The following is a 71,172-nucleotide window of genomic DNA, read 5'->3' as shown; positions in this document are numbered from 1 at the left end:
TAAATCATTTCTCCTCAAGTTTGTTTTGCTCAGATATTTTGTCACATTGGCGCAAGTCTGACTGACACGATTGGATTATTACACACACACACACACACACACACACACACACACACACACACACACACACTCAAGATCCAGATTTAACCTTTGATTTAAGCCAATATTCTTTCCATAGCTTACAGCTTACATCCCTGGTTTCTTTCCTTGGAGTGTCTCTTTCCTTCTCCAAAGTGGGGACAAGGCACCCTGCTAAAGGTACCGAGAAGGTAAAGGCCAGAACATTTTGAGGCAGTCTCTCACCACTTTAAAAAAGGAAGTTAGAACAAGGCTTTGAAAGAGCCCGTGTTCCTTCCCCGCCCCCCCCCCCCTGCCCGCCCATACCCTTCCGTAAGCTTGTCAGACTGAGGCCCATCTCTTCCCTTCTTCCCTGCTGTGCCTCAGATGAGGGCGGCTGTCCAGGGATCACCTTTGGCTAAAAGGAAACAGACCTCAGACTGCCCCGTGGTCGCCCTTACTCCTATTGTCTATCTGGCATCTCTGTGCTCATCTCCCAGCTGCTTGCTTGGAGCTGGCCCCGCAGAGAACAAGATGCCATTTAATTGTCACCCCAGGGTTAAGGAAAAAGAATCAATCCAGAAACAGTCGATTCCGACCTGGGTAAAATCTGGGATTGTGAGAGTTGGAAGAGCTCTGTAGGAACATCTAGGCAATACAACTTGTAACGATAAACCTGAGTCCCACTGACAGTTGAGACCCAAACCTTGATTTTCCCGGTAAATGGTTTAGAAGGAGGAGAAGTGGAGGTGGGGGGCATGGCTTGTCCCCCATAGGAAACTTGGGATCCAAGAGCCTTCTACATGCCAGGGTCCAGGCTAGGCGTGTAATTATAGCACAGGGCTTCCGGAGGGAGTGAATGTGTCCTGGACATGACTTTCATACACCATGCAGCTGTTTCCCACAGAGAGACTTATTCAGTCCTGAAAATGCTCAGCATTTTTTTTCCCACTGCAGCCAATTTATTTTCTTATAGGCAAAATTCACTCACTGTGTTTTTTAAGAAAAACAAAAACAAAACAAAACAAAAAAACCTGAAGCACTATCAAAAATATTCTCTAGATGAAACAACACCCAAGTACCCAAAGGATGTCACTCCTTTCTAGTGTAAAGTGAGCAGAGTGTGGAAATGAGAGTCTACAGGACTAAGTTCTAGCCCTGGCCTTCCTAGTGGATTGACCACAGCAAAGCCTGCTGGTCTATCCCCCGCTTAGATGCCCCCTGCATAGAATGAGGGAGTCAGATGAAGCCATTGGTTCCCACATGTGCATGCAGCAAAAGCCCTTCCAAGAGCAATACACCTGATGAATTCATAAGTTGTTTCTCTTCTTTGTAAACATTAATCATACAGCCGAAGCTATAATAGCTTTTGATCAGAGTAATATGCTGTAAGAAGCCGATATGCCTCGAGCCCCAGTAAGTGTCAACACTGAGCTCAGATGGTTTTGTCAGAGATAGAGGGCTGGTTTCACTCAGAGGTTCAGAATACTGAGAGCACCCTCAGACATCCTTTACTATCTCCAAGGAACACTGTGCATGCTGTGGTATGGATGTGAAATGCCCCCTTCCCCGGTTCATGTGTTTGAAAAGTTGGTCTTCAAATAGTGGTGGGACAGGAAAAAGAAGATAGGCAGTTCTGGGGTTTTAGTGAGTGGATGATTGCTGGTGTTCCCAAGCAAGGCTGGGGTGTTTCTCCGCCAACTCCCATCCCACTTGGATTTATGGCACTCCTGGATTAGCTCCCCGATGCTGCTCCATTGAGTACATTTAGAGAGTGGGAATGTATCTTCTTTCATCTGTGTACCTGTCCACACAGACAAATAGCAGGACAATGGAGCCATGGGTAGGCCAGCAGCAGCATCTCCCAGAGAAACTGCCCAGAAAGCACTTTGACAGTGAAAAGCATCTCATATATTCACCACTCTACTTAGCTTTCTATACATTGTTCCCGTGCTCAGGTGGCTCAATGAATAGACAATGCTCCTCTAATTTGTAGGGAAAGACACAGGCAGCGCACTCGGTAGTGAGCGTCTGGGGATATCAATGGTATGTGTGTAGACTAGACAGGAGCAAGGGTGTCAGATGGCAGTCACGGGGTCAAGACTGTTCCACTTTAACGTGATGGTTTTAGGCCTCTGAGAGAAGAGTCAGAGGAGGTAGTGAGGAGCTGCAGGGGGCTGGGACAGTTCTGAGTTGTGCTTGAGGTCAGAGCCTGGAGCTTGTCTGGGCCTTCAGCTGTTAACGCAAGCATGTTAGGAAGTGCTGGTGTCAGAGGCACAGAGGGGCCTGATTTATCTCGTACCCTACAGTGATAACTCTGTAATATGGTGATGAGGTTGAGCAGAGAGCATCAACTATCTGCCCCCAGGCAGATTTCCACAAGTTCAGTAGCCAAACAAAACCCCAGTCTTCTGTCTCAGCTTCCATGGGAAGAAGTCTGGGTGTGTCTCTACTGGACCCTCTGCTTAGTATCTTCATAGACTGATTTCAACAGGGAAGGGAGCTGTGACCTCATCTAAGACTTGGGGTCCTCTCCCAAGATCCCATCCTATAGAGTATGGTCTTTGCCTGAGATTAGATATCTTCCACAGGCTTACCTCAGCCTACCTTCCTCTACTGCTCATGTACATTTTACCCCAACTCTACCCGAATGCCCTTTGTGGTGGTTTGAAATAAAATGGCCCACATAGGCCCATAGGGAGTGTCACACTGTTAGGAGGCATAGCCTTGCTGGAGTAGGTGTGGCCTGTTGGAGGAAGTGTGTCACTATGGGGGGGAGGGGCTTTGAGATCGCATATGCTCAAGCTATGCCCAATGTGGCTCACAATCTCCTTCTGCTGCCTGCGGATCAAGATGTAGAACTCTCAACTCCTTCTCCAGCACCATGCCTGGCTGCACACTGCAATGCTTTCTGTCTGTCATGACGGTAATGGGCGAAACCTCTGACACTGTCAACTAGCCCCAATTAAATACATTCCTTTATAAGAGTTGCCACAGGCATGCGGTCTCTTCACAGCAATAGAAACTCCTGAAAGATCTCCCAGTGTCTCTCCAACTCTCCGTTCACTGTGATTGTCCTGAGAGCTTCCCCCACCCCCACACCGCTTATATCTCTAAATTCAAGTTATGTGCACTTATCTTTGAAATCTATCCTCCATAAAAAGAACAAAGGCTCCTGTGATATGACCAGCTTGGGGGGAGCACAGCTCCACCCCCCTACATGCACACACTTCTGTATATCTGTATATTCATGTGTGCAAGTGCACATGCATGCAGGGGGGCACATACATGTGTGTGTGTATGTGTGCAGAGGCCAAAGGACAATCTCAGTGTCACTCCTCAAGAATGCCGCACACCTTTTTTTTGAGATAGGATGTCTCACTGGTCTGGAATTCAGCAACTGGATGGGCAGTGGCCTAGGAGATCCTGATGTCGCTTGCATCACATGCACTGGGATTACAAGAGCAAGCCACCATACCCAGCTCTTTACCCCAGTGCTGGGAAGCTAGCAGCCCATGTACTTTACTGACTAAGCCATGTCCCCAGTTTTCTGCTTTGCCCTCTTGTAGGTGTACCTGGGTCATTTCACAGAAGGAGGCAGGAGGCCCTGGGTTGTGACTTCATTTTCTGCACACGTTTGCTGTGCAGTTACTGTGGTCATGAGCTATGGTTCTAACATGTGAGCAGCAAAACAGGGATTTATTTAAGCAACATGAATCTGCTTGCTCGGAGTTCTGGAGCCAGGAATCTAAGATGAAGGTGTTGGCAGACTGGCTTCTTCTTTAGCCTCTCTCCTTGGCTCATAAGTGTCCCCCTTCCATTGTGTCCTCAGATGGTCTTCCTTTATGTGTGTCCCACTGTCTCTGGCTAGAGCAGTCCCATTGAGTTAGGACCTATCCTTATAATCTGTTTTATCTTTAGCACCTCCTTGAGCCATCTCTAGACATTCTCGTCCTGAAGTGCTTGGAGTTAGGACTTCGATATACATATCTGCGAGGACAAGACTCGTCTACTCTGTCTGTGTTGGTTTTAGACATTCTGGACACTACAGAAGTAGCTGTTCTCATCTGTCTTCCTGTCCCTTGGCTGGCAGCACAGCCAGGAGGCTGGGACCCTGGGGACAGACTGTACCCAGCCTTTGACACTCACTGTAATATCTCACACAGCTTCTGGAAATACTGTGTTGGGTGAGGGTTTGGTGAGAGTTGATTGGGATCCAGAAGTGACCCAGAGCACACACGGTTCATCAGCACATCAGCAGAGACTGGCAGGGACTGTTTGCAGTTCACTGTTCCCCTGCCTGACTTCTTCCCCAACAGCCTAGACCTACTTTCAAGATTCAGGGTCTGTCCACAGCTGGATTGATTCCAGACACTGAAGAATGATTGGTGATGAGCTATCTTATCTGTTGAGTGACTCCACACCAAACAAGAGGAAAAGAAAAGAAAAGAAAAGAAAAGAAAAGAAAAGAAAAGAAGAAAAAGAAAGAAAAAAAGAAGGAAGGGAGGGAGGGAGGGAGGGAGGGAGGGAGGGAGGGAGGGAGGGAGGGAGGGAGGGAGGGAGGGAGGGAGGAAAGGCTGTTTTAGGAATCAGCCTGTGCTTATTTCACAAGCTAAATCCTCAGAGCTGCCGTTTTCTTAGTAACGTCTCAACCATATGCCTGGTCGCTTTCTCCCCTAAGCACCATTGTCTGCATGTGAGCTCAACCCTACTGGGTGTTCAAACAAGCCGGCAAGGTTGCATGCTGCGTGCCCTCAGGCCTGTTTGCCCAATATTCCAGTCTGTGCTTATGAAGTTAATGGCCCCCGATGTAAGCCATGGTGTGAAGACTTAGCAGGAGCTGAGAAGCTGGAGGCCCACGTTTGCCTAGATCATCCCTGCATCTGCCTTAAATAAATGGCTCCTTCTAAAACAATCATACCCCTACTCCTTGGCAAGGCATTGTGGGCCGAAAGAGGCTGCAAAACAAGGGAGCAGTTTTAGAAAGGAAGGGTGAGGTGGGGGTCAGAGGCTCAGAGTACCACCATGGGGTACAGTCCCTTCTTACAAAATAAAAAAAGAAAAGAAAAAAGAAAAAAGAAAGAAAAGAGAGAAGAAAGGAATAATTTTGCTAAATTATAAAGCATTTCAGCACTCTAGCCCTAAGCCCCCACAATCCTTCAGTGTGAACATCTTGTTATAGTAAAAAGATTTCAAACAATAGAAAAACCAGGACCCCTATCTGTCCAGAGAGATGAAGAAATGGAAAAAGCGAATACAAAGCAGAAAACCTTGGGGCGGCTGAAATAAAGGAAGCTGATGTGGTTTATCCATCCAGAGCCTCTCAGCTCACACGAGGCCATTTGATTTCATTTAATGGGCCAAATGCTCTCTCCAGTCTCACTGTGAACCAGAGGCTACAAACCAGGGAGGGAGCAAAAGCCTGCTCCTTAGGCTGAGATACACACACACACACACACACACACACACACACACACACACACAAAACAAAACCAGGAAAGCCAAAGATGTCACCAGCAACAATGGCCCCTCTAAAGAAGGACCAGGAAGGGGACCCAATCAGTCTACCCACCAAGCCATCAAGAGAAGAGTAAATGGTCTCTGGTACCTTTTAGAAAGGGGGATGACAGAAATTCATTACAGGACAAAGCTTAAAGTAAAAATATAAAATGAAGACACGTGTCTAGATCGCTGTGCTATTGCTACAGTGGCAAAAGCTACCTGGCATCTCTGTACAGATCTGTGTTCTGTCTGTGAAGACCTGTCTGGGCTACAGAGCAAATTTAAATCCAGATTGGGCCATTTAGCAAGCTCCCGTCTCAACAGTGAAAGTGGACTAGAGGTGGGGTGCAGGGGATACAGCTCAGTAGAGCACTTGCTAAACATGTTCAGGGCCTGTGTACAACCCCAAAGAGGGTATGGGAAAGTGAAAAAATAATCAAGTCTAAATTGATACAAAAGGGGATTTTAAAAACTGATTTTATTTATTCATCGTTAGCCGGTTTGCTCCAGACCCGAGTGAGTCCAGGAGGGTAAGCTATATCCTCAGAGCCTGGCGGAGTGGACTCTGACCTTAGTTGCTTCAGTATGCCAACATGGCTTCCAGAAGCTCCAAACTCAATGAACGAGAGACCCTCCTGACTATTCATTTGACTACACAAGGTAATAGGCTGGCAAGATGATCACATACGCATCTTGAATTGAATCCTGGAAGACGGTCCCGTGTTCTGAACGGGCAGCGGGGACTGTCTTCCCCCTGCAGCATGGGATAAGGCCAGCTCCATCCATAGCAGGGACACAAGGGGAAAAGGGAAGAGGGTGGAATAGATAGTACCAGGAAAGACAGGATAGATGGTAGGAAAGACAGCTGCGAACATCTGTGACGGTCCAGCTTAGCCAGCGCCACTCTTCTTTAAGGCCTCTAAGTGTAATTATTTTTATTGCTTTGTTGCTTTCTAGGCACACAATAAATATTTAATAAGTAGATGTGCTAGTGAGCAATTAACTGGTGACTGGTCATATTTCAAAATCTTTAATGCTGTTCAACACAAGCACACATACATCAACATATACAAGAAGAAGCATATGTGCACATAATTATAAATAATACATACTAAAACATTAGGAAGACATTAGGAAAATACAAACATAATTTAAAATAACTGTATCACAGGGCCGTCACACTTACATGGTTCTACTGCTTCCAGATTTTTTGTTAGTATCATACAGATTTTTTAAAAAGTGCTTATCAATTTATGAGAACCCCAGAAGCAACAGCAAAAAGAAACTCAATGTGAAAAATTTCAGACAATCAGTGTGAGTCCTCAGCTCTTACTGTGGTCGCCTGTAGCCCCACAGAGAAGTCTCTGGATCAAAGATGTCAAGTGGGCAACTCCTTATAGCTCCCATGGAAGACCAGTTAGATGGGTCCAGCTACCACCTATCAGCAGAGAGGTCAGGAAGGGTGACCCAGCTTTCACCCCTGCTGCCCAGATCCCTGATTCAGAGACGCAGGGACCAGCCAAAGGAGGATGCACCAGGGTTCCCTCCATTACCTCACCAGGGCATGCTCACCCCAGGCCTGCCTCGGCCACACTGCTCTTGGCAGGCGAGGACTACAACAGCAAACAAGGGATTTCCATTAGAGTTTCTGGGGATGCTACCTACTACAGCAGGCCCAGGGAGAGGAACCTCCCTCCTGTGCAAACAGCGTTTCTGGGACTCCTGGGACTGAAACCCAGAGCACCTGCTTTTGCATTTCTTTCTTCCTCTCTCTCTTCTTTCCTTTTCCTCTTTCCCTTCCTCTTTATCTTCCCTGCCCCACCCATACATCTCATGACTCAGGGGCTACCACACACTTGCTATATAACAGGCAAGACCTTGAGCTTCTGATCCTCTTGCGCTGGAATTGCAGATGTGGGCTGGATGCAGATGTGTGCTGGATGCAGATGTGGGCTGGATGCAGATGTGGGCTAGCACACCCACCCTTTCGTAGTACGGGGAATTGAACACAGGGCCTCAAGTATGTCAAGCAAGCACTCTGACTGACAAGTGAACGACGGCCCTAGCTCCTTGTCTTATTTCTAACTCACGTTCTCCTGGGGACCTTTGCAAAATGTAATGAAACTAGCTGCAGTAGAAATAAAACAGATCCATGACGCAAGATGCCAGCCAGCGTCTTCGTCAAGTGACTCTAAATGCTTTTGTATCTTTCTCTCATGTCTGTTGATCATTCTGGGTAGGAAAGAACAGCCCAACAACACTGCTAACCACGATCTATGATTAGGGCTGCTCTAGAGAGAGCAGCCTGGCTTTGTTTTGAAGTCTTCAGGAAACTTCCTGCTTAAGTTTCTTCATGCCTCCTACTAAATCAAATGAAAAAAAAAAATCTGCCTGGCATTTAAAGGTGGGCACCCCATGTCCTTACTACCACTCCATTCTTCCAGGTAACCATCTCTCAGTATCGATGGAGTGCCCACTGTGCATCGAGCTGACAGGTGGGAGAATGCAGTGGTGCACCAGACTCGTAAAGCCCATAATGTAATGATCCCCAAACACTGCTGTATCTAAAACAAGGCCACCATTGTCGTCCAGAGCTCCGTCCACACCATAGCTCCATCCCTTGCCACAAGTCAGAATTCTAGGTACTTCTCAAGACTAGTTTTTTAGCACTGTAAAAAAGTATAAGGTTTTTTAAAAAGGTATTTTTAATATATTAATCTGTATGATTTTACTTCATCTCTATTAACTATAAATGAGTTTTCAGTTGAATACATATCATGTATGCCATGCCTCATCTTGAATGAAGGCTCTAACATACAGTCTAAGACCAAAACTAAAGTGAGAAGAAAATGGCGTGAGAAGGGGATGAGGTCACCATAGTGACCATGGACATGCCGCACATTCACAGGCACTTCTTTTAAAGTTTTATTTCTGTGTGAGCACATATCACATGGGTGTTCACCACATTCATGACTGGTGCTCTCAGAGGGCATGAGATACCCTGGACTGGATTTAGAGGGTCGTGAGTGTGTGGTGCTGGGAATCAAACTATTGGTTCCCTTAACCTGAGCCCTCTCCCCAGTATCCATAGGCAGTTCTTGAAGAGCAGAGCCCCAGTGTCTGAGCTTCTTATCAGCCAAAGGGAATGGTCCTGTTACACACTTCAGTGTTCCCAGGCTGAAATTTGCAACTGCTCAGCGGTATTGCTATTTCTGGCTGTGGGCTTACAAATGTACCCACAGGAGGTACCGTTGGGCATTTGAATGGCTGGATGGAGCTTTCTTTATCCCAGTAACAGCAAGTATGCTTTCAGTTCCTCCCCTCCTGTTACAACCTCTTCCAACACAGCAAAACAGGTCCAGGACAACTAACCAGCCAGGGCAACAGATGAGATTCCACTACACAGTCCTCGAAAGGTTTGACTGAGGAGCAAGAACTCAAAACCTCCCTTGAAAACATTTCTGCTTCCATGCCCTCGTGCGAATGCAGAGATAATAATAAAAGAGACCCAAGGCAGAGAAACGTGAGAATGCAAAGGTCTTCTGTTGGGACAGATATTCACAAGTACTTATATGTGGTGCATGTATACGAAAGATATGTGGGTACATGTCAGTATGGATGGAAGCCATTCGGGGGCCAGCTGCCCTGCTCTCTCCTTGCCACCGAATGTCTGAGACAGGGTCTCTCGTTGAACCTGGAGCTTGACCGGCAGTCAGCGATCCTCGGTGGTTTTTCTGTCTCTTCCCCTCAGTGCTGGGGTTTCAGGTGCTTGTGGCCATGTCAGCTTTTTATGTGGTTGCTGGGGATTTGAACTCAGGTCTTCGTGCTTACATAAAGTGATCTTACCCACTAAACTGTTTTCCCAGAAACTACTTTATGTTTTAAAAAATAAAATTTTCTCATACAACATTCTATTAATCTACATAATCATAATTGACACTTTTAAAGTAATATAATTCTTGTTTTTTTAAGAATGTAGTAATACAGTGCATTTTTCTATAGGTATAATTTGCATGAACACAATGTGGAGCTTTAAAAAAATGTGTCATGTTTGTGCGTGCATGCAGAGGGCAAAGCGGGATCTTGGGTAACCCCACCGCTGCTCTCCTGCTTACAGCCTTGAGACAGTGTGTTTTAAAAAGTGTAAAGCTATCCAGAGATCAAAAGGTTTAAGATGTAATGGTCTGATTTTCCCCTAAAGGGGAAGTCTCTATCCCAGAAAGGTGACAGACAGTAGAAGTGTTGTCGTTCAAAGCACTTGGGAAATGATTACCCTCCCCAGGAAATCACCAAATTAGAACCCGATGTATCTAGTCAATAGCAGACCTGTTTCCTAAATGCACCTAAGCTGCCTCTTATAAGGAAAGTGCTTCAATCACTGTCCTTGGGAGAGGGGGGCACACTAGGACTCCTGGATTGTGAGGCCCTCTGTCTATCCTCACTAGGGCACCTCTCGCCACTCATGGGGCAGGCATGGGCAGCCCTCTGCAGGCTTGTCTGAGACACAGAACACTCCTGCTACAAGCGTCAAGGTGACTGAGGATAGGAAGCCCTTGTATCATTGCAAAAAGGTAGACTGAAGACAAGGGGAGGTAGGTCCCAGGACAAAGATCTGACTCAGGAGAGTCTGCTGCCACAGTCCTTCAGCCCAGAAGATGTACATGCCTCAGTCATCAGGCTCCATGGAGCATTTGCACGATTTGACTTTAAATTACATAACTTCTTGGTGCCCCCTCCAAGGAAAACAGTAGGCAAATGCACAACTAATTAGTCAGCTCCCTCTATTGGGTTGTTAACTGAACGTCAATTCTATATTAGGCAATGTCTCCCCAAAATGATGACTTTGGTTTTAGAACTATCAATCTCATTCCCGTTTGCCAGTCATTACATAATTGAGCCAGCAGTGTGTTAAGAGAATGCCAAGTTGACAATTATGAAATTCTGCCACCAAGCACCTCGTGAAAACACAGGCTGCAGAAACACAAGGCTTTCTGCTGAGAACAGTACCAAGTCGTGTAGCCTCCTGAGGCAAAAGTAGGCAGGGTACCAGAAGTGAGAAGTGAGAAGTGAGAGGGATCAAAGGAAAAGGGGAGTCGTAGGGAGGAGGGGAAGGCAGAAGACAGACACAGAAGGAACCAAAGACAAGGAAGCAAGGGAGGGAGAAAGTAAGCCCAGCAAGAGGAAACTGGGTCTTAGCATCACTGCCGCGACTCCTGGCGGGGAACCCGGTGGGCGACGGGCACTCCAGTAACAGCTGTGTTGGCTATTCTTGGTTGTCAACTTGATTTTATCCGGAAATAACTAAAACCCAAGTGCTTGGGTACACCTGTGAGGGATTTTTCTTAACTGAACCACGTGAACTGGGAGTCCCACCTTTAATCGGGATCTTTTGAGGTGGTAAGATCCACCTTTTGTCTGGGCCACACCTTTTGGTGGAGGCCTATACGAAAAACATGCAAGGAAGTGTGTGCTCTCTGCCTGCTTGCCGTTGCTCTCACGGGGATTACAGACGACTTTTTCGGGATTCTGGTAGATACTAAAGTCCAGCCTTTTGGACTGAACAACTATTGGATTCTTGGACTTTCCATTGATAAGACAGGCATGGTTGGATTAGGTGAACCACAGCCTGTAAGTCACTGATGTAAATCATATTCATCTCATCAGTTCTGTTTCTCTGGAGAACCTAATGCCACAGCTGCCACAAGAAGTGTGCCGCTCACCTTGTCTACAAATAGCTATTACTACACGGATATCTACTCAAATAGAATCTAGACAATAGCACTACTTCTACTTCTTCACATCAGAATTCAATTTACAAAAAAATTCTACTGGGCAGTGACAGGTGGATCTCTGGGAGTTCAAGGCTTGACTGGTCTGACAGACCCTGTCTCAAAAAACAAAATCCAAAGCCAACAAACACCACCCATCCAAATAAAACAAACATATACACACACAAAATATAAAAACAGTACACACCAGCAAACTAAGAGAAACCATTTTAATACCTGCAGCCTCACGCAGGAGTCTACTGTGTGTGGTATAGTCTAGTGTGACTCGCTCCCTATTCACTTCCACACACAGTGACTTTCAATGAGATGGTTAAGCTGAGCAGTGTATATTCTTAAACAGTGCCAAGGATCCTGTCTTCAAACAGTTTTATCAACTGAAACATCCTCCAAGAGCCCTGCGAGGCAGCTTGGCAAGGCCATTTGCACTGAAATCGCTTATTCAGAAGGTGTCAGAGCAGCCACGGACCTTGAGCCCACAGGTTGCTTGTGTTCACATCACAGCTTGGAAGTGATAAAGACTGCAGGAGCAGCAGATCTTCCACAAACAGCCTTGCAGGCTGGCTCTGCTCCTGCAAAGTCAATGGAGCCGCAAGGCACTTCCTAATGGTGGCATCTGTTCAGGTTCTCCAGGGAGTTAAGGGAAGCACTGTCTTTGCACACAGTCTCTATCACAAGGGGTCTGGCTAGCAGCATGAGAGTTCCCTCTCCATGCCATGCTGCCACAGTGAGGCATCTATTGTCCCCACTGCGGAGTGCACAGGATAAAGACGTCCACTTTCCTCATCAGACTTGCTGACAGCCTCATTTCCTGCCAAATGGATCAGACCACACTTTCAACCCTATGGAAAGAAACACAAATACCCTATCAGGATTCATTGCTAAATGACTGAACACACCCCCTTGATCCCAAACAAACAAGATGATGTGGAAATTGAGCCATGCAATTTCCATGTGGCTGAGACATTGAAATGGGTGAGTGCAGCCACTGGAACCCTGCAACGAGGCAGCCATGGCAGCTATGAGGTATCCTTTTAAAGGCTTAGGAACTCTTCCCTGCTAGGAAGAAATGGATCTAGCCTAGGACCACCAGACTGCAGGAGTTTGGTTAATAAGCTAGAAAATCTCTCGTACTCAGCCAACTTGTATCATTTTAAAGGAACATCCCACACGTCCCTGAAGGGAGCTTTGAGAACTTCTCTAGGAAACTGAACCTTAGTGCTCACCCTCACACACGGTCTGCCAGTGAGGGAGGTATTTACAGGGGTGCTCAGTATGGGAGTCTGCAAAGCAGATGATCTGTTGCATACTTGATTCCATTTTATGTCCACTTACCAAGGACAAACGAGGGGCCCAGGAAGCTTGTAAAAAGTACTAGGCACTGAAATATTAGCATGAAGTCTTAGATAGCCCTGACAAGAGAGGAACTATCATAAAATAATGAACAGTATCAGGTTCCAGGGAGAAGAACCACCCACTCCACAGCAAAGTACTCATCCACGTGCCCCGGAAGGGATTGTCTGAGCGTTTTCAGTTTACCTGGCGGTTGCACATCTTCCTGGACAATACCAGCTCGATTTACAGCCTGCTCCTTCTCTGAGAAACACAACAGAACAAATAATTACTCTTTAGAAAGGAGATGTGGGCATTTTGCTTCTATTTATATGGGCTAATTACAAGCATATTTAGGAGTGTGATTCAATTCAGGGACGTCATTACTTAAAGCTTTTAGGTTATAGAAGCTAGATCCTAGATGTAAAAAGAGCCACACTTCAAACAAAAAGATCCCAACCAACATCTTTTTCCTGTGATCTCAGCATTTTGGAAAGGACACAACACAACAGAAAGAACTGTTTCAAAGAGCTGGTGGGTGTGACATTACAAGAGGAGAGCTGCCGCAAAGAAGGGACAGGCACAATTATCAGAAAAACGGTGGCTAAAAACACTCCACTCAAGGACTGGACTCCAAGCTAAATATGCTATGTTTTTGATAGGAAATAGAGCAGAAAATTAATCTTTGGGTGGGTGGCTTTGGTTTGGATAATTGAAGCTTCCCTAATTGATTGCAGGTGCTGTGCCAATTAGTGAGCTTGCTGTAGCTGCAGCAGCTAAGCCTGGCACTTTGGAGATGCACAACAGGCAGAGGCCAAGAGAAATCAAGCATTTTATGAGTGTGGGCTTCGAGTTCTCCGTCACATCTTTCTAAGTGGTTTGGAAGAAACCCGAAGCCTGTGACAACAAAGAATTATTATCTTAAGTGTCTTGACAAATGATGGCTTTGTAGAAGGAAGACTTGGCGCCAAGTTTGTTGACTCCTAAGTTGCAGTGATTAAATGCAGTAATCAGACCTTTGTTTTAATAGATCGACTGGTTCTTTATAGCCACTCTCAGCTCTTATTTGCTATTAGGCCAGTCTGTCTGTCTACTTTCACAGGCTTGCTGCGAGTACAAGAAACGGTTCCACCAACTCTGATAGTTACCAAATTAGCTTGAAACTGGCGTCGGAACAGAAAGTCAATCCTAAATGACTTACCTGGTAGTGTTATCAATACTAACTTTATTGGGTGATGGGGACTGTGGGAATCTTGATGTCTAATTCTAAGACAGGCACAGTGGGCCACCTATTCCCAGTGGCCTAGTGGGTTCTCACTGCCTCTTTCTAACTAGCAGGTAAATGGCACACAGATGTTCCGGACCTGCAGAAGCCAACAGACCGTCTCCAAGTCAAGGGAACAATGACACCTAACAGCACAGGTGTTCTCATTCTGGAAGACATCACATTCTGCAGACCTGAGCCCTACGATTGTCGACAGGGAAGTCTCAAAGTATAGATGTCTCAAATTTGCGCTTGGTGCCCAGCCAGCAAAACATCACACTGGCATGAGTCTTGCCAGGAACAAAAATAGATTTTTCCAGACCTAAGATATCGCTAATATTGTGAAAGCAGAAAGAGGTAAAGTTTGAAAAATAATTGTTATGAGGCATTCTAGATGCACAGACAAAAGAAACTTGTACCAAACCCGTTCTCTAAGAAGCAGGTACCACTGCAGAGCCCAAGATTCTGGCAGGCTGCCAGGAATCCCTGGGAGGAAGCTGCTAGCTGGGTGGCAGGGACAGAATGCCTAATTGTGCTCCAACCTCTCATCATGCAGTGGAGAACCCTGTGAGGGAGGAATCCCTGTCTTGCCACCTTCTTGCTAATTGCTAACGAGGCTGGACAGGCTGGAGATTTGTTCTAAGTAGGCTATAATCTCTTCATAATCTGGGTCCTGATACAGCCACCTCAGTGGCTTGGCCTGGACAGGCAAGCTAAACTAGTTCCTGAAGAGTGGTAATCGGTATTAGCTCCTATCTAAATCCACCCGGTTCTCTGATCCATTAATGTTTTAATAAATACTCTGAGGCCAGGGAAGTCTTATGGAAATTCAGAAGACCACACAAAGACACTTCATTTGAGAATGCCTGCTAATGGGAACCTGCTAATGGGAAAACAGAAACCAGTCTCTCAGGATTTAGCACGCTCTTCTTGATGAAGCTGACAGGTTTCTATTTCATTGTCACTGGAGGAACAGCAAATATCTATGACCCAGGAGGAGGGTTTAGCTACGTGAACAAATAAGCTAATTACTGACTTCAGTTGTAAGCAAGTTTCCATGTAAAACGCCTAAAATCCAACTGTGGGGCCAGAGTTAGAAAATTCCCCACTCCAGTATCCCGGCAAGCTCAACTCTGCCCCCTGGTGCTAAGGCTCAGATCTGATTTGTAGTTTTAATAGAGGATAGTTCTCTCTAGTCAAAGGGCCATGGAACGTTATTAAAGCTGTTTATACATGCTGGTAGGCTGACTTGCAATGGGAGATAAACCAGTTGTGCAACTAGGTGCTGTATTTAACCCTGACCATCACACAAATGCAGACTCCCAAGTGCTTTTCCGAGGACACTCTAATGAAGCGCCAGCAGGAAAGCCTGCAGAGAAAAGCCAGGCCTCATCGACTTCCCCATCTCCTTCCACACTCAGCAGTCGAAGAGACGGCAAGTCACAACCTGGCGTAATTGGGACAAATGGTAGCCTTTGGATATGGTCTCTGTACCAGGCAGCTGTGCTGTATCAATAGTAAATTTGTTGAATTCTGAAGTACACTGTGATTAGGCAAAACAATGTCCTTATTCTTAGCAAAACCCGGCCCAAGTACTTAGGAATAAAGGCTCATAATGTCTTCAACCCACTTTCAAATGGCTCACCCAATAATGGTGATGACTGCAGTCTAGCGAGTATGGGAGGAAAGCAAACGCAGTGGTTGTTAGCCACCAGCAAATCCAGGTGAAGGGCACAGGGGTCTGTGCTTCTATCCTTGGATCTTTTCTGTCACTTGAGCTTTCTCTTAATTAAAAAAAAAAAAAAGTGCAACTGCAAAAGAGCCAGCTAAGAAAGTCCTATAACACATGACCATTCCAGGATGGCTGCTTCAAGCATCTCCCTGTTTAAAAATAGCTGGTCAGGCTTAAGTACTTCCCTGGCAGTCCCATTTGGTGCTGCTGACTAGGCTCTGCAGTCCGTTTACAGGAGACTCCTGAACCCAAAATGCGCGGGAGCAGCCGGGAACCACAAACACCAAGTGGGAAACAGTGACCAAGGATACAAATTGGTCATAAATCCAAGAGGACACAGGGACAGAATGGTGACTGAAACTCAGACTGAGGAGAACACACAGCTGTAGCAGCAGGTGTGAAACAGTTGGCAGGGGGTGGGGGCACTGGACATGGAACAGCAGGTAGGAAGCAGCTGGCAGGGGGTGGGGGGCACTGGACATGGAACAGCAGGTAGGAAGCAGCTGACAGGGGGTGGGGGGCACTGGACATGGAACAGCAGGTAGGAAGCAGCTGACAGGGGGTGGGGGGCACTGGACATGGAACAGCAGGTGAGAAGCAGCTGACAGGGGACAGAGCAGCAGTGTGAAACAGTTGGCTGAGACCAAAGGTACCATCTCAGAGTAGGCAGTGAGGGAACTGTCGGTGTGGGCCACACCACTGCTGCAGCTCACCCAAGCTGGAACTAGTGGCCATTTCAGTCACTGTCTTTGCACCGTAAACACGCCTGCATACTCATCCAAACCTGGCTGGATCCAGAGAGCTGTGAGATACCAGTTAGGAAACAGGACTCCAGCCTGTCTCTGCACTCTGCTCGATTACACGGTGAATGGTGTGAAGAGCATATTCTAAGCACCTGGCATGTAATAGGGAAAATGCCCTTACACGAAAGGCATTCTGCACATCAAGTGATTTCTGGTAATCTTGTTCTATCAGATAGATATACAACACAGTTTCAATTGGGGGCAGCAAGGGACAGGCGAGAAGCGAGAGAATCAGGTCTCCTCCAGTTACCCAAGGAACCAGTTACCCGCTGTCCTGCAACCTCAGTCTCTTACAGGCACCCTGACAGGGCATTAAGTGGACAAGGTCGGGGAGTCAGGGTCTAGTGTCCACCCAGCAATAAACATGCAGTGACACTGGACAAGGCAGCCAAATGTCAGGAATGAATGAGCTCTGGGATTTCTGGTAAAACAACAACAACAAACCTGATGATTTTGTAGTTCTCTGTATCAGACTAAACCTAGGAAAGATCAAGATAAAAACAAAAGCAAGCAAACAAACAAAAACCCCTGCTCTTACTCTATCCTACTTCCTACTAAAGAGCCAGACTCCAATTGCTTGTAGGATGTAAAGGCTTCAAGGTATGGTCCACTAAGTTCTCAGACGAACCCTACCTGCAACAGGAAGAAAGGGGAAAAGCAACTCCTGGGCTCCCCCCAGAAGCACAACAGAACTGTACCCAAGCTGCTGGTTTCAGACCATCGGGCCCCAAGGCTAACTGCTACCTCCCCAAGAGTTAAAACAGGATGTGAGCTATCATGGATGGATTGACCTTGTACTCACTCCACTGAACAACTGTAACTCAAGTCAGTGAGAGAGCTAAAGAGCATGCTGAATGTCAAAAGGAAGTGCACCGAGACACACTTGTCACAGTGGCCTGCTGCGTAGCTATCACTAGACTGTCTTTTGCCCAGTTGGACAGTGGGGGCTTCCTTCTCATTCCTGCTGCCTACTGGAGATTATCCTACTGAAGCAGAAATCATGGGACCTGCTCAGCCCTATACTCTCTGCCCAGCCCTAACTCGCCACACGCAGGCTGGCCTGAAGGACCTGACACTTTAACTCTACATGGCTTGGGTCCCTAAGAACCGTAGTCCACTCTCTGGAACAATCAAATCTGAACGAATAACAAATGTACACCATATCCAGAGATCCATCCCATAATTAGCCTCCAAACGATGACACCATTGGATATACTAGCAAGCGTTGGCTGAAAGGACCCTGATATAGCTGTCTCTTGTGAGACTAGGCCGGGGCCTAGCAAACACAGAAGTGGATGCTCACAGTCAGCTATTGGAATGAGCACAGGGCCCCCAATGGAGGAGCTAGAGAAAGTACCCAAGGAGCTAAAGGGATCTGCAACCCTATAGGTGGAACAACATTATGAACTAACCAGTACCCCGGAGCTCTTGACTCTAGCTGCATATGTATCAAAAGATGGCCTAGTCGGCCATCAGTGGAAAGAGAGGCCCATTGGACACACAAACTTTATATGCCCCAGTACAGGGGAATGCCAGGGCCAAAAAATGGGAATGGGTGGGGAGGGAAGTGGGGGGGGGGGGGAGGGTATGGGGGACTTTTGGGATAGCATTCTAAATGTAATTGAGGAAAATACGTAATAATAAAAAATATTTTAAAAAATGTACATGGGGCAGTCAGAGGCAAGGAGTTAAGAAGCAACTGAGAGGCAGAAGCAAACCAACAGCTCAGGTGGAAGGACAGTCACAGATGGACTGTCCACCTCGGGACAGATGAGGACCACCTCTCCCTGGGCTACTGAATCACTAGTTATATTAATACAAAGTCCTTCTCCTAAGCATTCCATCTGATTTTATTCCCCCTAACTGAAAGTGGCTGGATCCTCCCTGACATCCTGCGGTTCTTCCCTTCTACCATGCAGCATCCAGGAATCAAACTGGGGTGATCAGGCCTGGCAGCAAGTGGCTGATGAGCCGTCTTGTCAGCCTCCTCAGAGGCAGGAAAAGCTAAAGAACCCTGGGCAGTTAGTAGATAACACTTGGGCAGCGCCCTTCACTTACAGAGGGTTTGCCATCCTGTGTCAGACAACAGAAGCTGTGGCCTACTCTGCTCATGACTCGACATGCCAGGGTCACATGTTCCTGCATCCACATCTGCCCTTTCTCTAGCGCTGGGGAAACCGGTGCCTTTACTCTGCCCAAGGCCGCATTTGCCTGGGCTCAGGAGCCCACGTTACCTCCTCTCTCCAGCACCTCAGTCTCCTGGACTCTCCTGGTGTTCCCATGGCTCCCAGCCTAAACTAAAAGCAAGATTCTATTCTTCCTAGTCCCTCAGCCTGCTTCAAGGGTGGCCATGCTCCTACCAACAGACATGTACATTTAACAGACTGCTCACTTGCTCTTTAATCTGGTGCAATCTTCTTGCTCACTTTCAAACCACTGACAGCATTAACCAGGTTTATTTTTGTCATCGCCTTTGCAAGTCTAACGGATACTTTCATTTATCTCTACAATTCCCCAACAACCTAACTGGAGGCCACACCCCTTCCACGAAGAGCTGTCTTCTCGATGCTCTTAACTTTAAGCCTCTCTGTGTCCACTCCCTCTGAGGCTCCTTTGAGGGCCTTTCCTCGCCGACCACTTCTCAGCCCTTCACATGCTGGTGCTCTTCTAAGCACTCACTATGTCTTCCTATCTTGGATCACTGGCAGAAGCCCCAATGCACACTGCACGCACCTGCTCCAGCTCCAGACTGCGTATTGTCTGCCTCTAGACAACCATCAGAGGCGCAGTGGTCCTCAACCCTCAACCTATTCATCCGCATCCCTCAAACTCCTGCCTTCCAATTGGTTGCCACCATCACTAGGACCACCTTCTAAGTTGCTGCAGTCAGGGAGATGGTAGCCATTCTTCCTCACTCTGGGGGCTTGCGGTGGTTTGAGTAAGAATGACCCCCCCCCCCATAGGCTCATATATTTAAGTGCCTGGTCACCAGGGGTGGCACTATTTGAAAGAATTAGGAGATGCAGCCTGGTTGGGAAAAGTGTAGCACACACCTCCAAGAAGTGTGTCATTAGGGGATGGCACTGGGGTTTCAAAAGCCCAAGCCAGGCTCGGTGGCTTTCTCTTCCTGCTGCCTACAGATGCAGATGTACAACTCTTAGCTACTTCTCCAACACTGGCCGCATCTGCCTGTGTGCTGCCATGTTCTCTGCCATGAGAAAAATGAACTGGGTCTCTGAAATTGTCATCAAGCTCTAATTAAATGCTTTCTTTTAAAAGAGTTGCCATGGCCATGGTATCTCTGTACAGAACACTGAGGCAAGGTGCATCAGTCACAAGTCTTTGTGCACCAGTCTCCCAGTCCCTAAAGTATTCTGGTACAGGCTGGGCACCATCTCCTGATGCCAAAAAACAATAGTGCTTTTCAATACCAATCTTTCTTTCCTTCAGGTCCCTCTTCCCCACAGTGGGACCGAAGCTGGTGCACAGTGGATCCAGTCACCTTGCTAAAATACTTCAATAACCTCCACTGGCTGGACTTTGAGGATAGCAGTGGGTAACTGCAGAGTTTTAATTAAGCAAGCCAGATGACTGCCCTCAAAGGACGAATGGCAGGACCAGTGCCAACGATCCAGAGGGTTCCACATTTCCTAACAAACCAAAACAGGTTCCCATTACAAATTCTCACCAGAGAAGTAGTACCAGGTATATCTCAGAAAGACCTCAACTGGGGCCAGAGAGACAGCTCAGCCAGTAAAGCACTTGCCACGCAAGCCCAGTGTCCTAAATCCAACCCCCACAGACCACGCTAAAGTAGGGGAGTAAGAAATGATTCCAGAGAGTTGTCCTCTGATCTCACCACACATAAGCTGCCGTATGTGCACCCCTCAACAACACACATTTCTTCTAAGCTTTAGAAAAAAAATGCACACAAGAGAAGCATGGGGGGCATATGGGAAAGATGAAGAGCAGGCAAATAAAGAAAAACAGTGATGTTAGTGACTACAGGTGCAGGGGACGCACGGGCTAAAACACTACCCAAAATGCACAGGGCCAGGACAGAATGAGGTGGCAGGGGACGAGGCCCAGGCCAGCCCAGGGCTGCCCCACATCTAAACTGCACCAGGCACAAGTGACAGCTAAAATGCAGGCTCTGAGTATAAGGAAGGAAAGCGGTTAAATACTATAAATACTGGAAACGGAATGGGCTCCCAGCTCCTGAGCACACACTGAGCTAGCTGGGCATGCTTCCTGCCGGCCTAAGGCACACACCTGCTTGTATCTCACTCCTCACCAAGACCTCCTTTTAAAAGTGTTTTTTTTTGTTTTTTTTTTTTTTTTTGGTACAATTCCTAATATGAGACTATACTTCACTTAATTCACCCTAAACTTACAAATTCAGTTCAGTAAACACCATCACCACAGCGGGGGGAACAGGCAAGGCTCAGAGTGAGGAAATACCTGCCTACATGTTATCCAGCTAACAGCCACCACAAAGGGTTATGACGAGCACTAAATGTCTTAGCAGAGTTGAAGCACTTGGAAGGATGAAAAAAACAAAACAAAACAAAAAAAACCCACCAAAACCAAAACTTCTGATAAAAATTAGCTGTTCAGTATTATTTACTTTTTAAAAAATTTTAGTTATAACCTTTGGTTAAAGTTGGTCGAATTAATTAAAATAAGCTAAAAGGCAAGCAGGTGTAGACAGTCTTAGAGCCTGACCTGCCCGCCTAAAGCAACATGGTCAGCCAAAGACTGGGGAGTATTCCTGGAAGACATGCAGGGTAACCGGCTGACTAAGAGCAGGGTAGCCTTCACAGTGTGATGCTTCTGTGCACTGTGGGAAATTTATCCTGGATCCTATCTAGTACAATGGCTTACTCTCACCTCCCCTTTTCTTCCTTAGCTGTGACAAGCAAAACACCTCCAGATAGCACAGTGGCTGAGAACCACACCCCTGTCTTCTTCAGAACTGGGATTTTTCTAAAGGGAACCTCCAACAGACCAAGTCTCAACTCCAACTCTAGAAGCTGTAATAAAATAGCCTGTGGCAGGGATCCATCCAGGATGGAGACAAATTCTGCAGGACCTTACACAAGCCCACATTCCTTCCACACGTGGCGCATGCAGGAAGGCTTGAAGGCAGGAAGCACAGAGACCATCTTAGTCTGAGCTGATGAAAAGAAGCTGTCAGGGGATTCATGTGTGTACTTTAAAATGCTTTGCCTCCAGAAACCAAGTGTTATGGCGCTGGAGATGGTCAGAACATTTACATGAGGCTTGAAATCGCCAAGCTTCAGCCTCAGCTAATATTCCCCGGGGGCTGGGCTGGCCCTCTTCCATCTTCAAGATGATTCAGGTTTCCTGGAGAACAAAATGATCCTCTAATGCCTCATCTCTCCTCGCTGACAGATGGTTTCAGATGTATCAAAGTGCTAATCCTTGCTGAGGTATAGGTCTCCAGGAAGGAGTGTGGCTTTTAGAATGATAGGACCTGAATGATTAAGGAGGAAAATGACTCCCCGGACACTCGCCATTGTCATGTGAGCAGCCAGCTTAAAAATGAAGGAAACCAGCAGAATCTAAAAAAAAAAAAAACGATTTGAGGAAAAACTCAGAACCCAGGTTAACAGTTTAGCTTTGAAATATTTCCGCTCCAAGACATCTTAGGGATTGGCAATGATGCACCATAAAAACACCTTTCAACTCAGAATGATCAAAGCTCTCCACTATAGCACCATCTCAGCCTGGGTGGATGGAGCGGGGCTCTGCGGACAGACGCCTGGGTTGGAACATTTCCCTCACCACTTACTAGCTGTGTGACCTCCATCTGTAAAATGGGTAGCATCTACCCCAAGGGAAGCCCGTGCAAATTCAACGACTCGGTATATGCTTAACCCAAAACATTAAATCTTCAGTATATCAGTATATACTGTGTGTGAACTAGTGTTAGTGTTGACCTGCTGTGTGTAGGCTGCTTTCATACACATCACCTCTGTGACCCCTAAGATGCTCACAGTTTTGTTGCTGATCCTGCAAAAGATATGTAGAGCCTCAACATTGAAGGTCAGAGGTGGGGCCCCTTGTCCGTGGTCACCGGGCTGCACTGGGCGAGCCTGGAACCCGGGTAGCCTCACTCCCAAGTCCACATCCTTCCTCAGCACTCCTTGAACAGATAGGGTAGGGGCTTAAGGGCTTCGGGGTAGCGCTGGGAGCAGCCACTGCGCGGGGTCAGAGGTCACTCACGGTATTCCTCCAGCCGCATAAGGGGCCGGAAGTAGATGGGATAGAAGGCGGCGCCGACCATGGAGATGAAGCCTCCGAATATGAGCGCGGTGCGCAGGTTCCGGGCCGCTGCCATGGAGAGAAAGGGGGCAGCAGAGCCGGCGAAGGCCCCCGCACGTTTGGAAACTCGATTCCCGGCCTCAAGGTCGCGACCCAGCTCGGAAGAGGCGGAGCAGAGCTCGCTTCCGGGATCGGAGTGCAGGGAGGAGCCTCTGAGCTCGGAGGCGGGGCCTGGGCGCCTCTTAGTGGGGCGGGGTCATCCGAGGAAGGGCGCGGCATAAGGCGGGGCCTCAAACCAAGACCCGCCTCCTCGCCCTCCGGCTGCCATCGTGGAGGCCGAGACACTGGTGGCTTGTGCTGACTTGTATTTGGCTACACTCCTTTCTCGTGCCCTCTTTTTGACCTCTTACTGGCCCCGGGTCTGGGTCCTTCCTTCTCTGCTCCAATTACCACCTTCTGTCTTACTCTTCTGTTCCCAACAACTCTTTCTTACCCTTCCCCCTCATTAATGTGACATTTGGTGACTGGTGAGGCTAGAAGCCTCTGAAAGACTGGGCCTCCCTCTTTGAAAGCTGTGTGTGGGCATGAGCCACAAAGGAGCAAATCACCTGGTTCGAATGGTTTGCAAGGTATTTGCAAAATTAGTCACTGAGTCTTCTGACCCAAGACAGCCTTTCCTGGAGGGTGTTTGAGCACAGTAAGTGATCTAACTTTGATCCCTTGTCCTCTTTGCTCTCCATATTGTGTGTGCTGGGTTATGGGGGGAATTATACAGGGGTTTCAGAAAGTAGACAGGGATTCCCAAAACTAATCGAGGGCTGCAAACAAAAACTATTAAAATCTAGGAACAGCACAGAGTCAGTGGCAGGTCCCTAGGGCTCTGGCTCTTTGCCTGGGGCACAGCCTCTGAAGACTGACACCTGTTCCCTCATCCCGCCATGCTTGTGGGGATTGCTTTCCCCCACCTCTGCACCTGTTCTCCTTTACAGAGCCTGAGTCAGAAGATATGATCTCCTCAGGGGGCTGGGCAGCTAAGACCAACATTCCTTGGGCCTTCGCTCAATCCCTTAGAAATAGAAATGACACCAGTAGCGAGTCTGGGCTGCACAGAAGGTATTTATCTTGACCCCAGCAACATTATTTAGTCCAGAGAAGATCTGCAATCTCTCAGAAATGATGTGGTGAACACAGGTCTTTTCCTCTGTAGTTTTGTAGTCGAATCAAGATTCCATCTACCTCTGACTCTAGCAGCATATAAATCAGTCGTTCAATCTGTCAGCAGATTTATGGACTATCTGGCTAGGCCCCCCGAACAGCAGGCAAAGTGCTAAGGGGGACACGAGATGAATGAGACATGACCTCTGCACTCCAGGATCCTACCACGGAACAAATACATGAAACGATAACTAATCCCGGATGCCGCCTGTTGCCGATGACTGATGCAGTCCCACGGGCAACCGAAGTACAGGGAGGAAGACAAATGACTGTGCAGTAAGATGGCTGCTCCTCAGGCCCCCTCAGGAACTTGTTAGGTAAGGAGACAAGGCTGCACAGCAAAGAGGGAACGTGTGATACATGAATTAAACACAGGAAGGAAGATTCCCCAATAGTGTACGCTTGTTATCTTAGCAGTAGACGATCCATCTTCAAATGTCTTTGGGGAGTAGCTCCTCCCCCACTCTTGATAGACAAGTGGATCCCCTCCAGTCCTCACCCTGCTTCTCACAGTCCCTGACAGTTAAGCCCGTCCCCAAGCTGACCAAGGTTCTTGCATTGTGGATTGGTTGGCCTAGGACCTGAACCAATGAAGTTGCATCTGCCTAGCCATGTGTCTTAGTCAGGGTTTCTATTCCTGCACAAACATCATGACCAAGAAGCAAGTTGTGGAGGAAAGGGTTTATTCAGCTTACACTTCCATACTGCTGTTGGGGAGGAAATGGTTTATTCAGCTTATACTTCCATGTTGCTGTTCATCACCAAAGGAAGTCAGGACTGGAACTCAAGCAGGTCAGGAAGCAGGAGCTGATGCAGAGGCCATGGAGGGATGTTCTTACTGGCTTGCTTCCCCTGGCTTGCTCAGCCTGCTCTCTTATAGAACCCAAAGACTACCAGCCAAGGAATGGTCCCACCCACAAGGGGCCCTTCCCCCTTGATCACTAATTGAGCAAATGCCCCACAGCTGAATCTCAGGGAGGCATTTCCTCAACTGAAGCACCTTTCTCTGTGATAACTCCAGCTTGTGTCAAATTGACACACAAAACCAGCCAGTACACCATGTGACTCTATCTCTGCTCTACTGGACAACTGGGTTTGAAAATGAGAGAATGGGTTGCTGGAGGGACTGAGAATGGGATCAGACCTGCAAGAGAAATCAGATGTTGATTTTGAATTTGAACCAGGCTTACCCCAAAACAGCACAGTGGATGCCTAAAAATGAAAGTTTTATTTTTTGATCACTCAGGGAGGTGGCCAGTTCGGGATCTGAACCGTGGCCCCAAAGGGAGGTTGTACAACACTTTTAAAGAATGGGAACACGAAGCAAGAGGGAAGCTGGGGTGAGCTGCAGTATTATCCAATTGTCTTTTGACATGATGGGTTAAACGAGGTAGTACCCATTGGAAACTGGGCCTTATCCAGGCACCTGGCTTCAAGGTTCTTAATTCTTTCTCTTAGACATTAGGTCTGGAGCCCAAGGTCCTTAATTCCTCCTCCAAGACATTTAGTCCAGAGCTTAGAGTGATAAGAGGGACAAAGGAGCAAGTCAGCTGCATGTGGTTAATTAGGGCACAACAGGTAATTTGTTATGTATTTTTTACAACTTATGCATTTTGGTTTAGATAACAGTAATTTCTATATCCTTTACCGGTTAACAGACAGTTAAGAAAACATTTGGAGACGTGGGATAGGAGTTTGTTCCTAGTCCTGGGAACATGGACTTGTATGACCCTGCCAGCGAGATGGAGAAGTTGTCCTTGAGAGAGCTAGACTCAGACAACTGTCTCCTTACAAGTTGTCCCTGACATGTCTGGACTCAGACAACTGTTTACGACAGAAGCTGTTCTGCCGTTGGGAAGTCCCCAGCTGCCCTAGGGCCTGGGACCTTGAATTTAGCTTCTTCCTATGATTAAATGGAGTCTGAATAAGTGCCTAGACTAAGTTTCTTTTGTTTGTTCCCAGTGCCCTCCAGATTGCTGGTATGAGCCAATGAAGCCCCTGTTCACAGAAGCCAGCTTGTATTGAAGTCTTGTATGTGAGTGTGTGTGTGTGTGTGTGTGTGTGTGTGTGTGTGTGTGTGTGTGTGTAGAGGCAAAAGGAAAACCTCATTTATCATCCTCAGGGATGCCATCTACCTCTGTTGAGACAGAGTCTCTCATTGGCCTGGAGCTCATGATGTAGGCTAGAATGACCAGTCTGTTATCCCCAGATGTCCTTTTGTCGCTACCTTCCCAGTGCTGGGTTTATTAAGTGAATGCTACCACACTCACCTTTATTACATGAGTCCTGGGGATCAGACTTGGGTCTTCATGCTTGCCAGGCAAGCACTTTATATACTCAGCTATCTCTCCCCAGTCTCTTGGAGATTTATCTTTTACAACAGGAGTCACAGATGAAATGTCCATGCATGGGACTGCTCATTTCACATTTCCTAAGCTGCGAAGCAAGGATAACTTTTGCACAGACCATCAGAAGCCTACATTCTCTTGGTGTCACACACTGGCTGAGGGCTGACCTCTTGTGACTCCTTATTAGTCTGAAATGACAGGATAGCCAACCAGGCCCACCCACACGCCCTTGTCAATGAGATGCAAGATGTCGGAAGAACGGGCCATTCTGGTGAGGTATCAGAAGCCACCTCCAAAGCTAGAACAGGAAGCTTTCGCAGATGAGCCCAGATGATGTAACAAATGAATCCTGGCATCTCTGTCCCCTTCGTGCTAACCTAAAGGCAATGGTTCAGCAGCAGCCATCTCCCTACCTGGGTTGGTTCGTTTTAAATGTCAGCTTGTTACAACCTAGAATCACCTGAGAAGAGAGCCCCAGTGAGAGACTTTCTAGATTGGCTTCCTTACGTTGGCCTGTGGGCCTGTCTGCGGATTGTCTTGGTCTTTGAGGTAGGAAGTCTCAGCCCCCTTTGGGCAGCAGCATTCCCTAGGCAGTGGGATGGAGAAAGCTAATAGCAGCTGGCAACATGGGTGAATCTGTTTTTCTCTACTGTTGACTGTGGATGTGATGTGACCAGCTTGAGTTCCTGCCTTGACTTCCCTAAAACGATGGCCTGTAGCCTGACACTATAAGCTGAAATAAACCCTTTCTTCCCTGAGCTGTTTTTCTGTCAGGATATTTGTCACAACAGAAATGAAGATAGGATGGCCACCTCTGCCTTTTGTAGATTGTTAGGGTTGTTCCCCAAACCAGAGCTGTATCTTCCAGTTCTACGGAATGCAAGCTCATCTTTTTGATCCCAGCATTCCCCCATTTCTGGGAAAACCCTACTCCCTCAGTTTGTCCTCTCTCACTGTCCCATCTATCCAACCTGAAGTTTTGTCTTTGTTTATATTTTGTTTTCTTTTGTTTGTGGTGCCTGTGGTGGTTGATTGGGATGAAAAGAGGATTTAGTTTTGTGGGGCTTTTGTTTGTTTGTTTGTTTGTTTAAAAAAACTCACCTGTGATTTATTGAACCAGGGCAGGCTGTTGGACACTAAAGGCGAAGGTGGCAGCAGCCTCGAATATAACAGTAAAGCCTGCTGTCCTTGGGGTGTTTGCAGTGAGCTAGGGATAAAACATCACACTACACGTTTGCTTCCTGGCTCCTAAGAGCTCCTGGTGTTCTTTATGGAATGTCCTCTCAGTTAACACTCTTGGTGGGACCATAAATCCAGGAGCCTGTGCATCCCTAGGAAGGGCAGGACTGCCACCAAGTCTCATATGCCAATCGTCCCATGCAGTCACTGTCTCCTTTAGTATTCCCCAAGCCTTGCAGAGGTGAGAGGTGAGGTTCACAACTATGGCTTGCTTTTTCATTGCTGCGACAACATACCAGTCAACAGTAACTAGAGACGGCAAGGCTTAATTTGGCTCATGGTTTGAGGGTACAATCCAGCCTGGTCGGCGGGTGTGTAAGCAAACAGGCAGGAACGTAAGGAAACTGGGTCCTGGCACGGCGTTCACAGTCAGGAAGCAGAGAGACAAATGGTGCTCGGCTCAAGTTCTCATGTTTTATTTTTAACTCATTCTGGAACTCCAGCCCACATTCAAGGTAGGTCTTTCTTCCTTAGTTTATCCGCTTAAACCACCCAGCTCTCTAGAAACAACCTCACAGGTACTCCTAGAGGAGTTTGAGGTTATTCTAAATCCAGTCAAGTTGTTGGGGAATATTGACCAATATGCTCGCCCAAGGCTACATGGCTTGAAAATGACAGTGAAGGTCTTCGTCTGGGGTCCATCTCTTAAGCACCAACCTAAATCACCAGGCACCATTAGTGTGTCCTGGGTGTGGCTCTGCAGCTCATGTGGGTCCTTTAGATCCAATGAACCAAGGTTCCAAACACGTGCTGGACCTGCACTTAGGCCACTGCAATATCCCCACTGCTCTGCTCATTTTTCAGTAGGAACTGTTTCTCTGGGTCAGCCTTCCCTATGACCAGGCACAAAGATGGTGACTCCTCCATGGAGAGAGACCCAAAGCAATGGGTCAGGAGTTACCCAATTGAAATGGAAAGTGGTTGTAGTCTCAAGGATAAAAAGGTTCACAGTGTGATAGTGGACATCTGCAGGGACACCCTTAGTCACCAGGACAACAGCATCCTCTGAACTCTGGAGAGGCCCTGGCTGTAGCAACCAAGCCAGGGGCAGGGTAAGAGATTAGTGGCCTACTTGGGAAAGTATTGTCAGGAAGAGGGCATCAGAGAAACTTGATGCTACATCCCCTGCTATAAGCACAGGGATGGAAAACCTAGGAGAATCAGCCAAGTGGTGAGAATGAGGCAGTCTGCCTCCAGACCCCCAGTGTTCTCCTGGTCTAGAGGGGAGAGTGGTTTGTTCTACACCTCATATGCCCAACTGTTGCTTCTGGGACCTGCCTTAAAAAGTGCTTCATTTATTGACAACACTTGAAAGGAATTGTAGAGTATGTAGGAAAAGGGGACCTGCAATGGCCACTCAAGCCTGGTTCTCCCAGCAAGAAAGCAGTCCACTAGCTCTCCAGCCACACCATGATCTGTTCACAGCGATGGAGACTTTCTACCCTGCTGGTTTTTCACTTTCTCTGCTATTTCCCACAAAAGGTCTCCCTTGTATCCTAGGCGTGTGCAGAAAAATGCCAGGCATTTCTTTCTTAAGGCCCACGGATAGAGAGATTGTCACAGGTAATGGCACAGTCTAGGGAAGCCGTTGCTGCTGAGGGCATCTCTAGACAAAAGAACAGACTGGAACACTGTCTTAGTTAGGGTTTTACTGCTGTGAACAGACACCATGACCAAGGCAACTCTTATAAGGACATTTAACTGGGGCTGGCTTACAGGTTCAGAGGTTCAGTGCATTATCATCAAGGTAGGAACATCCAGGCAGGAATGGTGCAGGAAGAGCTGAGAGTTCCACATCTTCATCTGAAGGCTGCTAGCAGAATACTCATTTCCAGGGAGCTAGGACTAGGGTATTAAAGCCCACACCCCTGGTGACACACCTACTCCAACAAGGCCACACCTCCAATTATGCCACTCCCTGGGTCAAGCATGTGCAAACCATCACACACATCTTTCAAATCCTCTCTGTCTCCGTCTCCTTGTCATCACTTGGAGATTTTACTGACTCAGCCATGGGTACCTGTTTCTCTCCTTCATTAGTGAGAGTCAGTTCAGATTATCTCCTTTTCTGTGATGTGACTCTCCAATACCCAGAACCTTAGGGAATCCCTAATCTTGCTTTGCCTGTGTAAGACCCACCATTCAGTAAAGCCGAGAGTAAGTCATGCCTTTTGACCCCCTTTCGCAAATCTATCATCTGTAAGCAAGGGCAATGCCTATAATCTCGACAACGTGGAATGTTCTTTTTCCTCAGCCTGGAGAGTAAAAACAAAAGTGGGGTGCCAAGGGCATGGGAGGGGGGCAGAAACAGAAGCAGACAGCAAAGAGGAGAAAGTATAGAAGAGCGGGCTTTATGACCCAGGGGAGCTCTCATCTGCAACCTCCCACCCTGGCAGGCTCATTTTTCTTGCCTCTAGCTGTTACAGGCAGCTTGTCTAGCACCTGTCCCCGGGCTGCTGCAAATTCACAGAGCTTTCCAGGTCTACTATCTCATGCTAGAGGGACAGAGCTGGAAAGATGCTTAAGCCTCCTTTAGTTCCATAGCTGGCAGTGCAGAGGACGGAACCCAGGACTTCATGCCTATTCCAGCCTTCTACACTGAGCCCAATCCCAGCCACCCAGACAGCTCTCTGGCCATTTCATTTTCCTTCCTACTCTTCCATCAGCTTGGAGACCTCCAGAGCTCAGTGTATAGAGGAGCCTGGGCCAGAAAAAGTGTGTGTGTGTGTGTGTGTGTGTGTGTGTGTGTGTGTGTGTGTGTATGTAGGGGGCATTTGTTCTGCCTCCTGAAGTAGCCATGTGGATTTTGAACAAACAGGTAAGGCATGCAACTAAGCTCTCCTACACACACACACACACACACACACACACAAAACTATCCAGCTCACTTGTAGATGCATCCATTTGAATTTAAGGTACTTCTTGTATCAAACTCAAAGCAAACTTTGTACCACTTTTTCTTTCCTACTCTGGGACATTTCAAGCTCACTGTGGGTTGTGTCTACAATCTAGAACAGCTGGAGAAAGACGGACAAGGCTAAGCTAGCCTTCCTATCCCCAGACAGCCCATCCCTAGGTGCCTACAGCTAGCTTCTCACAGCTCGGAAATCCAAGAGCCGAGCAAAGGATGAGAAAGTAAAGGAGCAGAGATCTTCCCTCCCCAGGTGGGCCCCTCCCTCCCCCTCCCTCCCCCACCCGGAGGTTCTTTGGGGTCTGGTTTGTGCTGTGTCTTCCTTAGAACTCAAGGCATAAGCTTTCATCTTGGTCCTCTGTTTAGTGGTAAAGATCAAAGCGTTCACCTGCAGGCCTTGCTCTCCCTACTCACAGGTTCAAATCCCAGATGAAAGACCCCAAGAAACATAACAAAGGTCTTGGTCATTGTCTAGGGGCTTGCAGAATTCGCTCTCCAGGATGAACAAAGAATTGAACACCAGAGAAAGACAGAAGACCAAGCACCGGAAAGAAAGCAAAACCTTTTTCCCTTTGGGGTGTGGGAGAGCCCTTAGGCTGGAATGGTGGTAAATGGACTCCAGCGTGGGTATTTTATAGGGCCCCTGAGTCTCCCTTTCCTCCATTCATTCTGTCTAAATAGCCACCACCTTTACCCTAGCAATGTCATCCAGGATAAGAAGCCCATGCCGGGGAGCCCATTTTTACTTCCCTTATCTACCTATGACCTTCTAACACTCATTCCGATTTCCTCCATGGTGATATTCTGGAGGGGTTATTCTCCCGATCCCCTTTCCCTGTAATCCTTCAGCTTTCCTGGTGCTGCCCCCTTGCAGGCTGATCCTAGAGTGTCATAGGCGGCAAGGTCAGCTCACGTGCTCCATCCAGGGAAGCTCTAATCGAACCTCAGCTTCTCAGTTACAGTCCACGCCACCAGGAGCCCCCACGGATACAGAAATCAACACAATCGCCTCCAACACGTGGCGTGAATGAGGCTCCATGGCTGTGCTAATGTTTCGGAAAGCCGAAGGAAGTTTGGGTCTGGGGGAAGGTATATGTGCAAGGAGAGCGAGCGAGCGCGGGAGCCTGAGATAGGATGCAAGTCAAATATGTAAGGATCCCTAGGGTGCATATTTTCATCTCAATCACTAAGGAAAAAATTGGCTTGGACTCCTGGCAGGCACTTCTCCCTGCTTCCCAGGCATGTGAAGATTGAAAGCTTGCAGGGAGCAGACCGCCAGTGGTGTCTTGCGCCGGGTGCAGACAGACATCAAAGTTAATCCGCTCTCTGATCTAAGCAAAATGGTGGCGAGAGTTTCCTGGGACAGCAGCTCCACTAATTGTGGCACTGCAGCCCGGCGGATGTATTTTTAGAACACTGTGAATCCCCAAGAAGTGCGGTTACTGGCTGTGGGGAGAACAGGCTGGATGCTCGCGGTTTGTTACTGAGTGGTCTCGTGCAGGCTCCGCTGCCGACCTAGTGCTGTGGAGGGCTGGAGCAGTTAAGAGAGGCTTTTCGGTGATAGGGTACTAAGATACCCTGCAAATATTTCCAGTTTAGACTACTCACTCCTTGAGGGTTTGTTGTTGTTGTTGTTGTTTTGTTTTTGTTTTTGTTTTTTGTCTGCCCTTTCTGCAAAGATCTTTCCAGATATCTACCCTTGGCTTAGTTCCTTGTATACTAGCGTTTCTCAACTTGTGGGTCAGGACCCCTTTGTGATTCTTGAATGACCTTTTCATGGGGCAGGTGGGGGGATGTCGATTAACACCATCGTAAAAGACAGATCTCTACATTCATTACAGTAACAAAAATTTCACTTACGAGTTAGCTACACGAATACTTTTATGGTTGAGGATCACCACAACTGTATCACATGGTTGCAGTTTTAGATAGGTTGAGAACCACGGGTCTATACTGTGCCACCCTAACCACCCAGTTTCACCCTGTGTCTGCGACCCAGGCTTTCTACAGAATACAGTCTTGCCTACCTGATAGAAAGCTTCCAGTTTGAGACCACCTCAGTTCGCTCCTCACCACCTCTGTCCCTGACATGGTTTGTGACATTATCCCTCTCTGGCTTCCTGGCTGATCTTATATATGCCATTTCTAAGTGATATCCATCACTAAGCCATTTCACTCCGAGGATGGCTGTATTAGTCCATTTTCTTTTACTATATCAAAAAACCCCGAGCTGTCAACCTTAGAAAGGAAGGTGTTTATCGTCATTTTGGAGGCTGAGAGCCTAAGATTAGGAAAAAAAATGACTAATTTGTCTCCTGATGAAGGCAGCAATGGCAAGAGAGCATATGAAAGGATCATGTGACAGCCAGAAGCCAGAACGTGGGGAGAGGCCAGTTCTTGCTCTTCTCGAGCAACCTAATCTTGCAACAGTTACACCCTTCTCTCAAAAATGAATTCTTCCTTCCTAAATTCCTACTTGGATCATCTGTGTCTCAAAATTTACCACTGAAAAACCAAAACCAGTTTGGACTCCCTTTAAAGGTGATATCCTCTGTGTTCTAATTAGTCTAATACCCCCCCCCGGCCCCCCTGCAGCTCCACCTCTTAAAGGTTCCATCACCTTCCAACATGGCAATGCGAAGGAGCTGCCCCTCTCAGAAGCCTGCGATCCCACCTTGCTATATCCGAGCACCTCTGAGGAGCAAAATAACAGTTCTCCCCTGGGTTAGATGTGCTGACCCTGTGGCCATAACCAAGTCAGCAAGGAAGATGGGCCCAGAACACTGCCAAAACCCAAAAGACAAAGCTTGTCACCTCTTCCCCAGACAGTGATGGGCGGACCTAATTGGAGTCTGCCTCTGGGATTTCACCTCGAAAGCTGAAAGCCAGGGTGGGTGGGGGAGGGGCAGGAGCTGATGCAGGCTTCCAGAGAGGTGTGGATGGGAGTCAGAGCAAGCTGGGAAGCAAAAGCTGTCACGGAGCAGACTAGATGGTGAGGAAAGACCTGGGAATAGCAAACAGCGGTGGAGAACTGAGGAGAATTAGACCAAAGACCCACAAATCCCTCCTGCTGAGGAGGAACAAGATACCTTAAGCCCCCAGACTACTGCCTGGGATTCAAGTATTTGTTCACTCATTATTTGTGTTGTGCACCCACCGTATGCCAGGAGCTTCCAGCGTTGAACAGGCGCTGTGCAGTCATCACGGAATGGGCCCTTCTTGCTAGGGAAGCAACTAAAGACAGATATTTTTACCTTTATTAAAATGTTTACCTATGGTTATTTAGGCGGATGTAGGTGGGTCTGTGTGGGTTTATGTGCACCCCATGCACATAAATGCCTGTGGATGTAAGAAGAGGGCATCAGATACCCTGGACCTGGAGTGACAGGTCGTTGTGACTTGCCTGATGTGGGTGCTAAGAACCAAGGCCAGGTCCATCCAGTCCTTGCAGGTTCGTTTTAATTTAGTGTGTGTGTGTATATATGTGTGTATGTGTGTATATATATATATATATACACACACATATATATATATATACATATATATGTGTGTATGTGTGTATATATATATGTATATATATATATATATATATATATATATATATATATATATACACACACACATACACACACACACACGCGCGCGCGTACCATGGCATGCATATGGAGGTCAGAAGACAACCTGTGGGAGTCTGTTCTCTCCTTTTACCAAATGGGTTCTGGGGATCAAATTCAGATTGTGATTCTTGGTGGCACATATCGTTACCCAGTGAGCCATCTAACCATCCTATACATACATACATACATACATACATACATACATACATACATACATACGTTTTTGTTTTTCAGACGGTCTCTCTACATAGCCCTGGATGGCCTGAAACTCACTATGTAGACCAGGCTGTCATCAAACTCAGAGATTCACTTGCCTCAACCTGCAGAGTGCCAGGATGCACTGCTATACCTCTTGAAAACAGCTATTTTTCAAGGGAAATGATAAGAGCCGTAAGATCTAGGAAGAAGATTGAACAGGTGATGAGAATCTGATATAGGTTAAGAGTTGAATGAGGAGGAGGGAGTCCTGTGGAGAGCAGTCCAGGTGGGGAGACCACAGTGCAGACACTGGGCTGTGACCTGTGGGGAGAGCATGAGTGCAGACACTGGGCTGTGACCTGTGGGGAGAGCATGAGTGCAGACACTGGGCTGTGACTTGTTTGCTCCTTATGAATCCCTTCTCCCCAAAGAAGGTGGAAGAGACCAGAGAGGAAGTTAGGATATCTGGCAGCTGGGGCTACACATCACACAGTGGCCTTCACAGAGCATGTGAGGGGTTTCCGGAGTAGAGTACACAGCCTTCAACCCCATCTTCCTGGGAGGTCCAATCTTTCTGAAGTTCTTAATCCCCCCAGAGTCCTTTCTTCCCATCCGTAAGTCCAAGTGCTGTTTCCCACAAAGCCCCTTCACTCGAAAGGGCAGGAATGAGTTTTGATTCCTGACAATGAGAAGAGCTTATCCCAAAGCCACAGCAATTCGGAGTGACAGCCTTCTGGCCTTTGCTTTCTTGGCCTCATTCCACCCTCCCTTCTAGCAGCCTTCAGCTTCTGCAGGTGCCTCTGGTGCTCACTCAATTCTTCCCCACCCCCACTGCATGATGGCTTTCCCTTAAGAGCCTCTGTCACCTCACCATCCTGTCAAGCCATTCTTAGCCACCCCCTTTCTGTAATAGCTTGAAGACCACCTCTCCCCTAAAACCAATTCCCAATGTCTGTGGCTTCATATCTACTCCAAACTGACTGCTGAAAAATTAAAACCATGCCGGGTGGTGGTGGCGCGTGCCTTTAATCCCAGCACTTGAGACATAGAGGCAGGCAGATTTCTGAGTTCGAGGCCAGCCTGGTCTACAAAGTGAGTTCCAGGACAGTCAGGGCTACACAGAGAAACCCTGTCTCGAAAAACAAAACAAAACAAAACAAAACAAATTAAAACCATTGTTATCTTTTGCCATTCTATGGCTGGTTGGGAAGACCTTTTAACATTAGTTCTACATTTACTTAGTGTTCATGTGCAGTAGGGGGCATATTCATCATGGCATGGTACTTGGCACCATACCATGTGGGAATCAGAGGGCAGCTCTTGTAGTTATAGTTCTCTTCTTCATTATCTGGGTCCTAGGAATCAAACTCAGTCCATTGGCTTTGGCAGCAAGCACCTTTACCTGTTGAGCAATCCCTCCACCCCTGGCTGAGGACTCTGATCAATTCATGGTATGATTGAACTTCCCGTCAAGCTCACCCCACAGCTGACTGTTGGTTTTCACCTGCCGTGCCCGAGTGTCACTGTCAGATGGCAGCTTTCGTGGTGGCTTGCTTGTGAAAGGGAGCAGCCCAGGGGATCAGGAGACTGATGGGTTGGCATTGCAGATCGCCCCCAGTCAGTTCAACTGGCTACCACAAAGACCAGCTGCCAGGGGCTAGGGGCAGAACAGCTCTGAATGGAAGCAGAGACCCAGCATTTCCAGCTCTCTTCAACCTATCACAGCTTTTGCCATGATTTCCCACACGCCAACTATAGCCCAGGTCACCTCTTAAGCACCTCCATAGTTTGCATACTGAAGTTGAAGCCTCTGATGAGATACTACAGCAACCCATGCGTCCCGTTCGCTGGCTACAGGAGGTGTGCTGTTTAGATAGCTAGGCTTTTGTTTTTTCCAACTTGACATAAGCTAGGGACATCTGGGAAGAGGGAACTTCAGCTGACAAAAACGCCTCCATAAAAGCCAGCCTCTAGGCAATAATTGATATGGGAGGGCCCAATCTCATGCGAGTGGTGGTGCTCGTCCACAGCCTCGGTTTCAGTTCCTGGCCCCAAGCTCCTGCCTGGAGTTGCTGCTCTGACTTCCATTCGTGATAGACTGTAAACTGTAAGATAAAATAACAAGCCACTCTCTCCCCTAGTGGCCTTTGGTGACGGTGTTTATCACATCAACAGAAAGCACACTAGGACAGTAGCAATGAACAGTAGTGAGGCTGCTCTACAATGTACATCATAACATCTGTTACAGAGAATCTCTACCCGGACGGGATTGACATCCCCATTGTACAGAAAGGGAAACAGAGGCACAGAGAGATTAAGCCTTGCCTATGGTTATTTAGTAAGTGCATGTGTTCTTACTCGGTCTCTTCCTCTGCTGCAATACCACAAACTTGGCACAGATCACAGACAGAGCAGGTTAAACAATGGACATTCATCTTCAGAGTTGCAGAGGCTGGGAAGTTAAAGATCAGGGTGAGGGAGAGCCCAGATCTGGTGAGGGCTCCATTCCTGGCATGCTGATTTCTTTTCATAGCCTCATATGAGAGAAGTGGGATGAAGAAGTCTAGTGTGTAACTCTCTTTGTCTCTCTCTGTCTGTCTCTGTCTCTCTCTCTCTCTGTCTTTCTCTCTTTCTCCTCTCCCTCTGTATATGTGTGTGCACACGCTATGTTTTAAAAGTACTGCCAATCATAAGAGCTCCACCCTCATGACCTAATTAATGATCTCTTACAGATCTCACCTCCTCAGGACCACGTACTAGAGATTAGGTGTCCTAGTTGGATTTCTATGTTGTGATAACCATCATGGCCCAAAGCAATTTGGGGAAGAAAGGATTCTTTTGACCCTGAGCACAGCCCACCATGAAGGAAGGCAGGGCAAGAGGTCCAGGTGGGCATTTGGAGGTAGAGGCTGAAGCAGAGACCATGGAAGGACAATGCTTACTGACTTGATCTCTGTGGCTTGCTCAGTTTACTCCTTTTATACAACCTAGGACCACGTGCCCAGGGGTGACACTGCCTACAATGTGCCCGGCTCTCTCACATCAACCACTAATTGTGAAAATGCTCCCTCCCATAGACTTGCCTGTAATGAAGTCGGATGGAGGCATTTCTCGATTTGAGGTTCCCTCCCCCAGATGACCCTGGCTTGTATGAAGCTGACAAAAACCTGAACCAGCACGTGAGGACTTCAACATAAAATAAGATGAGGGTGGTACAGGGACACAGCAGGCAATGAGGCAAAGTCACACTATTCTGGTTTACTGAAGTGTCCCTGGGAAGGGCAGGAAGAGAGAAAGCAGTACCGGAGGCGAGTGATGTTAGGGAAGCAACACCAACTGCTCCAAGAAGGGACAATGGGCGGTCCCCTACCCGCAGTTCCAGCCCCGAGGCCCTTAGCAGCCCTCTAAACAGAGAGCAGCATAAGTAGGGGCTTAGCAGGGAGCAGGAGTATTATTGGATCCGAGAGACTGATGTAAAAGTTCCCTCCCAAATTCCAATTTCCTATCTGCCAAGATAAGTGATAGAGGCTCACAGTTGAGCAGCACACCCGCTCGGGCCAGTGCCCCTCTACTCAAGAGTTTCTGGATTGCTTCCTCCCAGCTAGAATGTGGATTTCCTCACTGTCAGGAGCCGCGGCCATATTCCTGCTCAGTGAGAGCCTACTTGGAAAAGATTCCATTTTTATCCTGGAGCATCAATCTGTGTTCAGCAGGCTGCTCTCTACAGAGAAGCAGACCTGAAGTGGACACTTCATATCCAAGGAGAAGACAAATCCGATTCCAGCATGTGCTACATTGAATAATAACCTTTAACACCTCTGTCCTTTATGCACATAAAGACATGGTTGCCCGAAAGCCTGGGGGAAGAAAAAAAAGGAAAACAAAAGGAAAGGGGAAAAAAGGCTATATTAATGGCTACAGTCAGCAAAAAGTAGACACAGAGACTGTTCCCCATTGTCACCAGTAGCCTTCACAGTCTTAGGACTGTCTCCAACCTTACTGTATCCATCATGTCCTTGAAGGATATCTGTGAAAGGTAGCTCCATGCTTGGATGTTAATGGGCAAGCGAGCAAGCGTGCCTTTGACATTTCAAGGACACAGTTATGCAGCCCCTGTGCACCCTGGACGTTAGCAAAATGTTTTCCTGCTCAGCCAGCTTTCTTAACCCTTCAGGGTCAATTCTTGCTTGTGCCATGTCCACTCCTCAGTCCCAGGGAGGCTAAAATGGTCCATCAGCTTTTCCGAAACACTACCTTAACTTGGGAATTCGGAAACTAGAGAACCCTGCCGAGTGCTATATAAACCCTTGCTAAAAATGTCATCTACCCATGTATTTAAGGTTTATTAGAACTGTCATGAGAGACATCACAAACACACTGCCATCCCATGTGGACTGTCAGTCACACCAAATATTTCTGTCTCTGCCCTGTCTCCACCCCATAGCCAATCTCCACATTGCTGCCAGGCTACACTTTTAGATACTGAAGTCAGAGAGCTGGGGATGAGGGCTCACTCTATAAGGTGCTTGTCACTAAAGCACAGGGACCCAAGATTTTAAAGGAAAAAAAAGAGAGACCCTGGCACCCATTTGTGATCCCAGCACTGGGGTGGTGGAGTCTAGTGGATTTTTAGGGTACTGTGCTAGCCAGCCTAGCCTCTAAATCAGCAAAAGACCTAGTTTTAAAAAAGAGAAAGAGAAAAAATGAGGTAGACAGTTCCTGAGGAATGACACCCAAGGTTTTTGACCTCTGATCTACATATGCATGTGCACACACACACACACACACACACACACACACACACACACACAGATTGAGATCAAACTTAGAATCTTTTATTCAAATATCCTAGAGACTCCGCCCTCATTCTGGACCATATCCTGATATCTTATTTCCAAGATGCTTCTAGATGGTTTGTCTCTGTCTAGATCTCCACACCAATGAAGACCCAGCCTCAGGGCTTTGACATTACATCTCCTTTGTCTGAAATGTTTATTCCCGTTGGCTTTACTTGTGATCTGAGTGTCTGTTCACATGACATTTGTGCTGTGGCTTGAATGGCCCCGCCAGAACTCATGTGAAATTTAAGTCCTGTTGGGAAACATGAGGTAAGTGGAAAATGAATTTGACTGTGGTATTTGGAGGTAGGACTTCTGGGAAATAAGAAAGGTTCATTAAAGAGATGAGGGTGTGGCTCTAACAAAATGGGTCTGTGGCTTTTTAAGAAAAAGAGGCAAGACCTGGGCAGGGACTTTTGCCTTGCCATGTGGCACGCTGGGACTCCATACCTGCAGCCAGGGTGTCCCTTGCCAGCTATGGCCACATGTTCAGCCTCCAGAATGGAGATCCAAATACACCTTTGACCTTTAAAAATTACTCCCTCTGTGGTATCGTTAAGATAACAGAAAATGGACCGGGACACCTACATCAGGACCTGTGTCCACCTTGGCTCTGACTATGTCCCCATCTCTCCTCAGTCTCTATTGTTCCTCTTGCTTTTCCCTCCCATCACCCCTAAACCACCCATGGCACGTTCATTGTTTCCCCATTCTCGAAGGCAGGCTGATGGGTCTATCTTGCTGTGTCCCCAGCACCTTACAGAGCACCTGGCACATAGTAGGTGCTCAGTGACTACTCAGTGAATTGAATGAACATTCCCATTTCCTACGTGATTCACACACTCAAGAGATATAACTGCAGGGCTAAGACACCTGCAGACCTCACCTCCCTTGGGAAGAGAGGAAAAGCCTGTTTCTTGTTAATTATTTCATTACCTTGGGGTCTGGGGAAGGTTCACAATCTTTCTTATCCCAGTTGTCAGGATGACATGCTCAGGCCTAATCATAGTCCCTGGGATTCCTGATGTCTGTGACTCCCATAGGACTAGCATGGGAACAAGGCATCTGCAGGCTGTTTCCCTTGGCATCTTCTGAGATTTTAATTAACACGTTTCACTTTGCGGCCCCCCCTCCCCATTCACCAACAGGATTTTGATTAACTTGTAAGTGAGACTTTTGTCACTTTGAGGAACTTGGGGGGAGTGCGCCGAAGGGTGGTTACAAGGCTGTCCTCAGTTCTGAGGACTAATGAGCTGGATACCAGCTGCCTCCCCTGTATCCATGTCCACCCACACCCTGTGTGAGAGGGCTGGGCATGGCCCAGGGTCATGGTTACTGACTTCAGTGGATAATTGGACTTGCTGGGACCTGGATGCTTACCAGATGTTCCCTTCTGCTTGCATCAGCTTGGAGACCCCCCTACTGCTTAGAGCATGAGGCTTAGACACCTTCTCCTTGGCATCTGGGCTTCTGTCCAGGCTCCTCTGGTGTTTCTGATGGTGACAAAGGAAGACCTCAGTAGAGTTCATCCACTCACTGGCTTGGCAGGGAGGGCTTCTTAGCAGGAGTTCTAGGGCTCTGAGCTGAGACTGTCTATGCCAGGACCATGAAGGAGCCCTCTCATCTCTGTCACCTCTGAGATGTTAGGGCCAAGCCAGATCTGTTAACATACTTTCTGTGGTCTTGTTTCATTTACTGTTTTCAATTAGCTTTTCTATTACAAAACCCTTGAGTATAGAATGAGTGTATACACGCATGTACGTCTGTGTGAGTGCAGGCACCTGTGTACCATGGCGGGAGTGTGGAGGCACGACGGCAATTTCATCTGTCGGTCCTTGCCTTCCATCGTATTTGAGACAGGGTATGTTCTTGGTCTCCACTGTGATGTTTGCCAGGTCAGCTGGCCCAGTGGGTTGGAAATTCTATCTCAGCTTTCCATTTTACTATAGGAGCGCTGGGATGGCAGGAGCACCCTCACAACAATCTCGAATGAGTTCTGGGGACCTGAACTCAAGTCCTCATGCTTGCCCCGCGGGTACTTTATCCAGTGAGCCCTCTGGCCTGCCCCACACTCTCTGTTTTTATCCACTTTGCAGTAAGACAGAACTGGGTTTGAATCTTAACCACTCACTCCTGTTCTACTCCGCAGGGCTAATCTGTGCAATGAGGCAGCTCATAACCCAGCTCGGAGACACGGACTGCACACCGTCCTCAGAGCAGTCAGTGCCGGGTATTTCCATGTGCTCTGGGCGATTTGAGTTCACGTCTATTTGTGGTGCTTAGCGAGAGTTCTTCTGAGGCTGATTTTTTTCCATCTACACAATGGGCATAATACCCTTCTTGGTTGTGTGAGAATGAAATGGGAGTGCCAGATACTTGTCAGTCATTGTACAAACGACAGCTAATTTAATCAATGAGCCATTCACGTCTGTCCCTGGCGTCAAAGCTGAGTTTCTAAAAAGAAAACAAAAGCAAACATCAGACGCCTCCCTTCCCCAAAACCTGAACTCCTACCCATGGAAAATAGAAATATTGACTAAGAAGAGGTCTCTGCAAGCAGGCTTAGAATTCTTTTTTTTTTTTTTTTAAGAAAAGAAGCAAATAGCATTAAAATGATTATTGCATGAATGACCGGACTATTGTCCCTCAGGGGAAAATATTTCCCAGTTTGCTTAGAGTAGCAAAAAGAGGGGAGAGGAGATTTGATCGTTATTTCAAAGCTGTCTCCCCATGGGAAATTAAACATGAGTTACGGGACCTTTTTCATAGTATAAAACTACCAAGTAGAAAAGCACTCTGAGGCACATGTGAGTGGGTGTAGGCAAGGCTCTCCTCAGAGCAGGAGTCCCTGGACTCCAACACTGAGGTCGCTCTTCTGCCACCTTCCCCACACCTGGTGGGACTCTGGGATTGCCACCGAGGTTTCTTCACATGGTCACTTCCCAGTCTCTCTTGCAAGGCCATCCCAGTGATACACTGACACTCAGCCCCCTACCACTCCTGTCTATTCTCAGCGGAGTTGAAGCATCAGGAAGGATCGCTGAAACAGCCAGGCACTCCTCTATCGAAGCAGCAATTCTGACTGCCTGAAAGCCTTGGCTTCTGCTTGTACTCTTTCTTTCCATTTTCAAAATTACACCGAGTGCTTGCTGGTCCAGAAACAGGACTGGCTTTAGCCTCATTTGTTTTCTGGCCTATGGATAGTGTCAAGGATGGGTTTCATTGTTTGTATGGGACAGGGTCTCAAGTAGCCCAGACTGCCCTTGAACTCATGATGTAGCCAAGTATGACCTCGAACTCCTGATTCTTCTGCCTCCATCTCCAGGGTGCTGGGACCACAGCCTGAATTAATCGCCTAGGGTTGTGTTCGGCTACAGCTTGGACCTCCTGCCTCACATTTTAAGCAACAGCCTACCTTCCTTTAGCTTCCCAGTTGATTTTAGTGACTCTGGAAATCCCCACATAAAGTGAAGTCATTTGTGGGCATGTTTGGAGAGCAAAATACCAACTCATTAAAAAATGGTGGCATCCCCAGTAGCTAGCGCTGGGGGCAAACTCAGACTCTCCATACTCTCAAAGGAGAGGGTAATGCCAGTCAGAATTATGTCAAGCAGGTGACCATCTGGTAGTTTAGGTACTCAAACTAACTTCCTTCAGAGTGGTTGCCTCTGGCCTGCTGTTTGGCTTGAATAAAAACAGAGTTTTAATCTGTGTTCCTGAGACCTGGCATCCTTTAGTAGGCTTTGTGATAAAGAAGGTGGGGTTATGAACTATGAACTATGAACTATGGCTGGCTCTGTCATCCTGGGGATATTGGCAGCCTCTTGAGCTGCAGGCCTCATTTATAACATGAGTTGATAGAATGAGGCATGGGATTTTGTGCCTCATGTACTCAGTATCTGTGAGGGTTAATGTTGATTGTTGACCTGACAGGACCTAAAATCACCTAGGAGACAGACCTCTGGTCACATATATGAGGGAGTTCTTAGATTACCTTATCACTGAGGCCCGGGCAGTGTCATCCCTTAACCTGGGTGCCGGGACTTCAGTAAACAGGAGAAAGCAGGCTGTGAAACAGTTTTCACCTCTCTCTGCCTCCTGACTGTAGGTACAGTGGGGCCAGCCACCTCACACTCCTGCTGTGTCTTCCTTACCATCAATGGGCTGTACTCTCAAACTGTGAGTCAAAGCAAACCCGGCCTCTCTCCCTCCTTCCCTCCCTTTCCTCCCTCCCTCCCTCCCTTTCTCCCTCCCTCCCTCCCTCCCTCCTTCCCTCCCTTCCTCCCTCTCTCCCTACTTCCCTCCCTCCCTCCCTCCCTTCCTCCCTCCCTCCCTCCCTTCTTTCCTTCCTTCCTTCCTTCCTTCCTTCCTTCCTTCCTTCTTTCCTCCCTCCTTCCCTCCCTTCTTTCCTCTCCTTCCTTCCATCCTTCCTTCCTTCCTCCCTTCTCTCCCTCCTTCCTTTGTTTCTCCCTTCCCCCTTTCTTCTTCCTCTCCCTCCTTTCTTCCTTCCTTTGTTAAATTGCTTTGGGAATGCTTCCCATTGGGCAGCAATGGGAAGAGTAGTGGAGGACAGCACTGGATAAAAAGCCATGGGCTGGAGAGTTGGCTCAGTCTGTCAAGGTTCTGGCCATGAAGCTGGACAACCTGAGTTCAATCCCCAAAACCTACAGAGAGAGTTGGCTTTCACAAATATTCTACCTGAGCACTATGGATCGGACACCACACACACGCACACGCACATGCACACACTGTAAAATCATTATGAACTGTCAGGTGGTAGATTCAGGACAGCCCCAGGTCTGCTTGGCTCTGGAGCCTGTGCCACTGTCCTCTTGGGATCTCAGTGCAACATGTATGGTATTGCCTTCCCATCTGTCCACCACAGGGACACTACATAACCAGCAGCCACAGGCTAGATACGACTTAGCTCGCTCAATCCTTCCTGCAGATTCCTTGGCTAAAGTCTCTACCTCTACCTCACAGCCAAGAACCCCCACACTCTCGCCCCGGATGGGGACTCAGAAACTTAGGGGTCACTCTTGTTTTCTGAGGAAGCAGAAACTAGCCAAATTCTTTCAGACCTATCTTCTAGGGCTTCTTATAGGACAGAGCCATGGGTTCAAGGAAGAAGACCCATCCGGGCCTTTTCTCAGGCCCCACCCCGCTTGTAGAATGTAATGGTGTGATGATGCTTCTCAGGCCTGGAAGCAAGGCAGCTAGGGCAGCTATAAATGACAAAATGCCTTCAACTGAACTGCAGAGTCTAAAGCTAGTATCCCAACATTCTAGTGGTGAAAAGTCCTAAGTTAAGGTGTTGGCCAGTCCACACTGCTGACAGCCCCCTGCTGCAACTGATGTTTCCTGGGAGCCCTTGGCTATCCTTGATGTGTAGATGCATTGCTCTCAAGTACATGACTGTCTTCCCCATGTCTTTACATGTATGCCCCTTGCCCATGTCTGTCTCTTGGTTCAGATTTTCCCTTGTTATAAGGACACCAATGATAATGAATTGGAATCTACTCTGATGATTTTAGCATCAGTTGTTTTCCTCTGTAAGAAGCCTATCCCCAAGTAAGGCGCTTTCTATAATTCCCTGGACCTAGGACTGCCGGCTGTCCTTTAGGGGACACAAATCAACTCAGCACTTCCTGTGGTTAATTTTACAGGTCAACTCTGCTAAGCCACACTGCGTGGAAATTAGGTCACATATCACCCTAGGCATTTCTGTGAAAGCTTTCCTTTCCTTTCCTTTCCTTTCCTTTCCTTTCCTTTCCTTTCCTTTCCTTTCCTTTCCTTTCCTTTCCTTTCCTGTCCTGTCCTGTCCTGTCCTGTCCTGTCCTGTCCTGTCCTTCCCTTCCCTTCCCTTCCCTTCCCTTCCCTTCCCTTCCCTTCCCTTCCCTTCCCTTCCCTTCCCTTCCCTTCCCTTCCCTTCCCTCCCTTCCTTTCTATCTTTGTTGCTTGTTTAGATTTCTGAGACAGGGTCTAATGTAGCTCAGGGTCATCTTGAACTTGCTCTGTTGCTGAGAATGTCCTTAACTGTCTGATCTTTCTTTCTCCACCTCCTGGGTGCCAGGATTACAGATACATGCCACAGGGGATTTTATGCAGTCTAGGGGATTGAGCCCAGAGCTTTACACATGCTAGGTAAGGACTGTACCACTCGAGTTACGATCGTCACCCCCCGGAGCTATTTCTTTGATAAGATTAACATGTTAGTTAATAGTCATTGGGGAAAATGGACGACTCTCAATAACATGGATGGGCCTCATCCAACTAGGTGAAGGTCATAATGGAAAAAGGAAGACCTCCGAAGAGGAAAAGATTCTGCACACATACTACCTTTGAACTCAAAATAAAACACTTGCCTGTGTCTGCATCCTTCTAGTCTGCCCTGGGCAGTGTCTATGCTATAGGCTCCATACCAAGATTTAACCAATCACAGATCAAAAATGTTCAGGAGACAATCATGCTCAAGGACCATGTAGATTTTTGTCCTTGTCATTATCCCCTAAATATTGCACCATAACAATCTTTTGCATAGCCTTTGCCTTGTACTTAGTATGTATGTAATCTAGAGGTGACTCAAGGAATATAGGAGGATGTGTGTGGGTTCTAGGCAAAGTTATATCATCTGATATAAAGGATTTTTGCATATTTTGACACCTCCAGTGGGCTCTGAACCCGTCCTCTCTGGATACCAGCTTCTGTTGGTTTCGTTTCTCTGGAGATCGCTAACCGTGTCCAATGGTCCCTGTCCCAGCGGCCTCCCAGAAGGCTTCAGGGCCTTGGCAATGGTGCTGCAGCTGGGTAGAGTGGGCACAGCTCTTCTGGACAGAGGAGGACAGCTGGGGATGCCTTCCATCTCCACACACGCTGTCACCCTGCTGCCAGCCAGTTACTGAACAAGCATTTCCGGATCGTTGTTATTCCTTTTGGCAAAGGAAAGTTAAACAGTCCAGTCTCAGTGTGAATCGCTGTGAGAGGTGACAGGGAGGAAACAAGAAGAAACACCTCCGCTTCACAAGTTAACACCATCCCGGAGGCTGTTGTTAGAGGGGTTAGAACAGAGTCACTTTTCTAAAGCCCCTGTGTCAAATATAAACTATCTGCCGTTGTTCTTCATCTACCCACTGCTGGGTAACAAACGGCTCCAACTTGAATTCTTCAAAAATCGTAGCGATTTTATTTGTTTGAGATTCTTAGGTCAGCATCTTGTGCTGGGCTGAACGGGGTGGCTTTTCTGCTTGGTTGCTTCTGGGGTCACTTGGGCAGCAACTGTCATCTGGCAGTGTGACAGGACCTAGATAGTCCAATGTAAGCAGATATCAAGGTGTGGCTGCATACATCCCGTTGGTTTTGTGGTCCTCCTGTGATACAATTAGTAGTTGTTACTAGTTGTTAGCTGTTCTCTGTGGATGAGAGCTCTGATCTTCAAGATGGTTAGCCTGGGCTTTCTTACCTGATGTGGCCTTGTGTTCTAAGACAGTCGGACTGGAAGCTGCAAGGTTTCTTAAGGCCTAAGCTCAGATGTTGCCAAAATATCACAACCATGGTATTCTTTTGATAAGTGTTTTTCTCAACTCTTGCAGGGAGGAATCAATAGATCACACCACTTAGTGGTAGACGACACCACATGGCAGAGACAGCCAGATTCTGACATGAAGCTTCATTCCAGCCAATCTTGCAAACAACAGGGCCTTCCGCTATGCAGATTAAACTAGGGACTGGAGTAGGTGACTTATGTCTGGATTTACCAGTCATGGTGACAAATGCAGTACTGATCAGATCCAAAGATCAGAGGGGGGTCTTGGATGTGTGAGGACATTGCTGTGGGTTACACATGTGATGGAGAGCCTGGCAGAGGAGCCTTCTGCACGCTGCCCGATTCACAGGCTAGCCTATATATTTTTTTCCCTGTGAAATTAGAATGTACCTCGCCCCTGCTCAGCATAGTTTGGAGGCATCTGGTGGGGCTCGCTAACTTATGTTCCTAGATTTTTCTTGGCAGGAATTAATTTTTTTCTCTCTGAAGAATCCTTTTCTTCTCCAAGGCTGTTGTTGGGTTAATGCTGAAGATCTACAATTCATAAATTCTTCCTCTTGCTTTATTGTTTCGAAATGAGACTTTTAATAGATTCCAAGGTCTTAATAAGAGAGCTGCCTAGACACATAACACAGTTACTGTACACATGGTTGACAGGTAGTGATTTATTATTATCCCAGCCTCTGATAAGAGCCATATCAGACACAGTGGGTGTCTTATAAATATTAGTGATAACAACATGGCAATGGAGAGAAATTTTGTCTCCGGTGTCTCAATCAGCCATTAATAATGCACTCTATTAACTCTGTGTCTATTTTCTGTCAATGTTATCAATTATCTGTAAAAAGGAGCTAGATTCAAATGTCGTTATTACTGTTAGTCTAAATGTCCTAATTCATTCTGCCACCTCGTTTTGCTTAACAGAGCACGTCACAATATTTTTCTGTCCCTGCAGTGAAAGACTGCCGTTAGTTGATCTAGCTAACAAGGGATAATTATTAGCTTCCTTGAGAATGTTACCCCATATGCATTCCTAAGCATTCAGGAGAATTAATATTTCTATGAATTTTAGACAAGGCAAGGTAGCAGCAATGCCAGATAGAGCTGTTTTCATATTTGTCCCCTCTCATTTGCATACCTATCACTGGTGATGTGTTAATAGTGCTTGCTTGCATCTCTGTGGTCATACCAGGAAGGAATAATGCCTTTCTAGTGGCTGAGGTACACCATTCAGAAGTGAAACCTAGGCAAGTCAGGGTCACGGTGAGTCACGTAGGGTGATCCAAGCAATCACCAAGCTGGAAATCTCTAGAGCCACTTTCCACAGGGAAATGCTTTTCTGAATGGTGCCTGGGGAAGAGGCAGATTGGAAGCACGGCTCACCGATGACCAAGACTCTTTTCCTTGGACGAGCAGAGCTATTCTGGTGTTTGGGAATGCACAGCATGTGTGTGTGTGTGTGTGTGTGTGTTCATTTGATTTTTGGTGTTATTGGAGCATACAGCAGAGAGAGGGGAGGGTGGTTTAAAATTCAGCAGAAGTGTGCTCTGCCGGGAAGGTGTTGATTACAAGGCTCAGGGTCTCAAAGAAATGAAAGCCTGAATGAACCCCAGGGTCCATTTGTGGACCGATCATGCTAGACACTCAACCACCTGCACATATGTCTGTGGCATGACAGTTCATTATTATTTTAATATCTTCCCAATGAATCTTTCTATTTAGGATGAGCCATAAGAAGGCAGATATTGATATAAGATTAACCTAGGGCTGCAATTTGGTTGTTACTACTCAACATTTATGAAGTATCTGGTTCAGTCATTTGTTTGATTCAGTTTCATCAATCAACAGATAATTATTAATCGCTCACTGGCACAGCAGGTCTCCTATGTACCAGATGATGACAGATCGAAACAGTACCATGACATGTGCAGGCCAGCATGGAATTTGTGATTGGGAATGGTCTGCAGGGAGGATCCAGAGTAGAGGGTGTTGGGGGGCAGGCCTCAGGAGGAAGTGAACCTTCCAAGTGTGATAGCAGATGTTCTGAGAGGTGAAGTGGGTGGCAACAGTGCCCAGAGGACTAAGACCTGCCTTCCAGTTTGGACAATGGGTTACATTGTAGGCTTTAAAAAAGGCAGTGATAAGATCAGGCTCGGGTTTCAAAAGCCTGTTCTGCCAGCAGGGGTAGTGAAACACCTCCAAGTGGGTTGCCAAGACACTGGCCAGGAATAGGCCTATTGGCACTTTTTGTGAGGATTGTGCTCACAGGGGAAGCCCATTTGATGTAAGGTGGTCTAGCCTCCTCCTGGTCTGGTGGTACCTCAGGAGTATGGATGCAAGCACAGATTCCACTCCCCTGGACCCTTCTATCTGGTGGACATAGGTTGTCCCCAAAGGGGGATACACACCTGAGCATTGCTGGCTAATTGAGTGCAAGGTGCCACTCGGAGAAGGGAGCATGTGTGATCTAACAAAGAGTGACAGCCTCTGTGTGTGTGTGTGTGTGTGTGTGTGTGTGTGTGTGTGTGTGTGTGTATGTGTGTGTGTGTGTGTATGTGTGTGTGTGTGTGTGTGTGTGTGTATCAGATTCAGATTCAGGAGCCTTGGCAGCTCCAGTTTTCAGAGGGACAGAAGAGCAGGTTGGGAGGCACCTGATGTCCTCTGTGTAGGGGGAGAGACGGCTTTCAAGGCTGGAAAGGGAGGCCCAATCAGCCCTGTAATGGAAAGCACATTAGGCCTCCTAGAGCTTGCTGTGGAGTCGGAGGCAGGAGCTCAGGGACATTACCAGCAGCTAGGCTAAGGGCAAGACCTACAAGGTGCCTCCTCCATCTACCACAGAGAAGGAGAGAGGCCCATGATGGAGAATTAATGTGAGACAGAGGGAGTGAGATTTGAGTCACACACAGGTATGCGACAGGCAAGGCAGGGCCAAGGCTAGGCCAGCATTCTAAAAATAAAGAATTCCCTCCTGTTTCCTTCAGAGGCACTCAGGGTAATTTGCAAACATTTGCAGGCAGGTTTTCATGGTGCTGAACTGCAGGCAAAGCTTTCATTGACTTCAGTGGAACTCCCCAGGGATGCGCAGCAAGGTGAGGCCTTGGTTCTGGGTAATTAAGACTTATGGCACCCTTGTTAGTGCAGAAATCCCACAGCACATCATTGAAATGCAAGTGACTTGGGAGCCCCGGGCCCCTACTAAGCCCTGGGCCATTAGAAGCCCACTCGAGCTGTCATTAATTCTGCCATCCCTCACTTTCGGAAATCAGAGAATGACATCACTTTGATTAAGAGGGACAATCATGTTTCAATCAGTCGAGTCAGCTGGCCTCAGCAGTGGCGCGCTGGTGGTGGGGTTGGTGCTTTCCCGACAGCAGGAGCAGAAAGAGGTCAGCGCTAATGCTCCTGTTGCCTTCTGAGCAGGAAGCATTCTCCCAGACCCTCTGCTGCATGCTGATATAACCGTTCTCCCCTTCCTTGTCTCCTTCCTGTCCATTACTCTAAGAAGCAGGTGTCCACGGGAGGCTGGGAGCAGCCAGGAAGAAATCTCTCTAGGACATTCTGTAGACCACTCTCCTGATGGAGGATGAAGGAGGGCTGAGTAAATGAATGGAAGATGTGGGGCGTCTGCTAACCAATCATGACAGCTCAGGAGGGAACAAGAATTCTGATTCTCCAAGGACCTTATACAGGGAACGACACCTACCAACAGGACTTAGCTGCACACCTTTGGGTCCAGGGGGACCTATTGTGCCACTCTGGCTGTGTGATCTAAGCCCATTGTACACCCTCTCTGGAAAATGGGAATGCCAATAGTGACTGTCTCCTGGTGTAATTTGAAGAATAAATAAATTAGAGAACGGGTTTAAGCTAAAACATGGCAGTTGCTTGGTCTATTCGAGCAAAGCAACAGTCATGTAGAGTACAGCCCAAGACAAGCGTTCGGTATGCCTTATAACATCTAATCTGTGAGTGGGGCATGTGGATTCCTTCATTCTACCCTGCTGTGGTTTGAGCAGCCCTTCCCAAGCATGTTGCAACATACTCGCCATTCTCAGAGCATTAAAATGCCACACCTTTGAGAGGCATTAGGCCTTGAGACCTGTGCTAGCACGAATAGATTTAATACCGTTCTGACAGAGATGGGTAAGTTATGTAGGGGGCTCTTTTGCACCCCATCTTTTACCATGCTGTAGTACAGTAAATAGGTGCCCACTGGTTATTGCCCCTCGACTTTGGATTCCTCAGCCTCCAGAGCTGTGGTCCTAAACGACTCCTATTGTTCGCAGTTTTCTTGTCCGTAGTATTGCGTTATCACAGCAGGAAGCAGACCAAGACATTTTCCCAACCAAGAGATGATGTTTCAGAAAAGTCAAGTAGCCAATTTAAACCCCAGAGCCGGGAGGTGGCCAGCTGTGGGATCTGTGCCCAGAGGCTAGATACTTACTCATCCTTCCGTATGGCATCTCCTCCAGGAAAATCGATGAGGGCCAAGTGTTCTAGTTTTCAAAGAACAAAACTCCCTGGGAAAGGAGCCACCAGGGACAGCTTGTTTGGAGCCTTCCACTTGCAGGGTAGTGGTTAACATCAATTACCTGTGCCTCTGCTATATCTAAGTGCCTTACAGCCTGTGGCCCAAACCCAGTCAGTACATCACCTAGTTCTAGGTTCTTTACAGACAGACAATTGCAATCCACAGGGGTCTCAGAGAGTGATAACTGTAAATCCTACTTAAACGTTATCCCCCATCTTAAAAAAAAAATCCTAGTTTCATTCACACTAGTAGACCTTTATTGTAAAAAAAATATTTTTTATCCTCAATTATTATCACTTTTTCCAGATCCAGTGAAGTACAATTGACAAATGAAACATGTATATTCAAGATGCACAACATGATAATTTGATTTACATATACATTGTGAAATGATTGTTACAATCAAAGTAATTTACATATCTGTCATACCGCTCAGTTACTGTGAGTGTATATGTGTGTACACTTAAGATCTGCAGATTTCAAGTATAGAATACAGTTGTATTCATGCTGTGTACCAGGTACCCAGAGTTACTTAAACTTTGGATCTTTGTAACTTCTTCTGTTAACAGGGGCTGAAACCTCACATGCTCTGGATAGGCTTGAGGAAACCACATTCATGAGGCTGGAGGGAGAGAGGGGCAGGGACCGTATTTTAGTGGATCTCATAACATACCTGCTTGTACTCAAGTAGACACGGGGGCCGGGGTGGGGGGGATCTACGTATGTGTTCTTTCACTTTTACTGTTGGAATTAAACTCAGGCCTATCTGCACTCTGACAGGGAGCTAGCTAATCCCCTAGCCTAGATTATTAGATTGGTTATGCATGCGATTATATATTTCTCTTGGCACAAGTGCACACGCGCACACACACACACACACACACACGCACACACGCACACACACACACAAATACACTGTAATGGATCATAAAGGTTGTATTTTAAAAGAACCCAGAGTATATACTAATGGACACATAACTTTCTGAGTAGCTGCTGGGGCTGTTGACTTAAACATAGGTTTAAGTTTAGGCTTAGGTTTAAACATTTCCAAATAAAATCAGAGGAATACTCAGTGCAATCTAGAAAGTTTAAAGAAACAAAGTCAAGCAAAGACTCTGCCTCTGACTATAGAATTCCTACCAGGGCGAGTAAAGAAAACAAAACACAAAAAACCTTTGATTATCTATTTATGCCCTGCTGAGCCGGGACCCAGAGGAGAGGAGCCAAACACAAAAGACATAATCTCAAGCAAGCATCCTCTCTATTTAGGGCCTCCCTGGCCTTGAGCTTTGCTATGAGAACAGGTGGAGATCTGCCTTGGAAAGTTTTAGTGGAGCAAGGGAAGCTGGCCAGAAGGACCAAGAGGAGGGAAGAAATGACATGTCACTGTTTAACTGAGTGACGACTGAGCTGAACCCTGAAAGCCGAGAGGATTCTCATAGACTCGGTCCCCCAGAATCCCTGAGATAGATGAGGAGAAAGGAGTCATTGGCGTTTCCTGAGAAATGGAGGGTGCTGGAGGTTCTGGATATGCCAAGCGCTGGGGATGTTTGTCTTGGGTGTCCTCAGGCCTGTGCCTGCTATAAGATACCATGTGCAAGCATATAGATGAGCCACGGACCCTGACCACCACCCCGCAAGAACAAAGCTAAAGAATGACAGTTGAAGGTTGTGAAGTAGCCCCTATTTAACTTGTGGGGTGAGGCTATGTGTAGTTCAGAACTACATATATGCTTCCTACCCTGCCCCCCCCCCCGCCCCCGCCCCACCCCCCGCCCCACCCTACCTGCTTGTCCTGTGCACTCCTTTCTAGACTAAGAGAATTCTAGAAACCAACACTACAGAAAACCCAGTGACGTGGCAGCGGTCAACGACCAACTTCACATGTGTAGCCTCACACACAGATTTACCCTTTACCCCAAATAAACAATAAAGAGGTAGGGCTGGGGACACTTGCCATGTGGTGGCCTCTATTTTTGCCTGGATTTGACTAGAGGAAGCGTCCAGCTGGCACTTTGGAAAACTGTAGCCACACGTGGAGATTGCTGGGTTTTCTCCACATAAACCATCCTGTTGGTGTTCTGAATGGAACTGGAGATAAATCCACAAAGCTTTTATAAAGTCTATGCACAATGGTCCCATATCTAATATGAGAATGAGATTTTCATGAGATTCCTACGAAAGAGAAAATGTATTTGCCAAAAGCACACAGTGGTTGAACCAACTAGAACAATAATATTGTGTGTGTGTGTGTGTGTGTGTGTGTGTGTGTGTGTGTGTGTGAGAGAGAGAGAGAGAGAGAGAGAGAGAGAGAGAGAGAGAGAGAGAGAGATTTGAAGGATGCGTAGGATGCATATAGAACCTAGGTGGAATAGAGATTTGTATATTTACCTTTGAACTTGATTTGATTTTAATATTCTATCATTTGTGAACAGTTCCCAAACGCCTTGTCGGGAAGACTTGCCTATTAACTCGCTGGAAGTGTCTCGTGAACACAGCAGACAGTGGAAGCTGTGACTCATACCACAGAGCCCCAGTGGCCCCAGCTCCACCAGGCTCTGCAGTGAGCTAAACAAGTCTGCAAACATGGGCTCAGCTGCCTCTCCACACCAGATCCAAAGCTAACCCCGGAGTAAACAAAGATTAACAAGGCATAGCCTGCATTGGAAAGGAGTTCACAACCTAGCAAGGAAGCAGCAGATTAAAAACAAAACCAAAAAACCAAAAAAAAAAAAAAACCCAAAACCTACTACACCCGATAAGGTTAAGCCATTAGAGATAAATTGGGAAAAGGTTGCTGAAGCTATATTGATGAAGTGTGCGTCTGTTCAAAGGGCTGTGGGAATATGGAAAGGATACCATCCCAGCCTAGAGTTACCTGCGGCAGGAAAAATAAAATTGAAGGCAGAGACTCTTTTTTTTTTTTTTATTTTATTTTATTTTATTTTATTTTTTTTTTTTAGGCAGAGACTCTTGAAGGATCTCTTGAAAGACAAAGCCCATCTGGTAGCAGGAAAGAGGGATTCCTGGGGGAGGGGCAGCAGTGTAGGGAAGAGGTCAGAGGCATGGCCCTGCACCCACAGCAGACACAGAGTGCTGGGGCCAGGCCAGCGTGGTGTGTGCTACAGAGGCAAGGGGGGCAGGCTGGGAAAGAGGCGGGGCTCAATGTGAATGCAAGCCCAGGAAGTTCTCAGGTGAAGGGTGCTTCCGAAGGCCTCTGAGAGCAGAGAAGAGCCACTCAGTGGGATGCACATCAAGTGTGCTACCTGGTGTTGTCTCTGACGTTTGTTTCAAGGTCTCAGGAAATTAACCCACTTCCCAAACAGTGTTTGCTCAGTCCTAAATATGGCTGCACCTCAGAGCAGGGCTCTGCAAACTAAAGCTAATGGATCACATTTGGACCACTGTTTGTTCTTGTAAATAAAGTTTTATTGGGACACATGGATACCTGGCTACTGCTATGGCTGATTTACTGCTGAGCTTGGTATTTGCAATGGAGACTAATAAACAAGATCCAAGGTATTTGTGATTTAATGAGATACTTTGCTGAGGATTGCGTTTTCATTTTCCAAGGTCAAGGTCATTTTTGCCTTTTTGATTGAACTAGAAATGTTTGTAGCAGCTTTCCTATCCTTTTTTTTTTCTTTTTCTTTTTCTTTTTTGAGACAAGGACTCACTGTGGACCTCTGGGTAGCCTGCTATGTAATTCTGGCTGACAGAAACCCGCTTGCCTCTGCCTCCTGAATGCTAAGACTAAAGGTGTGCACTAAGCCCCTCATATTGCTGCCTTAATGAAGTGGTCAATTCTGACAGGTTGGTGAAGTCAGTGGTAGATGGAACATGTCCAGAAAAGAGAGAGTGAGTACCCAAACCAGACAGATCTGGCCAGGCTGTTGTCATTTCTGGGGATGCTGAAGATGGCTAGGTGGTTATGTTGTTAGTCATGCAACCATACCTAAAATATGTGGGCTAGTGTGTGCATGTCATGGGCTGCCTCTTAGCCAGCTCTGCTCTCTGCCTTCTGTTTCCCCCACATCCCCATCTTTATGAAAACACATGTCTGGTGCTTATATTTGCCACAATCCCCAAGGAATAGTGTCCCTGATGGACCCCACATCCTCCACCTCCAGGCTGGGAAAGAGACTTGATATATTCCTACCTGCCTCTTACACACATATGAGATACATGTGTGTGTCATGCACACACACACACACACACACACACACACACACACACATACACATACACATAATATATCACACATGTACACATAAGTACAAACATGATCTCACATATACACATGACTATACACTCACATATGTGCATGCACACATGTGTACGTGTACACACACACACACACACACAACAATGACTTTTTGAATGAGGCCTCACAAGATGAACACATCTGCTGGTTTAAGGCAGCTGGTATGGAAGGTAGTTCCATTCCTAAGCAAAATATTTCCTTGAATACTAGTGGTTTTTGTTTTTAAGGGTTCCATGCTGTAAACAAACATTTTTTATTGTTGAAATATGATTTATGGAATACACATTCTAAAAGCACACAGGAAGTAAGCACATAGCCAGACAAATGATCACAAAACATGGATACAAGGTAAGAAAATGTCCAAGACACACCCCCATTAGCCTGAGCCTCACTATCTTCTCCCCAGATAAAGTTGTGTCTGGGGATAATATTTTTTGGCTTTGTTATTAAAAAAAAAAGCTAGATGGTGGTGGTGGTCTTTAATCCCAGCACTCAGGAGGCAGAGGCAGGTGAATCTCTGAGTCTGAGGCCAGCCTGGTCATCTACAGAGTGAATTCCAGGGCAGCCAGGCCTAAAAACCTAAGTAGAATAAAGCACCATGAATTCCTTTGCATGCAGTTTCATTTATTGTTTGAGATTCATCTGTGATGCTATCTGTAGTCACAGGACACTGAGTTCCAACTCTATACAGCATTGCATTGCATGAGTACATCCACGTTTATTCGTACATACCATTGCTGGTGGACCTCTGGGTAGTATACAGTGGCTTAGGTTGTATGCTATGGTCACGAATGTTCTTGGGATTCTTCCTTGGACATGAGCATGAATTCGGGTTTTATACATGCAAGACACTGTATGTAAAGAGTATACATATAAGACACTAGTATATAAGTGGATTGCCAAGTGATGAATATATTTTGGACATTTTAGCTGAGTTTGTGTAACTATGACTAAAATACCTGACAGAATGTCTGAAAGAGGGGAAAAATTGCCTATGGCTCACTGTTTCAGAGTTCAGTCTGTTGCCCCTGCACCCTGTTCACTTTGGAAGAACGTGGCAGTGGTAATGGTAGCCAGAGAGCAGAGAAAGGAGAGAAAGGATAACGTACCCCACCTCCACCCCCACCCCCAGTGACCTACATCCTCCAACTAGACTCCACCTCCTAAAGTTTCTAGAGCCTCCAAAAAAAAAAAACCACCAAAAAAAAAAAAAAAAAAACCCACTCAGTGTCAGAGCACAGAGGCCGTTCCATATTGCAAATGTGGGAGTGTGCGGAGGCCGTTCCATATTGTAACAGAACAGTTGAGGCTAGCAGTTTTCAAGGTGGTTCAGTTGGCCCCGTGTCCTTACCTGGAGGGCTCCTGCTCCGCATTTTCAGGAGTTTGCTTTATTCTTTTCTGCAGGTCACTCACATTTATGTCCTTGTTGAAAATTTATAGTTTTTCCCAGAAAGGAGAATAATCTTTGTAGGAGTTCTAAGTTTATCTTGAGGCTTCACCTGTTCCCAGTTAAAGAAAGGTAATTGTTGGCTAGTTGACCTCTTAGGGGGTGTGTGTACTCTATTTTCTTCTTCCTCCCTGCCTTTGGTTGTTCCTCCCTCCCTCCGTCCCTCCCTTCGTCCCTCCCTCCCTCCCTCTCTCCCTCCATCCCTCCCTTCCTCCTTCCCTTTCTCCTTCCCTCCTTTGCTCCCTCCTTCCCCTTCCTTCCTCCTTTCCTTTCTTCCTTCCTTCTTCCTTGTTTTACCTTCCTCTCTTTTCTTTTCCTTCCTTCCTCCCCACTCCCTCCCTTCTAGCAGATTCTTACATGTAGCCCAGGGTAGCTTTGAACCCACAGCACAGCACGTGCCTCACTCCCAGTACTCACATCTTAATCCTCTAATCTTGCAAATTCTTTCACATTCATGGCTGCTGGCATCTTCCTATGGTGGCACAATATCTGCCACTGTCTCTCTTGCCTCTGAAGCCTGGTTTGTGCTGACCTTCACTCTACTTCCCAAAGACAAGTTTTTTTTGTTGTTGTTTTTCCTGAACAGTTTTATTCTGCTCGAAGGCTCATCTGTTTGTTGCCTGGATTCGTCCCTAAGTCCTCCTGAGGCAACGGACCATGTGTTTCCTTCCTGTGAGTCTCCATCACCTGAAAGAACACTCCTGACCCCACAGGGAACAATCAGTATTTGCTAACCAACTGCCTGGCTCAGTGTAGCTTAAAATCCATCTTTATTTTTATATGATAGTTCAAATGATTTAATGAGTGGCTGTCATTGACAAGGCACTTGGGGACTGTGCATAAAACGACACAATAATATAAAAATAAAGCTTTGCTCAGAGACTAACGGGCAGGACTGCCTTCTGCAGGCACATTGTTCTTCAAACCAGAGGAGACAATTCTTCTGCTGGTCAAGTAGAATTGTTTCCATTGATAAAAATAAGTGAATCTGCATTCTCGCCTTCTGCTTTATCCGGATGCTTACAAAACCAAGCATCATATATACTATTCATTTCAGCCATGAATATGCAGAGAACATGGCATCTCTTTATTTAGGGATTTTTCAACGTTGCGGTCGTGTTTGTCGTGGTGACTGTAGGCTTTTCTATGGAAGGCAGACCTGTTTCTCAAAGTCACATTTAACTACCTCGGATGGTAGTGCTGGCCTTGTGGGTATTGTACAACACACAACCCAGGAAGGAAGCTTAACCTCACTGTGGGGAGATGGAAAGCAAGGCTGTGGGTATCCCGTGATTAGGAAGAACGGGGATGGGAGGAGACACAGAGAACTCAATTGAGCCATGCTGCCAGAGGACCTCCGCTGCGTGTGGGCTGCATGTGGGAGTTGGTTCCTAACTTAATGATTCTCTCACAGAGGTAGATTGGTGTCTTCTGAATTCCAGGCTCTGGAGGCAAGATTTCCCCTTCTGCACCTTGAAATATACTAACAAATCCCAGGGTCCTCTAGGGTCGTCAGGACCTGTGCACCCTTGGCCTCCCTAGCATTCTACTTCTGAGTGTAGATCTCAGGCTGGTCACATTTATTTGTTTATTTTTCATTCGTTTAAAGCTTAAATGGTTCAGGATCCAGGAAAGTGGCCCAGCGAGTAAGGCCCTTACCACCAAGCCTTGGGCCCCACATGGTGGAAGAAAAGAATCATCATGCCTGTGTTCTCCTCTGACCATCACTCGGGAGCTGTGGTGTGCGAGCCTACGCACAAACGCAAACACCCTGAACCACAAGATAAACCTGCAAATGCAATGTGATTTTAAGAATCAAATGGTTCAGGGATGGTTCTCCAGCACCCACTTTATGCAGATGTATCTGAATGTGGTGGTTTAGGATACCGTGGTGTGTCCTAGCCAGACTCCATGCTGACAATACACATGCAATTGTAAGACTGCACCAGAATGAAGCGAGAGCTTGTGTGGTAGTGCCAAGGGGGCGTGAGAGGTGTCTGTGAGGAAGTGGTAGCTTGGAAGACCTTGGTGAAGTGAGCAGGTGTGTTAACAAAATGAAGGATCAGGAGGGAAAGCCTGCAGAAACAAGAGGAGTTTGTGCAAAGGTCCTGTGGTGACAGAATGTGACTTTTGGGACAGCACGAAAGCCAGTGTGGCAAGAGTGGGTGGGGGCAGAGTGTGTTGGCAAGGCCTTGTGGGTCCTAAAGGAGCTTTGTCATCATCCTAGGCAAAGCTGAGGTAGCTAAAAAGACAGGTAGCAGGAGACAGGAAGGGATCCAGTTTCAGTGTGGCCCCATGAGACTTAGACGCACACAGGTAGAGGATTGTAGAACTCCTTCCAGCCTGACTCGGTTACAGATGTTCCTCGACAGCTGTGAGCTGATCTCCCAGGTCATTGCTCAAGGGAAGCTCAGGGGTGGTGAGAGACATGCTCCAGTGGTCTGCATCTCCCTTCTCCTCTACACACAAAGAGCCATTTGGGCTGAAAGCCTGTGCTCACTGCTTGCAGATCTGAATGTATTTACCCAGAACAGCCTGACAGGGAAGCCTGGCTTCAATGTTAATAGAACACGAGGCAACCAACCAGCCAGCCAGCATAATCTCTCTTCTGAAAGGTAATATGTGCCCTGCGTGTTCCAAAGCTTCAAAATATAAACACTCTTGACTCCATGTATAAAGCTAATAATAAAATATATCATAATAGCTTTTCCTAGTCTAGGTATTCAACATTTGCAGGCTTAAAAGATCTGGAAAAACTTCCTTTAGGTTCAAGCTTTTGCATGATAACATCCGTGAGAGGGAGGACCTCATCACAGTATGCTAAACACTATATGCCCAGCATCTGCAAAGAGTGGGTGCTGCGGTCACTCGGGCAGACACAGGTCGGGAGCTGCTGGGAAGATGGCTCAGTGAGGAAAGTGCTCGCTGCTAAAAGATGAGGACTTAAGTTTGGGTCCTCAGGATCCACGTAAAAGTATGGGGCTGTGCGCCTACAACCCCAGTGAGGGCAGGGCAGGGCAGGGCAGGGCAGGGGGGAGGGGGCTCACAGGCCAGACAGCTTAACTGAAATAATAGTTCCAGGTTCAGTGAGAGACCCTATCTTTAAAAAATAAGGTAGAGAGGGCCGGGCAGTGGTGGTACAAGCTTTTGATCTCAGTACTCAGGAGGTAGAGACAGGTGGATCTCTGTTCAAGGCCAGCCTGGTCATCTACAGAGTGAGTTCCAGAACACAAAGAAGCCCTATCTCTTTAAAACCAATGGCAGTAGTAGTAGTAGTAGTAGTAGTAGTAGTAGTAGTAGTAGTAGTAGTAACAACAACAACAATAATATAGGCAGGCAGGCAGGAAGGAAGGAAGGACAGAAGAGGAGAATCATAGAGGAAGATACTTGGTGTTGACCTCTGTCTTCCACAAGTGCAAGCTCAGGTGAGCACATGTGCATCACACACACACACACACACACACACACACACACACACACACACACACACACAAGGTGGGGAGATGAATAAAGGAAGCATCCGAATGTTGACTGTCGTGCATATTGATGATAACTGCTGCCTGGAAGCAGGGTCCTCACTTTCAGTGCCACCCCTGGTTTGGCTCAGATCCTGCAGTGCTTCAAGAGATACTTATCTAATGATACTTGTGACCACGACCCTCAGGTGCCATTCCTCTCCCAAGCTGTGACAACCCCAAATCTCTCCATACCTTGTCACATGTTGACTGGGGGCGGTGGAATTCCCCCACTTCCGAATCACTGCCACAAGATGTCATAATTAGTACAAACCTGACGTGGAGGCTCTTACTAAACAAAACAAGTTATTGGCAAGCTTGTCTCTCCGTGTGGATGTGTTCATATGTGTGTACAGATACGTGTGTGCATACAAGGTGTGCAAGAGTATAGGGCACATGTGCATGTGTGTGCATGTGCATGCATGTGTATGCACGTGGAGGCCAGAGGTCAACCATAGATGTCTTCCTTGGTTTCTCTCCACCTTGTTTTTGAGACAGGGTCTCTCACTTGTACATGGAGCTTGCAGATTTGGCTAGGATGGCTGGCTCTGAGCCCCAGAGACGCTCCTATCTCTGTGCTCCCTGAGAATACCAGCGTGTCCAACCACATCCAACTTTTTTTTTTCTTTTCTACATGGGTGCTGTGCACCAAATTTAGGTCTTCATGCTTATGTGACAAATGTTTACCAGCCAAGCATCTTCTCAACCTAAGGACTGTTTTAAATTAGAATTCCCCCCTCCCTGTGGTATGTGGTCAAAACATTTTGACCTGAGACCAGCCTTCTTTCTCGAACTCTTCAGACACAGAGCATGTGGATGTAGGTGGCTCTGACTTAAGCTACTTCTAATGGGTCCCTCTCTACTTATTGAGGAACTTTGAGCTCAAGACTCCACAGGTCAGCATTTTAATTTAAAGTTTGGGAAAAAAAAAGAAAGAAAGAAAGAAAGAAAGAAAGAAAGAAAGAAAGAAAGAAAGAAAGAAAGAAACCAAAGCCCAGCAACCGCTTCATTCATAGAGAAATAAGAAAGGAAATGGTTGGCTGTTTCCCCTAGAGACTTTACATATTTTTCCTGCCTTGATTTGGTGGGAGACGGAGGGTATTAAAAGCTGTAATGGAATCATTTAGATGCTTAACTGTGGTGTGGAGGAATTGGAAAGGCCCTGTAAAATTTCCCAAGAGAGTGAGGCTCTCTGACAGGGGTCAGCTGCCCAGCGTCCTCCACTCTGACAGAAATCACCTCTCAGGCAGTGCAGTGTGTGGAGAATGGAGACGGCCAGCGTTCTACCTCTTTACCATGCTGTCCGTGTGTGACCTTGAAAAACGGCAAATCTCACTGGATCTCTACTGTCCTTTTCCTGAAAATAAAACTAAAAGCAGTGGCTGAATGCATCCCCAGCCTGTGTGGAGTTTAATGAGATTGCAATTGGGGGAATGCCTTGCTGTTAGCTGAGGGGCATTGCTCTCCCTCCTGGAGCCCACCAGGCCTGTCCTAATCTGCTGCCTGCCTGTTTCTTTTTGTTATGTGGGTTAAGTAGGTAGTTGCAGGACTGATAAGTGTCCCACAAACATGTCTACCCACCATAAATTTATAGCTGGTGTACTGGGAAGATGTATAGGTAAGTCCATTAGATGATGGACAGATAGATGGACACATGATAGATAGATAGATAGATAGATAGATAGATAGATAGATGATAGATAGATAGATAGATGATAGATAGATAGATAGATAGATAGATAGATAGATAGATAGATAGATAGATAGATGATAGATAAATAGATGAGATATATATACGTATAGATCGATAGATCGATAGATGATGGACAGATAGATGGATGATAGATAGATAGATAGATAGATAGATAGATAGATAGATAGATAGATAGATGACAGGTAGAGATAGGCAATAGATACATAGATACAGATAGATGATAATTATGTATATATAATTATATGTATATACAGCTATAGCTATCAATAGATACACTACATGAATAATAAAGCATCACCTAAAAGTATCATGACTTTTGTCACTTGCAAAAGCTTTCATGTTGGATTAAAAAACATAAGTAGTATCCACCCGTCTTGATCAGCTCACGCTATTCTGACAAAATACCCCCAGACAGGGTGGCTTATAAACTGACATTCATGTCTCAGTTTTGAATAGAAGAAGTCCCAGATCAAAATGCCTGCGTAGTTGGTATCTAGTTAATCCACTTTCTGGTTTATCTAGGATGCCTTCTCCATATGCCTTCCTAGAGTGGAAAGGTAGGGAAAGCTCTGTGGGTCTCTTCCTATTATGGCTTATGAGGGCTCTGCCCAGAGAATCAAATCACCTCCCAATACCATCATGTTGAGAGAAGCTTCAGACTCAGCCATAAGGCAGCAACACAGACAATAGCATCCATGAAAATAGGAATGGAGTTCGGAAGCCTGGATGGACCTGAATGTAAGCTATAGCAGAAACAGCCAGGCAGCCAGCACGCATTTCAGTCTAACTTTAGGAGGAGAATTTATCTACAGCCCCTGAAAGGAAATTCGAGAGACAGTCTCTTCTTGTGCTTAGTGGTTCTCTGCTATTCACATCACAGTAAGTTTAGGCAGGAAAGTGTGGGTTTACATTAGGGCTGAAGACTGATCCCTGACTAATGCTGAAATTAGCCAACTGAAACTCAGCTTAGTACAAGAGGCAAATAAATTAAAAAAGAGTAGATCTTTTAGAGTGTGGTTCTAGAAAGTTCCAGTAGCAGGAATATGAGAATTTATCTATAGCCCCGGAAGAGGGTGGGAGAGTTGTGTGCCTGAACAATATGACTTTTGTCTCAGTCCCCCAAATAACACTAAAACCCCAGTGAATCTGTGTATTTCACCAAGCACTTCCTTGGCCAGGTTTTGAAGCAATCCACACGGCAATCCATTAAAGTGGCTGCTGTCATTTTCAATGGATAAAGCCGACTTAGAAGGTCAGGACGTCTCAGAGCCTTTGATTAATAATTGGTGGAGTCTGGGCTCAAATCAATATATTCTGTACACCTAGTCACTTATGAGAGAGGAAGAGGGGGTGACAGAGAAACAGGAGACAGAAAGAGTCTTTAAAGATACCCAACACCACAAAACTCGATAGAAGTAAGTATTCTGAGACAAGTTAGCTGAAGAGCAACAGTGTTTCCAGACAGGCCTGTGTACTTTGTGCAGTCCCAGCACGTGGGAAATGGAGGCAGGAAGGTGGAGCATTCAGATGAGGACAAGATGACTCAGAAAAAAGTGGGACCCTGAGTTCGATCATAGGCACACATGTGGAAGAGCGCATGCATTGATATGTATCTATATAGTAGTCCCCACACATCTGTGATAAAATGGGAGACAGAAACAGGAGGAACGGGTCAGGAGCTCATGGTTAGCCTGGAGTACACAGTGAAGCTGAAACCAAACCCACAAAAACAAGATGCAAAGCCAGGTGGCACGCCTTTAATCCCAGCACTCAGGAGGCAGAGACAGGCCGATCCCTGAGTTCAAGACCAAGCTGGATTACTCAGAGTTGCAGGTCAGCCAGGACTACACAGAGAAGCCCTGTCTTAGAAAACAAAACAAAACAACAAACAAACAAAGCAAACCATTGTGGGATAAGAGAACTCTAGGATGCATTGTGCACGGCGGCACATGTGCGCTCCCACTCACACGTGCACAAACACACACTTAAATAATGTAAGAGGTGTACATTTTTAAAGAGTTCAGGGTCACTGTTTGCTATGTGGAGTGATCAAGGCCAGACCTTATCTCAACAACAACAAAATGTTCCGTTTGTTTAAAACCATCTCTCCCCTTAGCACTCCGTCTTTTTAGATTTTCCGTCCCCCGTGGTGGGTGTTGTAGAAGGTCAATCGCCCATTCTAGAATGAAAGGAAAACCTCTCTCCCATTTGACTGCTGCCTTGCTTCCACCCTGCACTTCTGCGAGTTTCTTGGCTGAACCTTAGCCTTATCTAATGTGGACTTCGCCTCCCAGTGATGTATACCTGGCTAAAAGCAAATCATGGGTTTAGTTACTCGATCTCACGGAGGCTGGCACGGGCATCTCGGTTTCCTAGTTTTAAGATGCAGGGTGCAGAAGTCAGTTGCTATAACTGAGCAAAAGAATGGAGCCCATGTAGGGACTAAGAGGCCACAGCGGAATACGAGAACCACCTCTAGGAAGTTCTCTCCTCCAACCCCGCCACATGTGCACTCTTCCTCACACATGCACAGATACATCCATGCTCAGTGCCCATGAGCCTCCTGCTGAGCCACCGTCTCACTCAAATCAGACCTTCTCGCTCTGCCCTAGCGGCTGTCACTGCCTCTTGTCTTTTTATAATTTGCTAAACTCGGCTCTGTTGTGTTGTGTTTGACCTCCACTGGTTCAGCAGGTTTGTTAAAGGTATGTGATTGCTGCTTGGTGGTCTGGGGAGAAGAGCTGTGCTGGATATGTATACACGTAGCCCAGGCTGATCTCAAGCACACAGGGACTCCCCTCCGCCCACCTGAAGCTCCCAAGTGTAGAGACATGTGTACCGAGTCCTGGATCCTGTCAACAGTGCATGGAGAGTACAGTTTTAGGAACTGAAAATGTGATAAAACACAAGTTAGTGCATGTTTATTGCTCCCCGTTTGCCATTCGGCCTTGGCAATTCCGCTTTATGTAATACCGTCATTGATATTCTTGATTTAAAATACGTCCTGACTTTGATCTTGAAGGCGGCATGTTTTCAAAATGCGTTCCACTCTGTCTTCTAACAGCGTGCTTCCCTATGGTTTCTGGTAGTAGCTCATTCCAGCATCTGCTTATCTATTTATCTAATGCATCTATCATCATCTCTCTCCAAACAAGACCTGCTCAGTCTGGACTGCTCAATAAGAAAGGCTCCCTAGTACATCCCTGAAGTATTCATTAGCCCCAGAGAGGTTCCCCTGTTGTGTGACCTCAGTGTGGGCACAGGGGATTTTCTGCTCAAAGAGGGACTCTGGCTGCCATTCTCCAAGCTTCTTGTCCACTTACATAGTCTTTCTGTTGCCTCTCCACTCAGATTTAAGAGAGTTAATTATTTAATATGTTTGCAAAGCACATCGGGTTCCCTGGAGAAAGTGTGCCACATAAATATATATAAATGAATAATTAATTAAAGTTTAAGCAGATTACTTGGCGAGTTCTTCCTTAACTGCCCCATTTTCCTAATGAGGTGTTTGAAGTTACAGTCTTGTCTCCATTCTCCTTCCTCCCTCATCATCATCATCATCGTCGTCATCATCTTCTTATCCTTTCACTTCCCGTGGTTTAACCCTTCATCGCTGTGACAGTCCCATCAGTACCTATGCTACCCCAAGCACTGTCAATCACAGTGGCTCAGTCCCAGACCTATAGAAAAAAGCATTCATTAACGTCTGTGGGCATCATAAGTTCAGAAGAGCTCTAGAGTGAGATTAATAATTAGGTAATGATTCTAATGTGCTGTGTAAATGCCTACGAAATGCTGAACACATTGTGGTTATGGGTAGTCCAGGAAACTCTTATTTTCCCACCCATCTCCCTGCCACACAGGATATTCTATCTTGTGTAAAAATGAATACTCACCCAGCCAAGTCTTTCCATAACTTCAACAGCCTCTCATCGGGCAGAAAGCTACAGGGGGTTGCGATCTCAGTAAGTTTTGGCGGCCTGAGGCTCCTACACTGACTTGGCTGAAGCCTGAAGGAACAGAGACATAACTGCTCATTGAACTGCGATGTTCAGACCCTCGTTATTCCTTTAAGATTAAGAGGAATGAAGAGAACAATTCACGTCTGTCTCGATAAACCTGACCTAGTTTATTTACACTCTAATCTTACTTCAGAGCATGAGAGGTAAGAGGAGATGCTCTTATCAATTAATAGCTGAAGAGAATTTAGATTTCGAGTTCAGCTAAAGAGCTGTTTATTCTAAAGCAGCAGAGAAGTGAAGAGGGGCTCCTGGTAGGTTGGGGTGAGGTTAGGGGCAGAAGTATTGCCGAGAATTTATGTTTTATTATTTATTTTTTGTGATTATGCTTTTTATTTTTCTTTCCCTCTTAAGAGTTGGACTGACTGTGAAATCTTGGATTTTCTGGTGACCTGTGTTAAAGCCCTGGGGCAAACACAGACCCATAATGGATCTATTTCTGAATTGTTCAGCAGTATTGGAGTTTCAAACAGCAGTAGTGGTACATGCATATAATGAGGCCAGTGACTCCTTCTGCATCCAGAAGGGCATTGGTCGCAGCTTCTGTGGCCTCTCAAAGCACACAGGAGAGCGAGATCTTCCTTGGCTTGCTTCCAGAAGTCTCTAAGGGGCCAGTCCTATATTGAACCAACATGGAAACTTCTTAAGGGCTCTGAGATAAAGGACGAGTGAAAGCCACAACCCTGCATGTCTCTTCCAGTGCTGTCCTCAGGAAGTCACATCTCTCAATAAAGGCTTTGCTCTCCATTCTAAGACCCCAGGCTGGGGACGATATTGCTTTTACCAATCATACATAACTTAGTGCCTATTTGTGTTGAGTTTACTTACATCATGAATAAGCAGTAACAGAGTTCAAGCCCTCTGCTACTTTTCTATTGAGAGCAGGACCTCTTCAGCCTCAGTTCACAGACCTGCAAAACCAGGAGCTGGCTTAGCAACACAAGCAGACACTGGTGATGGGCAGGAGTGTGTGGGTATGAGGACGCTGGACACCGGGGAGCTCAAGGCATACGATGGAGTAAGTTTAGAAAGTCACAGGCCCGCTCGGGAAATTTTGCTCGCTGTATATTATTTTCTTGCCTTGGGTTTGGGTTCCAGAATTGAGCACTGAGCTTGGGGCATAGTAATACCCAATAACACTAGATTTAAAACTGAGAAATTACCATCTAACTTAGCTGTATACTTTTTTTCGAGATTCTCTGAAGTAAAGTACCATATGCTGGAACAGTGAGGAGTTGGGACTGGGATGTGGCTCACTTGTTTAGCATCTTGAGCTTGGGGTTCAGTCCCCAGCATGGTATATACTAGGTATGGTGGAGTGTTCATGTAATTCAACACTTGAGACTTGAAAGAAGAAAGGTCAAGAGTTCAAGGTCATCCTCAGCTACACATAAAGTTGGAGGCACACCTGGATACAGGGGACCCAGCCTCAAAACTAAAACCACAGAAAAGTATAAGCTTGCAGTTCAGGAAGATGGCAATCCAAACCCAAGGCCCCAGTAAAACTGTGCACAGCTCTGCTCTCTCCCAGGTCTCCAGAGGCGACCCTTCCTTACCTCTGCAGTATCTAGCCCCAGGCATTCTTTGCCTTAGGGTCTTACAACTCTGACACCATTCCCAGCCTTTCATGGCCATCCTCCCCATCTCTTATTGCCATTTCCCTGTGCACACCTACTCTTACCAGGCCACCAGTCATAGAATTGCAGTCCACCTGTGACGTCATTTTACCACGACTCCATCCACAGAGCCCCCATTTCCAAACCCAGTCCCAGCCCTAGGTGTGATGGGGAGCTGAACCCCATGTATCTTTTTAAGCACCATGATTCAACCACAGCAACTTACACCAAAACTCGTTGCAGAATGAGACAAAAGACAGGTGTAACTATCTTGAGATGAGAAAGTGTTGAAGCAAATTCAGGGCCAGGAGCTGGGCTGGGGCTTGAGCCACCAAGAAAGCATCAGCAGACAGAAGACCCTGACGTCCACTTTAGGGTGAGTGGTTGAGAAAGTGGGGCTGAGGCACAAAAGACAGCCCTGTTACCTTCAAAGAGTCACCTGGGTCCAGTTAGGGTGCCAAGGGAAAGGAGTGGCCATCTGGGCATCTAAGAATGAGACCAACAGGCAAGGTGGGCTCATCCCTGGAGCCACGGTAGGGAGAATACAAACCACACACTCCGTTCTCTTAAATCCCCATGCGGCTCACCTTTCTGACCTCAGAGGTCACTTCATAAAGAACGGCTTTCAGAAGTGCCAGGAACTTCTCAAAGGATCGACGTACAGACCCAAGGACACCACACGGAGTTTCTGTTTTTCTCCCTTCTGCTTTTTAGGGTTAATTCCAGAAAGAGGTACACCCTAGTTGATTACAAAGCTCAGGTCTAAATTTCAATTCTGGGCTGAACAGTCGTTTCTCCTCAAGGTTTGAATAAATCATCCAATCTGCTTTGGTTTCCACTATTTTCAGCATTTCTATTTTCGTCATTAATTCTGCCTGCTTAGGACCCTGAAGTCACTGAGCCTGTTTGTGACTTAATTTGGGATGAGGCTAAAGCAATGAAATGATGAAACCCAAACAAGGTGGTGGTGGTGGGGGGGAGGCTTGAACTGATCTGATAGAGTCACCCACTGGGGCACTTCCTTCTTTGTGATAACTGTGATTCTTTTGGTTTACCCTAGCAAGGCAGGTAACAGACTCTGCAGGACTGGGCTGTCTATAACTCCGCTAAACAGAGCAGAGACTCCTGAGTGGTTTTACTTTCCATTTTGATTTGTCAACATTGAAGTGGGTTAACTCTATATTCATGTAGGTCATAGAACTACAAGACAACAGACACAGCTAATCCATCCTGCTCCTGTTTTTGCTTTGTGTGCTAGGAAGCTCTGGGCTAACAACACATTTCAGTTAAAAATAACAAGTTGTTGGGGGCTGGAGACAGGGCTCAGTGGTTGAGCACTGACTGCTCAGACAGCGACCTGGGTTCAATTCCCAGCACCCACATGGAAGCTCACAACTGTCTGTAACTCCAAGATCTGACACCCTCACATGGACATACATGCAGGCAAAAATACCAATGCATATAAAATAAAAATAGATTATAAAAAAATTAGCAAGTTTCCCAGGGTTCTGTTTTGCTTACCTATTGCTATGAGTAAGCTGCCTACAAGATGGGTGGCTCAAACTCCAATTTATTTTTATCTTTCATGTCAGCAGATTGACAAGACTTTGTTAAGGCGTCTGCCCAGGGACTTCTGGGTGTTGGAGACGGTGTACTCATTCATCCACCAGCACCTGGACTAGCACAGCTAGGCTGACTGGAGACTGGCTGAACATCACTCTCTCCCTCTATGTGACTAGCTTGGGCTTTCTCACCAAGTGGGGGTAGTCACAGCATCCTTCACATTATAGCTGGCATCTCCAAGAGGACAGACTTCCCACAGCACGATAATGGGGCTGTGGCTCATGGGTGGAGTCATCTTTGAAGACCAGTAGCATCGGGTATGCACCTTTGTCTATTTTTCCAGGGTTTTGGAAATCATGCATCTTTCTCTATGAGCCTTTAAGTGAAGTTGGTGAACATACACAAACACAGGCAATGCTTTCCTCTTATCCAGGGCCAGTCAATGTGCCATGTGCCATGTATTCATGGTGCTCCCTCACCCGGCCTTCTCAATGCCATGGAAGTGGGCAGAGCAGCCACTTTGTACCAAGTCTTACAGATGTGAGGACTGAGGCCCAATAGTTATTAGTGCCCAGCCAAGGTAACTCAATCAGGCAGTGGTCAGCTGGGCCCTGGAAAGGTGTGTCTGCCGTGGCAACCTATGTTCCCCTGCAACTAGTGAAGAAGTGGCAGAGATCCAAGTCTGAAATCCACGTGGGACCTCACATTCTGAGCAGAGCCTGGCTACCTCGTTAGTCCCTCATGGCGTGAGTCTCACGTACTGGTGGGGGCAGGGGGAGCACTAGGCTTGGGATAGAACTGCTTCAAGAGAAACTGTGTAGCACCTTGGTGGTGGTAGGCTTGCTGAGCACTCACAGCACCCTCGGCTCAACCCCCAGGCCCACAACGATGCTAATAACTAATGAATAAATAAGGGCCTGAATTCAAACTAGCCATTCCACCTTCCAACCATGGGGCCTGGGTACTTTCAACTACCTTAAGTACCTCATCTGTAAAACAAGATTGATGATGGTGGTGGCGCCTGCTTCAGAGGCGTGTCGTATGGACTCACTGAATAGGTATATCAAAGGGAATGTTTGATAAGAACGCAGACGACTTGCCTCAATGGGAAGAAGGAGAGAGAGAGAGAGAGAGAGAGAGAGAGAGAGAGAGAGAGAGAGCTGAGGCTGAGAGGACCCAGGCCTTGTCCAAACTTCTCTGCTTTTCTGGGTTTGGTGTGGATCTGCTTAACCAGTATCTGCCTTGCTACTGCTGTTTTCTTTGGCTTGATAGAGAACAATCCCAATAAATCAGGAGCCCCAAATCCATGCTAATGGCTGCTGGAGGATTGCAGGGTCAGTTACGAAACAGAGTCGTGACATGTGGGTACAGCCTTTCCCAGGCTTTCCCAGGAGCTCTCACGTACATCTCTTTTTGCTGATTTGCCTGATACTTTCTCTCCTGGCTACAGATCAGTTTCCCCTTTCATTCAACCCCCCCTCCCCCCAACATCTATGTGCTCACCCTCAACTTCTCTCCACTGCACTCCTTCTCGACACACATGCTCTCAACTCAGTCACACAAAGATACCCTTACACTTATAGACCCAGGTCCTTGGCTTTCTATATCCTGGGTACCTTGCCCAAACGCTCTGGTGTTTCTGCACTCTCTGAGCCTGCAGTGGTCCTCTGTCTTATCCTAAGTCCCCATGAGAATGGCTGAAGAATCTGAAAGCATCCTTGTCAGGACAGGAAGCACAATGAGGCTGTGGACACCTGCATCTACCTGACCCAAATGTTCAGCCCACAGAATTCTTCAGTGGTCCAAGAAGGCCAGAGAAAGTTTCTCCCT

General features: G+C 46.8%; 1 protein-coding gene and 3 long non-coding RNA genes across 9 annotated transcripts; 2 read left to right on the top strand and 2 right to left on the bottom strand.

The window, feature by feature from the left end:
• Positions 1-11,543: 11,543 nt before the first annotated feature.
• On the bottom strand, positions 11,544-22,978 carry Smim20 (small integral membrane protein 20). Its single transcript, NM_001145433.1, has 3 exons — positions 22,726-22,978; positions 12,885-12,941; positions 11,544-12,187 (listed from the first exon to the last, which is right to left on the bottom strand). Exons 1-3 carry the CDS (start codon positions 22,838-22,840, stop codon positions 12,150-12,152), a joined length of 210 nt encoding a protein of 69 aa, NP_001138905.1. The 5' UTR covers positions 22,841-22,978; the 3' UTR covers positions 11,544-12,149.
• Gm40303 lies at positions 22,957-25,907 on the top strand. Its single transcript, XR_868423.2, has 2 exons — positions 22,957-24,296; positions 25,638-25,907. It is a non-coding gene; the product is annotated as a predicted gene, 40303 (long non-coding RNA).
• A 17,267-nt stretch (positions 25,908-43,174) lies between these two features.
• Gm30519 lies at positions 43,175-50,540 on the top strand. Of its 2 annotated transcripts, none has more exons than XR_376960.2 (3): positions 43,175-43,309; positions 49,687-49,762; positions 50,179-50,540. It is a non-coding gene; the product is annotated as a predicted gene, 30519 (long non-coding RNA). The 2 variants fall into 2 exon arrangements; XR_376961.2 differs by having other exon boundaries at positions 50,176-50,540.
• Positions 50,541-51,579: 1,039 nt separating this feature from the next.
• Gm30464 lies at positions 51,580-69,125 on the bottom strand. 5 transcript variants are annotated; one of them, XR_001784861.1, is made up of 5 exons: positions 66,041-69,125; positions 57,333-57,616; positions 56,820-56,967; positions 56,201-56,319; positions 51,580-51,826 (listed from the first exon to the last, which is right to left on the bottom strand). It is a non-coding gene; the product is annotated as a predicted gene, 30464 (long non-coding RNA). The 5 variants fall into 5 exon arrangements; XR_868422.2 differs by lacking the exon at positions 51,580-51,826 and having other exon boundaries at positions 54,172-56,319; positions 66,041-66,154; positions 66,992-69,125; XR_001784860.1 differs by lacking the exon at positions 51,580-51,826 and having other exon boundaries at positions 54,172-56,319.
• Between the last annotated feature and the right edge of the window lie 2,047 nt (positions 69,126-71,172).

Source organism: Mus musculus, chromosome 5 (assembly GCF_000001635.26).
Source record: "Mus musculus strain C57BL/6J chromosome 5, GRCm38.p6 C57BL/6J".
NCBI classification, from domain to species: Eukaryota; Metazoa; Chordata; class Mammalia; order Rodentia; family Muridae; genus Mus; species Mus musculus.
Note: the sequence above shows the minus strand (reverse complement) of the source record. Positions and strands in the feature narration are given on the sequence as shown.

Excerpts from the sequence above, each read along its gene's own strand:
- Smim20 (NM_001145433.1), bottom strand. The coding sequence starts at position 22,840 with ATGGCAGCGGCCCGGAACCTGCGCACCGCGCTCATATTCGGAGGCTTC. Across the intron at positions 12,942-22,725 it reads TATGCGGCTGGAGGAATACC|AGAAGGAGCAGGCTGTAAAT; the intron begins GTGAGTGACCTC and ends TGTGTTTCTCAG. Across the intron at positions 12,188-12,884 it reads GGAAGATGTGCAACCGCCAG|GGTTGAAAGTGTGGTCTGAT; the intron begins GTAAACTGAAAA and ends TTCTTTCCATAG.